Genomic DNA, 72,089 nt, shown 5'->3' with positions numbered 1-72,089 from the left:
GAACATCCACTCCCCAGAACAAAGGTTGTTAAATTCCAATCTTAGCCTTAACTCTGTGATAACTGTTTCTATTTTTGTTTTACCTTAAGAGTCATATAGTAGTAATTAGTATCTATATTTTTTATTTTATCCCCAATTAAGCTATAATTTAATTTTATCATCATCATTAAACATGAATAAAATAGAATAATTTCTTTAGAATAAAGAGGCAATATTTTTCGAGTTTTTAATAAGATAAATTCTAATTATTTACATGTGGTGGCAATGCTTCCTGTCTTCTGAATGAATGCTTGAACAGTGCATATGTCTTTTGAATTTGATATTTAAGATTGTTAAATATGTTGGCTCTTGAAAGAATGATAAACATGAGACATGTTATTGATAATCTGAAAAATTATAAGAATGATTCTTGAAGCAAGAAAAAGCAGCAAAGAACAAAGCTTGCAGAAAAAAAATAGCGAAAAAAAATATAGAAAGAAAAAGAAAAAGCAAGCAGAAAAAGCAAAAAGCTCTTAAAACCAAGAGGCAAGAACAAAAAGCCAATAACCCTTAAAACCAAAAGGCAAGGGTAAATAAAAAGGATCCCAAGGCTTTGAGCATCAGTGGATAGGAGGACCTAAAGGAATAAAATCCCGGCCTAAGCGGCTAAACCAAGCTGTCCCTAACCATGTGCTTGTGGCGTGAAGGTGTCAAGTGAAAACTTGAGACTGAGCGGTTAAAGTCAAGGTCCAAAGCAAAAAGAAGAGTGTGCTTAAGAACCCTGGACACCTCTAATTGGGGACTTTAGCAAAGCTGAGTCAGAATCTGAAAAGGTTCACCCAATTATGTGTCTGTGGCATTTATGTATCCGGTGGTAATACTGGAAAACAAAGTGCTTAGGGCCACGACCAAGACTCATAAAGTAGTTGTGTTCAAGAATCAAAATACTAAACTAGGAGAATCAATATCACTATCTGAATTCTGAGTTCCTATAGATGCCAATCACTCTGAGCTTCAATGGATAAAGTGAGATGCCAAAACGGTTCAGAAGCAAAAAGCTACTAGTCCCGCTCATCTAATTAGAATCTGAGCTTCACTCAAAAACTCTGAGATATTATTGCTTCTTAAATTATCTGTATTCTATTTTATTTATCTAGTTGCTTGAGGATAAGCAACAGTTTAAGTTTGGTGTTGTGATGAGCGGATATTTTATACGCTTTTTGGGGTTAATTTCATATAGTTTCTAGTGTGTTTTAGTTAGTTTTTAGTTTATTTTCATTAGTTTCAAGGCAAAATTCATATTTCTGGACTTTACTATGAGTTTGTGTGTTTTTCTGTGATTTCAGGTATTTTCTGGCTGAAATTGAGGGAGCTGAGCAAAAATCTGATTCAGGCTGAAAAAGGACTGCTGATGCTGTTGGATTCTGACCTCTCTGCACTCAAAATGGAATTTCTGGAGCTACAGGAGTCCAAATGGCGCGCTTCTAATTGCGTTGGAAAGTAGACATCCAGGGCTTTCCAGCAATATATAATAATTCATACTTTTCTCAAGGATAGACGACGTAAACTAGCGTTCAACGCCAGTTCCATGCTGCAGTCTGGCGTCCAGCGCCAAAAACAAGTTACAAAGTGGAGTTCAACGCCAGAAAAGGATCCAAAGCTGGCGTTGAACACCCAAAACAGCCCTATGCACGTGATTAGCTTAAGTCTCAGCCCCATCACACACCATGTGGGCCCCAGAAGTGGATTTCTGCACCATCTATCATAGTTTGTTCATTTTCTGTAAACCTAGGTTACTAGTTTAGTATTTAAACAACTTTTAGAGGTTTATTTCACATCTCATGACATTTTAGATCTAAAATTTGTACCTTTTGACAGCATGAGTCTCTAAACTCCATTGTTGGGGGTGAGGAGCTCTGCTGTGCCTCGATGAGTTAATGCCAGTATTTCTGTTTTCTATTCAATCATGTTTGTTCCTATCTAAGATATTCATTTGTGCCTTATTATGATGAATGTGATGATCCGTGACACTCATCACCATTCTCAACCTATGAACGTGTGCCTGACAACCACCTCCGTTCTACATTAGATTGAATGAGCATCTCTTAGATTCTTTAATCGGAATCTCCGTGGTATAAGCTAGAATCCATTGGCAGCATCCTTGAGAATCCGGAAAGTCTAAACCTTGTCTGTGGTATTCCTAGTAGGATTCTGGGATTGGATGACTGTGACGAGCTTCAAACTCGCGAGTGCTGGGCGTAGTGACAGATGCAAAAGGATAGCGAATCCTATTCCGGTATGATCGAGAACCTACAGATGATTAGCCTTGTGGTGACAGCGCACTTGGACCATTTTCACTGAAAGGAAGGATGGTAGCCATTGAAAACGGTGATCCTCCAACACACAGCTTGCCATAGGAGGGACGTGCGTGCATGAAGAAGAAGATAGAGAGAAAGCAGAGATTCAAAAGGCAAAGCATCTCCAAAACTCCAACATATTCTCATTTACTGCATAACAAGTAACCTTTAATTCATGCTCTCTTATTCATTTGCAAGTCAATTGATAGCCACTAATTAATATCCTGACTAAGAATTGCAAGATAACCATAGCTTGCTTCAAACCAACAATCTCCGTGGGATAGACCCTTACTCACGTAAGGTATTACTTGGACGACCCAGTGCACTTGCTGGTTAGTTGTGCAGAATTACATAGTGTGAAGTAATTTTCGTGCACCACTTAGTCAGCTTCTGGGGTGGAAAGAATTTAGTCAAAAATCTAGTGACCACCTTCTCCCATGTGCCAAGCTCTCCTTGGGCTAAGAATCAAGTCACTGCTTTGCTCTATCCCTTACAGCAAAAGGGAAGAGCATGAGCTTGTAAACCTCAGGGTTCACTCTACTCGTCTTGACAGTGTCACAGATCTATAGAAAGTCAGATATGAATTTATTGGGATCCTCCTACGGGAGTCCATAAAACTAACAGTTCTGCTGCATCAAAGTAACGAGTTGAGGCTTAAGCTCGAAATTGTTGGCACTAATGGCAGGTATAGCTATATTGTGCCCATAGAAGTCTGGTGTGGATGCAGTGTATGAGCCAAGCACCTTTCTTGCTTGCTTTTTAGCGTTCAGATTCTCTCCATTAGCTGCCATGGTGGGTTCTTCAACTTCCTTCTCAAAAGTTTCCTTGAGATTCTCTCTGACTTTGTACGCTTTAGCTTGTTGCAAATGCCGCCTCAAGGTTCTTTCAGGTTCAGAATCAAACTCGAGAAGGGATTCTTTGTCCCTGTTCCTTCTCATAAACAACAAGAAACAAAGAAAAAGTGGGAGTCTCTATGTCAAAGTATAGAGATCTCCCGGTGAGATATCCTATCTAAAAAAAAGAAATTAAGTAAAACAAAGTAAACAATTAACCAAAAACTTTGAAACGACAAGTGAGAAAATAACTTAAAAATTTCAAAAACTAAAAAGACAATAACCCTAAAATTCTCAAAAATAAAAATAAAAGAAAAACCTTAACAAGACACCAAACTTAAAATTAAAAATTATATGCAGATTAATAAGATGAAATTTGAAAATCAAGAAAAATAAGCAAAATAGAAAATAAAAAATTAAGAAGAAATTAAATAAACAAAAACTAATAAAAAACCTAATCTAAGCAACAACACAACTGATAGTTGTCTGTCACAAACAATCCCCGGCAACGGCGCTAGAAACTTGGTGCAGGAAATCAAATTTCCCACAGCTTAACCAGCAAGTGCAACGGGTCATCCAAGTAATACTTTAGGTGAGTAAGGGTCAATCCCATGAGGATTGTCAGACTGAGCAAACAAAGGTTGTCAGGTTGGACTTAGTCAGGCAAACAGGAATAAATGGTTGTTGTTGTTGTAAACGCATAAAAATAATAAGCAATTGAGAAAAGCAATAAACAGTTTGGTGTGAAAATAATATGAGAGAACAGTTAAGGTTTCGGAGATGTTTACTTTTTCTGGATTATAACGTCTTACCAATTATTTTAACAATGACTGATTCATTCTATGGCAAACCATAAATGTCTAAACTCTAATCTCTTAGCGATTTAGCCTCCTCTAACCTTCATCAACCACCACTCTTGTGGTCACTAAACTTAGATTAAAGGGTGAAGTTCAAAAAAATTAGTTTATACCACGAAGGCCCTAATCACCCCAAACCGGTTGAATAGATATTGCTTATCCCATCAGTTTGTGTTATTAGCCGTCTAAGAGGAATTTTTTCAAGCTATAGTTTAGGTGAGATAACTCTCGAGAGAGTCACAAGAACTCATGTAGAAAAGGGTCAAACTCTCGTTCCACCCAGTTCATAAGAATAAGAATGAAAACAATCCTAAGAATTGAATTAAACATATATTAAAATAGAACAATAATAATTCTAATCCATAGAAATAAACAGAGCTTCTAACCTTAAGCAAGAGGTTTAGTTGCTCATAATTTACACAGAAAATAGGGTTCCGAAAACGTCTAATGATACGTGATGCAAGATGCCCTAGAAAGGGTGCATCTTATTCCTTAAATACTAACCTAATCTGATAAGGAAATAAAATAAAATAACAAATTCTAAACCTAAAAGATATTGTTTGTAAATAAAAATTACAAAAAAAAAATAAAATAAGTTAAGAAGTGCAAAATCCACTTGAGAAACCCAACTGAGTGCGGATTCGGGCAGCTGCTGGCATTTTAACTCCAAAGATAGATGTTAAACGCCAAGGGGGAGAGTGCAACGTTGCTGGCCTGTGTCCCTACTAGCGTGAAACGCCGGGTGGGCGTTCAAAGCCCAGGGGGGATGCTGATAGCATTTTTCTTTTTAGCCCTAAACTCCGCCAAGTTACTCTAAATTTCACCTAAAATCATAAAAACACGAGAAAAACTCAAAGTAGCATCCAAATAGGATTTTTGCACTAAAATCAAGTAAAAATAAATAAAATCTAACTAAAAACAAATAGAAAATGCTAGGAAAAAGGGTATAAGATGCTCATGCATCATTTGATAGAAGAAATGAGGTGTTTAAGGTGCACGAAATGGCCAGTCAAAAAGTTTTAGCAGTTGATCTTGCGCAGCGGGTGTGACTGAGGCCACTTTTAAGTGGTGCGACTACTTTGTCGTTATGTTATTTCTTGTTGTGCTAACCAGTGCCTTGATTAGCAGGTGTATGTCAACTAGGTGTGTTCAAAACTGATCCGAACCGAACAAAATCAAACAAAAAAATCAAGAATCGAACAACCGAAAATAAAAAAACGGAAAAAAATCACGTTTTGCTTTTTTTTTTTTTTTGCGATTTGGTTCAGTTTTTGGTTGAGACTGAAAACCCTAACCAAACCGGTCACCTAAAAAACGCTAAACAACCAACCCCCTAAACCCAATTGCCCAAACATAAAAAAAACATAATCCGTAGTAGCGCCACTCTTAGTCTCTCACAGTTTCTCTCTAAGAAGGAAGATTAAGCCCCAACCCCTAGCCTTTGAACCCCTTCCTCCCAACACCGTCTTTCTCCACCATCCACAGCACCATCGCCAACTCGCCGGATAGCACCCAAGGCCACAACACCGTCTTCCTCCACCGTCCACAACACCATCGCCAACTCATCGGACAGCACCTTGCCGGACAGCTCCTCACGGACAGGACCTGCAAGCCACAACACCATTTTTGTTGCCGCATTTTCCTCTTCTCGATGTGGTCTTCTCTCCCTCCCTTCCTCTTCGGTCATCGCACTTCCCTCGCTGAGTCAGATATGGAGCCTTTGAGTCAGGTATTCGATTTTTGTTCAATGTAGTTTTCAATGTATTTGTTCATTGTTGTTCATTGTTGCTGATTGTTGTTCATTGTTGTTCATTATTTGTTCATTGTTGCTGATTGTTGTTCATTGTTGTTGATGACTAGTAATTTTATTTTGTTGTGTTTCTGCTTCTACTTTTTTAATTATTTGTTCATTGATGTTCATTGTTCATTGTTGCTGATTCCTAATATTTGTTGTTCATTATCTGGTATTGGTCTTTAGCAGGATATAAGAAGAGAACTTGGACTCAATATAATTGATGAACAAAAGGTGCAAATGTCTAAGGTAATGCATCCTACAATAAGTCTAAGGTCATGATCATCAAATAGGTATTTGCTTTGTATTAATGATCTATTCTATTGACAAGTCAACAATAAATGTGATAAATGTGGTCATGGTGAAGCTACCTTCTATACCAGACAGGTAAATTATCAATTATGTTATATAATGAAAGATTTTTCAGTTTAATTTTGAAGGATATATTATATATTTGTATTCCTAGTTTATTTATGTGAAATTCTGGTAATCTTCAAATGAGATCAGCAAATGAAGGGTAAACCACTTTCTACACATGTCTCGGTTGCGGCTTTCAATTTCAAGAGAATGAGGTGCACAATATATTGCCTGCATTTTTTTGTGAGAGAGTGCATTTCAATTGCAAGTTATGAAGTTCCTTATACCATGAAAGATGTCTTCATCATTCTAAATATACTGACATAATGGTATTAAAGATAGAAAGGAAAAATTTTATTGTTTTTAATATACTTTAGATCTTTTATCTATGTTATTTTGTTGCATAATGCAATGACACTTCTGTTTGTCTTGTGTTATTTTGTGTCATTTCATTGAGTTAGTTCATTTGTTTTACTACATTTAGAAATTCCTTAACATGTGTTGTGAAATTGTGATCCTCAATTTCATTTATTTTAATTTCTTTAGTCGTTGAATTTTATTAGATTAAGACTTTTGTTTATTGTGTATTTTTGTTCTATGATTTCAATATTATGACTTTGTAAAATAGTATGGCAGGTTTTTCTTTGAGTTGATTGAAAAACCAAAAAAATCGAACCGAACCAAACCAAATTGATTTCAATGGTTTGGTTTGGTTCGGATGGTCTTGATAAAAAACCAAACCAAATTGAACCGTAGTTTAATTAACCTATTGAATTGGATGACTTTTCTCTAAAATATCGAACTAAACCACACTGCGAACACCCCTAATGTCAATGATGTGTATAAGATATCAGAGATTCACAAAGTCTACAGGGTAGAGTTTGTCCCTTTAGTCGATCCGGAGTCATGGCTTGCTTATCTGGGACGAACGATGGTCGCGAATCCTACCTTGAGGGAAATATCAAAAGGTCATCCCAAATCAACCTACTACTTGAATGAAATGGTCTTCGAATACACCATCTCTGCAAGAGACAGGGTCATTGCCGGAGTAGATGTCCTCAACGTGCTACACCAAGTGGGGGAGGGGGTGGTGGTAGTGGTGGTTCATTGGTCTTTGTTGGTGGATGTATTTAAATTAATGTGTGTTAATTTTTGACTTGCCAAACCACGATGGAGAAAACTTATCTGGCGGATTGATTTCCGTCCGTAGGTTATAAGGATGACCCCGACTAGAAACACCGACCTTTTTCGTACTCAATCCACCTTCCTCTCCTCCTACCATGCCCAACTCACTGGCCTCTCTAGGAGCAGACACATCGGAGTCGTACTCGTCAACATGCTCCTACTGTGCCACGTTCAAGTCAAGATCGCCTGGCCTATCAGGTGGTACATTAACACGAGCTCTGTCAATTGTGAAGTGCGAAGCGATGCTACCACTCCCTCGAGAATCAACTAACATACGACTTGAGGTGTGGTTAGAAGTAGTATGCCTTCGATGATAGGAACTATCAGTCGAAACTTGTTGTGGTTGAGACAGTTGTGGCTCAGATATGCTTCAATATAGGAAATATCCCACACCAGTGGCAACCCAACCTTCGATTTGATCATCCCTAATAAAGGCATTTGCAATGGGATTGGGGAGAAGTCTGAGTACAGAAGACTATAGATCGAGCTCTCGTGTAATGTTGGTGATGGTAGCAGTGGTGGCTCGTGGTGGATGTGATAGTTGTGACGACTAGGGTGGCTGCGATGGCTGTGCTGTGATGGTTCTGGTAGTTGTGGTGGTGGTGGGGTGGATATTGCTGGTAATAAGGAAATTGATGAAAGACTAGATAATGTTGCGATTGTTGCCGAGGTGGTTGCTAAGGAACTCTCTCTGACAATCTCAACTATACTCCGAAGGCACCCAAGTACTAAGTCTGGTAATCAGCAAACAATTTGAAGTCGGCGATTGGAAGGGGATGTTGTTCTCGCAACCAAGTGTTACGGCGGTTGTCCCAATTCTCTATCTATCCCGCATGTAACTTGCTCTAATCATGGTTTTGCACTCTGGGAAAAGTGATGCAATGCTCATCCACGCTAATGACTTTTGCAGGTGCAAGTTCAGGTTGTGCATGACCGAACTGACACATCACTCGGTCCTCATGGTTTCATTTGACACACTTAAACTACAACAACGGCGCCACTGTGTCACACACTTCAAGACGTTCATGTAGCTTATTGAGTATGATCAATTCTTCGTACGGTCGCTAGACAAACTATAATATATTATCAAAAAATTAGAAAATTACAATTGTGTTTAATATTAACATACACAAAGCACAAACACTGACCTCAGCCGTGTCTATTTCCTGCCTAAAAGACATTTTGGTCATTGATGTCCGCACTTTAGATCGTGGGCAATGACTCCACCTGCAACACATAATGTTTACAAACATATAAAATATCTACCATCAATAAAATATAGATAAAGTATGATTTGTTACCACTGAGCAACTGGTATTTCAGCTGGTGCAAGATGTTGTCTCGGAATCGGCTCAAGCCATGGTATTTGCTCCTATGCCCAAACAAACAAAAGATTAAGAGGGTTGGTGCGCAGAAATTGTGATTACACTTTGATTATGTAAAATTCATCGCTCTTTCTTTCCCTGGTAATGGCGCCAAAAACATGATGCCAATACCATGGTTCACAACTTCGCACAACTAACCAGCAAGTGCACTGGGTCGTCCAAGTAATACCTTACGTGAGTAAGGGTCGAATCCCACGGAGATTGTTGGTATGAAGCAAGCTATGGTCACCTTGCAAATCTCAGTCAGGTAGGGTTAAATGTGATTGGATTAGATAATTAAAAGATAAATAATAAAGGATAGAAATACTTATGTAATTCATTGGTGAGAATTTCAGATAAGCAAATAGAGATGCTTTCGTTCCTCTGAACCTCTGCTTTCCTGCTATCTTCATCCAATCAGTCTTACTGCTTTCCATGACTGACTTTATATGATACATCACCATTGTCAATGGCTACTTTCGGTCTTCTCTCGGGAAAATGATCCAAATGCCCTGTCACGGCACGGCTAATCGTCTGGAGGCATCACCCTTGTCAATGGCTTCATCTTATCCTCTCAGTGAAAATGGTCAACGCACCCTGTCACGGCACCGCTATTCATCTGTCGGTTCTCGATCATGCTGGAATAGGATTTACTATCCTTTTGCGTCTGTCACTACGCCCGGCAATCGCGAGTTTGAAGCTCGTCACAGTCATTCAATCATTGAATCCTACTCGGAATACCACAGACAAGGTTTAGACCTTCCGGATTCTCTTGAATGCCGCCATCATTCTAGCTTATACCACGAAGATTCTGATTAAGAGATCTAAGAGATACTCATTCAATCTAATGTAGAACGGAAGTGGTTGTCAGGCACGCGTTCATAGGGAATGATGATGATTGTCACGTTCATCACATTCAGGTTGAAGTGCGAATGAATATCTTAGAAGCAAAATAAGATGAGTTGAATAGAAAACAGTAGTACTTTGCGTTAATCTTTAAGGAACAGTAGAGCTCTACACCTTAATCTATGGAGTGTAGAAACTCTACCGTTAAAATTACATAAGTGAAAGGTCCAGGCATGGCCGAGATGGCCAGCCCTCAAAACGTGATCACAGGATCAAAATACGATCCAGGATCCAGGATGTCTAATACAATAGTGAAATGTCCTATTTATAATAAACTAGCTACTAGGGTTTACAAAAGTAAGTAATTGATGCATAAATCCACTTCCGGGGCCCACTTGGTATGTGCTTGGGCTGAGCTTTGAGTGTTGCACGTGTAGAGGTCCTCCTTGGAGTTGAACGCCAGCTTTTGTGCCAATTTGGGCGTTCAACTCTGGTTTTGGCTCCTTTTCTGGCGCTGGACGCCAGATTTGGGCAGAGAGCTGGCGTTGAACGCCAGTTTGCGTCGTTTAAACTTGGCGAAAGTATGGACTATTATATATTGCTAGAAAGCCATGGATGTCTACTTTCCAACGCAATTCGAAGCGCGCCATTTCGAGTTCTTTAGCTCCATAAAATCCACTTTGAGTGCAGGGAGGTCAGAATCCAACAGCATCAGCAGTCCTTCTTCAACCTCTGAATCTGATTTTTGCTCAAGTCCCTCAATTTCAGCCAGAAAATACCTGAAATCACAGAAAAACACACAAACTCATAGTAAAGTCCAGAAATGTGAATTTAACATAAAAACTAATGAAAACATCCCTAAAAGTAACTAGATCCTACTAAAAACATACTAAAAACAATGCCAAAAAGCGTATAAATTATCCGCTCATCACAACACCAAACTTAAATTGTTGCTTGTCCCCAAGCAACTGAAAATCAAACAAGATAAAAAGAAGAGAATATACTATAAATTCCAAACTATCAATTAAACATAGCTTCAACCAGATGAGCGGGACCTGTAGCTTTTTGCCTCTTGAATAGTTTTGGCATCTCACTTTATCCATTGAGGTTCAGAATGATTGGCATCTATAGGAACTCAAAGTTCAGATAGTGTTATTGATTCTCCTAGTTCAGTATGATGATTCTTGAACACAGCTATTTTATAAGTCTTGGCCGTGGCCCTAAGCACTTTGTTTTCCAGTATTACCACCGGATACATAAATGCCACAGACACATAATTGGGTGAACCTTTTCAGATTGTGACTCAGCTTTGCTAAAGTCCCCAATTAGAGGTGTCCAGGGTTCTTAAGCACACTCTTTTTTTGCTTTGGACCTTGACTTTAACCGCTCAGTCTCAAGTTTTCACTTGACACCTACACGCCACAAGCACATGGTTAGGGACAGCTTGGTTTAGCCGCTTAGACCAGGATTTTATTCCTTTAGGCCCTCCTATCCACTGATGCTCAAAGCCTTGGGATCCTTTTTATTTGCCCTTGCCTTTTGGTTTTAAGGGTTATTGGCTTTTTGCTATTGCCTCTTGGTTTTAAGAGCTTTTGGCTTTTTCTGCTTGCTTTTTCTTTCTAATTTTTTTTCGCCTTTTTTTTTTCTCTTTTTTTTTTTCTGCAAGCTTTGTTTTTTTGCTGCTTTTTCTTGCTTCAAGAATCATTTTTATGATTTTTCAGATTATCAAATAACATGTCTCCTAGTAATCATTCTTTCAAGAGCCAACATATTTAACATTCTTAAACAACAACTTTAAAAGACATATGCACTGTTCAAGCATTCATTCAGAAAATAAGAAGCATTGTCACCACATCAATATAATTAAACTAAGTTCAAGGATAAATTCGAAACTCATGTACTTCTTGTTCTTTTGAATTAAAACATTTTTCATTTAAGAGAGGTGATGGATTCATAGGACATTCATAACTTTAAGACAAAGTTACTAACTACTAATGATCATGTAATGAAGACACAAACATAGATAAACACATAACATAGAAAATGAAAAACAGAAGAAATAAGAACAAGGAATGAATCCACCTTAGTGATGGTGGTGTTTCCTTCTTGAGGAACCAATGATGTCCTTGAGCTCTTCTATGTCTCTTCCTTGTCTTTGTTGCTCCTCCCTCATTGCTTTTTGATCTTCTCTTATTTCATGAAGGATGATGGAGTGCTCTTGATGTTCCACCCTTAATTTTCCGATGTTGGAACTTAATTCTCCTAGGGAGGTGTTGATTTGCTCCTAATATTTATGTGGGTTTCAAGGTTGAATCCTCCCTCACTGCATTTGCATAAAACTCTTTCACCAGGTTGATGTTGATTCTAGTGATTGGCTTAGTCAGGAGCTCCCACTTCCTCTTTTTGATCTTCTCCCAAACACCTGGGAACTCATCCTTTTCAAGGTCAAAGGGAACCTCAGCTAGTACCGTTTTAGGTCTCATCCATTCGGCTTGAATCTCATGGAATACTGATTTGTATCTCCATGCATCGAATTCCCTGTTCTCCTCCATTGGCTGCTTGTCTTTTCTTCTTTTGTGGCTAGATGAGGCTGCCATTGGTTCTTTAGTTTTGGTAAGTGACAAGCTAAAGTTGACAAGGTGAAGCAAGAAGTGTTGTTGGAAGTGTGGTGAGGTTGTTTTTGGCAAGAGATAGTTATGCTATGATGAAAGAAAATGTGCATGAAGGAGATTTGGTGGTGTGGAACTCGTTCCCCAAGTGGTTCTTTATAGTGCCCGTAAGTGAAAAATGGACGGCTAGGGTGATTTGTGAAGGGTGGCTTGATGGTAAATATATGAATTAGGGAAAAGGACGAATTGCTTTTCATTTTCTTGGAGGTATTCTGAGTGCATTAGGTTGTACATGTAGCTATCTTTTCATGCAGAACTCCCTTTTCCCATGTGTTAGTTTCAAAGACTTGTGAACTTCCTTTTTGACCAAGCACCGTACCTCCCCCTTTGTCTTTTTCCTCCATTCTTATCTTTCCTTTTGTACCTGCACAAACAAACAAATTTGCTATCATTTTTTTCGTTCATGTGAATAATGAATAGTACTTGTACATGTTTTTCCTTCTTTTTGAATTGTAAATCAATGATTGACTTCCTGAGCTTATAGCCGTGACCTTTGTATGTATGCACACTTATTACTGGACACCAAACTTAGTGTTTGGTAATGTCTCCTGATGACATGAAATCCATGTTGGTTATCCTTAATGAATGTGCATAATTCTAACAAATCATAGTCACTTTGGCTCTTTGATCCTAAACAATTTTACTACCTAAAGTAATTGAAATCAAAGTATTAAAACATGCAAATGGTATACTTGTCATGAATTTCTAAATCCAGAGGAACTTCTTGCTTTTCATTAACTGTGTTCAAAAGGAACACCAAACTTAATGTTTGGTTGTGCACTTTGAATGAAAGATTGAATACAATTTGAATAAAATTTGGGGTGCCTTCAGGCACACCAAACTTAGATACCAATTGTATTTTACATGCAATGTTTAGTGCACTCTTTCAACAGTTGTCCTGAGGATTCAAGTTCATGCATAAGAAACCATGCTTTATTAGATGCAAAGCAAAACAATAAAGAGTAAGGATACTAAAACATGGTTTGCCTCCCATGAAGCGCTTCTTTAACGTCACTAGCTTGACGGTTGTCCCTTGTTAGGGTGGATTGTAGTGCTTGATGCCTTCTCCTCTCATTATGAAAACGTCCCCATTTGATTCCTTCATGACTTCTAAATGTTCCATAGAAAGAACTTTCCTGATTGTGAACACTTGAGGGAGCTGGGAAGGAATGGTTTTGAGGCCAGGTGGAATTGGCAGATAATGACTTGATATCACTTTATCTCCCGGAGAAAAACCTTCAGTGGGAATTTTCTTGTTTCTCCATCCTCTTGGAAATTTCTTTACAATTCTTCCCTTTCTCTTGAGGATTTCTTCATTGACCCTTATGCCATGAGGATCCTTCTGATTTGTTTCTATTGATTCTTGTGGCTTTAACTTTTGCAATTCTTGTTTGCCTTCCAAGGACTGTTTTAGAGTTTCAGCTGCTGGATTACTTTCCTCCAAACACAGATGGCTACTATCATCCTTAGGCTTTTCAGGTTCTGGTTCAGGCTCAGATGCAGGTTTGAAAACTTTGAAAATGAGCTGTTCATCATGTATTCTCAGAATTAGCTCTCCTTGTTCTACATCTATGAGCGCTCTAGTAGTGGCTAGAAATGGCCTGCCCAGAATGATAGGGTGTAAGTAGCTTTCCTCCATGTCCAAAATGACAAAGTCTGTGGGGAAGTAATAATCTCCCACTTTCACCAGCACATTCTCAACTACCCCTTCAGCTTGCTTCTGAGTTTTGTCAGCCAGTTGTATGATTACATCAGTGGATCTCACCTCATTCAGTTGTAGCCTCTTCATAAGAGTTAGAGGCATCACATTTATGCTAGCTCCTAGATCACAGAATCCTTTATCAATTTTTGTTTCCCCTATGATGCAGGGGATATGAAAACTTCCTGGGTCTGTTTTCTTAGAGACTGTGTCCTTCTTGATGAGGGCACTGCATTCTTTGTTCATTGTTACCATTTGTCCTCCCTTCAAAACTCTTTTCTTGCTCAACAATTCCTTTAAATACTTGATATGTGTAGGCATCTGCTGGAGGATCTCAAGGAAGGGAATATTGATATGGAGAGACTTAAATGTCTCTAAAAACCTTGAATAGGTTTTCCCTTTTTCACCTCCTCCTAACCTCTGAGGAAATGGTGCTTTTGGTTGGTATGTTTCCAGCATGCCTTTTTGCAGTTCCTTGGCTTGCTCAGTTTCACTTTCCTGCTTAGCTTCTTCCACACCTTCCTTCAAGATTTCTGGCTCCTGTTCTGAGGGTCTGATTCCTTCTTCTTCTGAAACTTCCTTCAATATGGTGATGGCCTTGCATTCTTCCCATCTTACTCTCTTTTGTTCCCCTTTAGGATTCTTTTCTGTGTCACTAGGGAACACTGCAGTTGATTTGGGGGCCTGTTGAGATAGCTCTCCTACTTGAGACTCCATCCTCTTGAGTTTTTCACCATGGTTTCTTAAGGTAGATCTCACATCATCCCTGAAGCTTTTCAACTCAATTATGTCCTGACCCATGTGTGCCAGCATTCCTTCTATCCTGTTTAATTGATCTTGAAATTGTTGGTTCGGATTAGGTTGGGTAGGTTGATTATTTTGGCCATGATATGATGGTTGGGAGTAAGTGTTTTGTGTGGCTTGGTATGATCTTTGGTTGGAGTTTTGGTATGTGGACTTGTTATGTTGGTTTTGCTGGTTTCCCCACCCAAAGTTTGGGTGGTTTTTCCAGCCTGGGTTGTAAGTGTTGGAATGTGGATCATATGGTTGCCTTTGTTGATTTCCTACATAATTGGCCTCTTCCCAATCACCTCCTTCAGTGCTTTCTTCCTCTTGATCTTGTGTGTGTATTGCAGCCACTTGTTTTGTTTCTAATTTCCTGGTGAGCTCTGCTAGTTGCTTGGCAAACACCTTGTTTTGGGCTAGAATTGTATCAACATGGTTCAGCTCCATGACTCCCTTAGTGTTGTGTCTCTCTGATGCATAGTAGTACTCATTCTCAGCCACTGTCTCAATCACTTCAATGGCTTCTTCCACAGTCTTTTTCCTGTTCAATGAACCTCCTGATGAATGGTCTACAGCCTTCCTTGATTCATAAGAGAGTCCATCATAGAAAATATGCAATTGCACCCAGTCATGGAACATGTCTGGTGGGCATTTCCTTGTCAAATCCTTGAATCTCTCCCATGCCTCGTAGAGAGTTTCACCATCTTGTTGTCTAAAAGTCTGAACCGCAGATCGAAGCCTATTGACCTTTTGTGGGGGGTAGAAACGTGCCAGAAACTTGCTTTCCACCTCGTCCCATGTTGTTAGGCTCCCCCTTGGGAATGATTCCAGCCACTTAGCTGCCTTGTCCCTAAGTGAAAATGGGAACAAAAGCAGTTTATAGGCATCTTCCTGGACTCCATTGGACTTCACAGTGTCGCAAATTCTCAGGAATTTTGTGAGATGTTGGTTTGGGTCTTCATTAGCACTCCCACCAAATGAACAATGATTCTCCACAAGTGATATTAGCTGTGGTTTGAGCTCAAAATTGTTGGCCTGAATGGGTGGTTTTTGAATGCTGCTACCACAATTCCCAGAGGTTGGGTTTATGTATGAACTAAGAACCCTCCTCTCAGGAATGGCATTGTTTCCATCAGCTCTCTCATGGTTGTGAACTTCTCTATCCATGTTGAGATCTAAAGCTTCCTCAAAATTGTCCTCAGATTCTCCTTCAGATTCTTCTTCTCCCAGTACTCTCTTCCCTCTTGCTTCCCTTCTAAGTCTATGAAGGGTCCTCTCTGGTTCGGTATATGGAGGAGTTGATGTCTCTCCTCTCCTACCTGTCATACAAGAACACAGCACAAGCAACAAACAAGTGAAATACTCTTGGTTAATGGAAGAGTATGGTTAGAGCAGTTGAGGAATTAATTCAAACAGTTAGTGAGTCAGTGAGTTAGTTGCTTGAATTTAAAGGCATAAAGAAAGAAAGCATGTAACAGAGTGCAGAAATTAAAATTCAACAAGTAACTTGTACTGAATTAACAAAGCAAGGAAAATGCTCAATCTAGTTAACTTCCAATTTGAGAATTGTCAATCGAAAACCAATCCCCGGCAACGGCGCCATAAACTTGATGCGCATAAACTTGTTATGCTATGATTTAGGAAATTGCACGATCGGCAAAATTCCTTCCGGCAAGTGCACCGGTTATCGTCAAGTAAAAACTCACAATAGAGTGAGGTCGAATCCCACAAGGATTGGTTGAATGAGCAATTCGGATTAGAAGTGTGACTAGTTGAGCGGAATCAAGAATTAGATGAGATTTGCGGAATGTAAAATTGGCGGGAAATGTAAATGGCAAGAAATTGAAATGGCGGAATCTTAAATTGCATGAATTAAAGAGCAGAAGCTAAATTGCTGAAATTAAAAGGGAATGGGGGTGATTGCATGAATTAAGTTGCAGAATGTAAAGAGAAAGTGGAAATCAGAGATGGGGAATTCATTGGGTTATAGGAGATATTGAGATCTCCGAATCAAAACATGTATATCTCTTCCTCAACCAATGCGTTCATTGAATTTTGCTTGGCAATCTTATATGATTGGATCCCAATCCCTTGGCTCACCAATTCTCTCTAAAAACAAACAAATTCCCAATCCCTTGGTTTAAATGTTCATAAGAAGAGATGATGCTCGATCACTGATTATACCACACAGTTTCATGAACCACAATTTGGTAGGATTACATGTCACAATATCCATCCAAACCCCAATCCAATTCACTGTGAGAAAGCTTCTCTAGCATGAATCCTCCATTCCTTTCCCAAGGTTCCGAAGGATTCCAATTATGGGTAATTTCTTTCCCAAGACAACTACCCAATGGAATTAGATCGAGAAGCTTTCTAACAAAATTCAAGAGAAAAGATTGAAGAAGAAGATAAACTATTATTGATTCATTGAATTACAATAGAGCTCCCTAACCCAATGAAAGGGGGTTTAGTGAGTCATAGCTTTGAATTCAATTACAAAGTTATGAAAAATAGCAAAATGAAAAGGTAAAAATCCTTCCTAACTTAAATTCTATCCTATTTATACACTTTCTATATTGAGCTTCTGTTGTGTTTCTTGGGCTTTGAGGCCTCTCCCTGCTTTCCTTCTGCTTTGGGTTTATGATCCATAATCTTGATGAGGCTGCTGATCCACATTCTGTAACATTCATTGAGCCAACTTAGTGATAATCAAGTAATGACATATGACTCAACAAATTAAAATTCCAGACTCATCAATCCTTCAGGCCCAATCCCATAAACCATGATATTCAATTGGGTTTCATACCAGAGTAAGTTTAAGTTAATGTTTGTGCTCAAAAGCTAACTTAAACTGCAATATTTTTGGCCCAGAAACCTTTTCCGATAGTGGCGTTTAAGTTGCAGTTTAAGCTTAAACTGCAGCTTAAACGCCAGACACTTCCAGTGATGCCTTTTGTGGAAGCACGTTTAAGCTTCAGTTTAAGGTTAAACTGAAGCTTAAATGTGGAAATGGAAGAAGGCAGCCCTGGAGGGTAAAGTAGTCGAACACGTTTAAGCTTCAGTTTAAGGTTAAACTGAAGCTTAAACGTGGAGATAGGAAAGGCAGCCCTGGAGGTCGAACACGTTTAAGCTCCAGTTTAAGGTTAAACTGGAGCTTAAACGTGGGAATAGAGAAAGCCATCCTGGAGGTCGAACACGTTTAAGCTCCAGTTTAAGGTTAAACTGGAGCTTAAACGTGGGAATAGAGAAAGGTAGCCCTGGAGGTGTCGAACACGTTTAAGTTCCAGTTTAAGGTTAAACTGGAGCTTAAACGTGGAAGGGGAGAAAGGTAGCCCTGGAGGTGTCGAACACGTTTAAGCTCCAGTTTAAGGTTAAACTGGAGCTTAAACGTGGAAATGGAGAAAGCAACCCTGGAGGAGAAAACTTGATCGAACACGTTTAAGCTCCAGTTTAAGGTCAAACTGGAGCTTAAACGTGGAAATGGCTCCCTGGTGCATTTCCCATTTCTGGCGTTTAACTTCCAGTTTAAGGTTAAACTGGAGGTTAAACGCCACTTCCTTCCTTTCCTCAGCTTTCATGATTTTGGCGTTTAAGCTCCAGTTTAAGCTTAAACTGGAACTTAAACTCCACATGTGATATTCAAGCTTCCTTTATTGATTTTTGTTGCTTCCTTGCCTAGCCTCTTCTTTCCTGAAATCATCCAAACAACTGCATCAAAGTCTTGCAAAATTTCATGAGAATCTTCCATTCATAGCATTCAAGTAATATAACTAAAAACTCATGGAATTTGCATCAAAATCATACTGTTTGGATGGTTCATTGCTTTGTTATTCATTTAACCATTCTTGGTTACTTTAAGCTCAAGAAAATGCATAAAACAACTAAAACTAACAGAAAAATGCTAGTGAAACTAGCCTAAGATGCCTTGGCATCACATTCATCAGCCTATAAATATCTTGGTTACCATTGTTCAATGTTTCCTCTAATTCTCGGAGTTAAATTCTGACTTTCTCTAAACTTAATTTGTTTGCATTGAATCAGGTTCTCTGACGAGCGGGTATATCGGAGCTCTGGAATAATTTACTTGGGGTGTATTCCTGTACCTGCAGCTGTGACAGGTATTATCAATAGAGTAGAACCAATTTGCCTTGCACAAAGTCTTTTGGAGAATGTATTAAGTATTCATCTTTATATTTTTATTTGATATATTTTGTTTTTAGTTGAATTGGAGGATCATGTTGTATTATTTTTTTATTTTATCAACCTTCTTTTTTTAGAAGAGCTTGATTCAGAAATAGTCTATTAAGAAGAAGAAAAATTGAATTCTTGCTTGCTCAATCACCAATTGTGTTTTCCAAATTAAAATGCTCTTGTAAATGTAGGCATGACATTGCAAACTAAAAATTTACTTTTGATCTCTGGTTTCGCGTGATTAAAGAAGACTTAAAGTAAACCCTTTGATCCTTGATTTAATTATTTTTTATCAATGTGCTAGCTACCACCCAAAAAAAAATGCACCTTTTATTTTTTTATTTTGCATCAGATTTGAACGTGAAATGTATTTTATATTTTTTTGCTGCTAGCAATCTGAGTGAGTTGTTTCTTTTGTTAATTGAATGCCAAAATCAAGTAGAATTCAGTTTTTGAATACTATTCAGTTTTTAATCTGAGTGAGTTGTTTCGTTTCTTTTTGTGACAGCTGTGTACGCTTGATATTTTTATATTCCCCCCTTTTGATGAGCATGGTTATATAAGATGTTATTATTTGATACGTGTATTCCATGAGGAAAACTGAGGTCTTTTTTTGGATGCAGATTGTGAAGGCAAGACAGATCTCAACATTCGTGCTTTAGAGGTTGTGGAAGAACTTAGAACTAAAAGAGCAGACAAGTAGGTCAGTTATTAGTTATCACCCTTGAATGCTAATATCCATATGTCGTTGTCAGTGTTGTAAACTCTGGATCATACTTTGACCTTTTTCATTCCTTTGTTTTCCATTTGTCATTAAACTATTAAGATAGTTGTCTGATCATTATTTTAGAGGAGCATACTAACAATTCTTTTGACTTTCTAACCATTTCCAAACAGTCCATGCTCCTGTTAGTGGCTTTATACAAAGACAGGACATCTTTACCTCAACCTCTGCTAATTAGAATTTAGGTGAAAATAATTACAACCTCACAAGATGCACAAAATAATGAGTCAATCCTATGTATTCCATACTCAAAATAAGTCTTCATTTCTTTTATTCTATATATAGTGTTCTTATGTGATACAATTAATGGAGCAGTTTGATACTTTCATTTTGAGTGTTTTCAAGCATAAAACTATCCTCCATGTCATCACTTTTACCATTTTGATTTACCCCTTTCCATTTTTATATTAGTGACTTCGCCAACTCATATATTATATTTTAATAGTATAATAATTTCTCATTCTTTTATAACTTGTAGTGAAAAATATATAATGTATATCTGTGGGTGAACTGTTAAACAATTAATAGTCTAAGCTAACATAATAAGTGTCATCAGTTAGGGAAAAATTGTAATTTTCATTTCTGCATTATTATTCAAATGTTGCCAAGTAGACTCCATCAGTATAATATCATGGGAAGTAGGTATGTTTAGTTGAAAAACCTAAAAGCTTGTCCAAATATCATTATCCATTTGTGTCAGAAATAGGTTAAAAATGCAAGTATACTAGTAGATATATACAATAGTAGTGTAGCAGTATATTTGATACTAAAACTATGCATTTTGGTGTGTACTTTGGTGCTTGATTGATGAAATTACACGTTAAAAAAAAAGTTTTCCTGCCATGTTAGCTTATTGACACATAGATATATAGTGGGTACGAAAAATAACTAGCCCTTTTTTTTATAATCTCCTCCAGTAGGTCAAAGATTAATTTATTACAAGTTATATATACGTATATATTTTTATTTCTCAGATTAATATAATATTCCTCTTTTTCTTTTTCTGTTTTTAAGGAAGGAATTTTATTTTCCATTTCAAATATTTGCCATCGGACCCAGAGTTTCTTTCTTCCAGTAATTTTTTTTGAAAGTGCAGCATTTTTCAATGAGTAAGCAAATTTCTTCTACATTTCTCGTGCCTGTGTATTATCCTATATGCTATTAAATGCGTGTTTTATTATTCGGTTTAACAGTCAATCACCCATTCTATATCAAGTGTTAATTACTTACTTTTTTCTCGTGGTCTGCCTTTATTTTACGATTTGTCGTCGTTCCAATTTTTTCATCAAACTAGATATAGATAAGAGCTAGATTTCAAAGTCACGAGTTAGTGCAGAATATAGGGACGGTTTGACCGGATTCCTAGATTTTGCATTTGCCAATGCATCATCTGATGGGATGATACGTTGTCCATCTCCGAAGTGTGGTTTCCACCTCTTACAAAATAGAGAGGATGCGTTCGATCACTTGGTGATCAACCCTTTCCCGTCTACTTACACATTTTGGATCCATCACGGTGAGAGACGCGAGGTCGAGCCCTCTTCCGACGGACAAGAAGATCAATCTGAACAACATTTCAACGCCCCGATGCTTGATATCGTCCACGATGCATTCAACTTCTCAGGACTTCCCGGTCCCAAAGAAGACTTGGAGAATGAACCGGGCGGCGGTGCTATGGATGAGTTGCCTAACTTATACAATGAACCTAGTCGAGAGTCCCGCAACTTTCAATGCCTACTCGAAGACGGGGAGCAGGAGTTATACCCAGGATGTTCAAAGTTCTCTAAGTTATCTTTCTTGGTGAGGCTCTATCACATTAAGTCCATGTGCGGAGTGAGGGATAAGGCCTTCAGAATGATATTGGAGTTGCTCGCGGACGCGTTTGAGCATGCCCGGATTCCATCCACTGTGCACGATGCCAAAAAAGTCATAAGAAGACTCGGTCTCGAGTACAAGAAGATAGATGCATGTCTAAATGACTGCATGCTATACCAGGGCAACGACCAAGAGCTGACCAAATGCAAGCAGTGTGGGACATCGAGATGAAAGCATAAAACTAAGAAGAACTCTAGGGTGAGGATCAAGATGGTTATCAAGAAGAACGGCAAACCACAAGCGGCAAAGATTCTTCGTTACTTTCCCCTTATTCCACGATTGCAGAGGTTATATATGTCTAGTAAGACAGCCGTTGACATGCTGTGGCATAAGAGAGGTCCTAACTCTGATGGTATGTATAGGCATTCAAGGTATGCCGAGGCATGGAAGTCATTTGACGCACGATATCCCGACTTCTCTCGTGATCCGCGTAGTGTTCGCCTAGCATTAGCCAGTGATGGCTTTAACCCTTTTGAGAACATGAGCTCGAAGTACTCAATTTGGCCAGTGGTTCTTATCCCGTATAACATGCTGCCCAGGATTTGCATGAAACCCACTTCGTTCATCCTCTCTATGATTATTGCTGGTCCTAAAATGCCTGAAAATGACATAGACGTGTACCTAGAGCCGTTAATCAACGAGTTGAAGCAATTATGGAGGGGTGTTGAAACTTATGATGCAGTCGAGAAAAACACCTTCAAGATGCAAGTTGCGTTGATGTGGACAATCAGTGATTTACCAGGCTTGGGGAAATTATCTGGGTGGAACACGTACGGTGGGAGAGCTTGTCCTGCGTGCAATTTGGATGCTGAAAGTAAACGCCTTACACACAGCCAGAAATGGTGTTTCATGGGTTATCGTCGCTTTCTGAATCATGACCACAAATACAGAAAAGACCGGTACTCCTTTGATGGAAAGTTAGAGGATAGAGGTCCGCCTATTAGAGTCTCTGGTAGAGACATTCTCGGGCAGTTAGAGGGTGTGCATGTCCAATTTGGCAAGGTGCAATCGGTTACGGGGAAAAGGACACGCGGACAGCAAACTCCCATGCAAGACGAGACTCCTTGGAAGAAGAGGAGTATATTCTTTGAGCTGCCATATTGGGAGAACAATGAATTGCCTCACAACCTTAATGTCATGCACATAGAGAAGAATGTCTGTGACAACATAGTATTCACCATAATGAACGAGAAAGGTAAGTCTAAAGACCACATTAAAGCTCGAAGAGACCTCTAGTCGATGGGAATCAAGCATGATTTGTGGCCACGGAAAGATGGAAAGTACCCATCTGCCATCTTTACTATGACCAATCCACAGAAGGAGCTCTTTCTACGGACTATCAAGAACATTGTCTTTCCAGATGGATACGCTAGCAACATTTCCCGCTGCGTGGATTTACGACAGTGCAAGTTGTCGGGGCTGAAAAGCCACGACTATCACATTCTAATGGAATATCTACTTCCAATCGCGTTAAGGAATGCATTGCCTCTCCAGGTGTCTTCTGTCCTGGCGGATTTGTCATCCTTTTTTCGTCGATTATGCAGCAAATCCATAGACCCTCAACAACTTTCTCTCCTTCAGAGTCACGTGGTTCATACTCTGTGTCGCATGGAGACGATTTTCCCTCCTTCTTTCTTCACAGTGATGGTTCACTTGAGAGTGCATCTGGTCGAGGAGGTGCGTCTCGGTGGCCCAGTGCATTATCGGTGGATGTACCCAATTGAACGGTAATTATCAAACAAAATTATTAATTTTTGCCATTAATTAGTGCTTATGACACGTGTTATATTCCCAAAGGTACCTATGCCGTCTCAAGCAGTACGTGCGTAACAAATCACAACCAGAGGGCTCAATTGCAGAGGGATACTTATCCGAGGAGATTCTCGTATTCTGTTCAAAGTACTTAGATAATGTCGAGAGTAGGATAAATCGACCATCCCGTATTGATGATCGACCGCGTGAAGTCATTCCTGATGAGAGTGCAACCATGTTCCCAGAGGTTGGAAAGGCGGTCGGGGCTGCTTCTTTTTACACCCTCACACCAGCTGAAAAATTACAAGCTCACCGTCACGTATTGGTAAGTGACCAATACACATACATATGAAAGTGTATTTGAAAGTGTCTACTTCGTATGATTTTACAATATCTTGAGTAAGTGCATTTGAAAGTGTCTACTTCGTATGATTTTATACGGTTGGAGAACCTGAAGTGACATTTTTTGTGACGTTTGTAGTGAGTTTAGGGCGATCACAAAGAGAAAGTTACGAAGTAGGACAAGGTCAGAGTCTCACATAGATAGTGTTGTGCACAGAAAATTTTCTGATTGGTTCAAGCGTAAGGTGAAACGTTTTTTCATTTATACACATACATATTAATAAATGGTATCATATTATTCGTATCCCAAGATAATGAATAGTCAATTTGTTCACTTCCAGGTTACATTGGGAAGCAGCATGCACTCAAACGAATTGCAGTGGCTTGCATGTGGGCCCAATGTTCAAGTTAGCCGATATACATCCTACAACGTAAATAAATTTAAGTTCAGAACCCTATCGAGAGAGGAAGGGTTGAAAACTCAAAATAGTGGGGTGTATGTCACTTCTGACACTAGGAGTTACGCAAGCAAGCGCGATAGTAATATTGCCGTTGGTAGCGTCTCGTATTACAAAAAACTAGTGGACATCATTGAGTTAAATTACAGTGGTCAATTCACAGTCGTCTTGTTTAGATGTATCTGGGCAAACACCACATCCGGCAGAGGTATAAAAAAGGACTCTTTGGGACACACAGTGGTTAACTTCTCTCATCCAATTCATACCGGTGATCAAGAAGATGATGAACCGTATATTCTTGCATCCGAGGCTCGCTTAGTGTACTATGTCGAGGATGACGCTAATAAAGAATGGAGTGTGGTAATCCATGTGAACCCAAGGGACATGTTTGAAATGGGTGAAGATATAGGACAGTGTAACTTCAAATTTTCTCCCCAACCGATTCTAACTGGGTTGGCTGAGTTTGACGTCGAAGGTTTGTCATTGAGACGGGACGACGATTTGGAGGAACCAACCACTGATGCCATCGATAACTGCGACGAGGCTGCCTAGACATAGATGTCTTCGGAGACTAATTCTAGACATGGGCGCTATTTTTATAGTGTATATCACTGTTGAGGGTTATAAGATCGCATAAATATTAATTAGCATCTAGCATGTAATAGGTTCTCAGAACTTGGATACACCTGATGTATATTCCTATTTATTTATAATTAATTTACCTGGAGAATATGATTTTTTAAACATATGTATTGCTCAATTTATTTAACCAAGTAAGATGTTACTAGATTGTAATTGACACTATATATTGACTGACATGATCTTTTTTTCCAGGGAAATTGGAAGAGAGGGACCTCTTTCTTTGTGCCTCTAGCGTCTTGTTTTGCAATGCGATGATCGAGGCCTCCCCGTTCTCTTCACTAGAGCACGCAAGGTCATTCGCAAGAAACCTGTGGTTCAACACATTGCCCATTCAGTCATGGCTGGACACATTCTCAGCACACAGGCACTTATCAGATGCTATTACTTTTGCGCGTGGGGATATTAGGATGGTAAGTTGCCATGTGTCTACTCGCCTAAAGGCTACTTGGCTTTATTTCAACCCGCCATAGCAAATCTAGATGTTTATTGTCTTTAATTAAAAGGCACCTTCGAAAGGGGCTAACATATCTGAAAAAATGGACATTGCAGGGATTGCTTCAATACCTATCAGAGTACCGCAAGAAATTCGGCTTCGGGTTCGTGACTAGCACGAACCTGCACCTTTCGCAACAAATACTGGAGGAGGTGCAGGTACCATTTTTAATCTTTTTAACACGTGATTGTATGATTTAAGAAAAATAAATAAAAATAATAATAAGGGAGTAATTGAATGAGAAGAGAAGCAAAGAGTGTGAGTGGGATTATAATAATTTTGTCCGATGAGTTAGGAAGAATAATGGGGTCGTGAATGAAATTGGGATGAAGACTTGTGGCTCTGTTGGGGATGCTGGTTACATCATCATATTATTGATTATTAACAACAACTCTTAATTGAGTGCATCTAGTTAACTCAATCCTAAAACCCTATAGTTTGTAAGATTACAATAATAATTCTTTATGCATTTTTGTATATTGATAAGTATATTTATTTTCCTCCTAAGAAAATAAATATACTAACTTTTGAACATGCTGTCTACGTGATTATGGGTGTGCCTTGAATTCAGGTTTCTATTTTTGTTTGTTGTTTCTTCTTCCAATTAAAGAATGGAGGAGGCAGTTCGTTACTTTTGAGGAGGAGGTGTTTACCATCTTCCTTCCCATCATTTTTCCATTTGATTGTGACGACTTCATGATTGAGTTACTAAACATGTTTGTTACTTGTTAGGTACAATTACTTTGTGATTTTTTATTCACGCTAAGAAAATTGTTTGTTTAGTGTTTTTAGTTAAAATAATTTGACGTCACAGATTGAGCCTCTCTTATAATTTAGAAATTGTTAGTTAGTTTCAAAGGACTAATTAATTAGTTCATCATTTGGTTTGATGTGACAACTAAGAAATCACCACTCTAGTATTATACCATGTCTTTTCCTTGGACGCTCCTAAGTATGACTTTCAGTGATATTATTTAAAGAAAGAAAGAAAGAAATGGAGGAACAGCTTGGTATATATTTTTGACCTATATTTCTGATCTATACCACCATGTCAATTCAAATTTGTCAAGCATGTCCATTACTGATATATATTTCTGATTGGTCTGGCTGATTTTGGCATGTTCTTGTGCAGGCACGATATCAGAATAGTCTGCAAGTTGAACTTGAAACGGCGTCTCGGGAGGAATTCACTCTTATAGAAAGACGTCTTACGAAACTATGGGAACGTAAGCCAAACCAGCAGTTTATAACATGGCGCTATTTTGTGCTTTGTTTTTTGTAAAATTTGTGACTTCTAATAACTTGTTTGCTTATGGTGTATGCGTCAGGTTTGTCTTCGGAAAAGACTCTAGAAGTTTCGGAAGAGACTGGCGAGGTGGTTCAAGATTCAATGCTCGAAGATGACGTTGCGCCAGATAGTTCTGATGAGATTGTCTCTAAAGGACACCAACCTTCCATCGTAACCTTTGACCTCAATAAAACTCGAGAGGAGAATGATATTTGCTGACTGCTCTCTTTATTATTAGTCTGCCTTATCTCATGAAATATTAGGACTGAACTGAACAAAGTGACTATTTGTGATTATTCATTTGCCCATTGAATTCGATGAAATGATAATGAATTTGGAATAGATTAATCTCAAATTACTATATATCTAACATTAGATTTATTTAAGTTTTGCATGCATAAATTTATTTTTTTATTTTATTGTTTATCTTATTTTATTTTTTATCTAATTTATGTTTTTCACTTTGAAATTTACCAGTGATCAAATTCTAGACCTTTTAGATATGAAGTTTTGATATCATGTCATAAAATTATTTTTTCCAAAATTTTTAACTTGTAGAAAAAGACAACAGAATAGTTATATTGTTAACAATATATTATTTAATTTTGATAAACATTTTGATTGAATCAATATAATCAACGGTATATGTCTGCCTCCTTTCTCCTTCATCTCACTGAATAAACATAAATGAAATAATAATAATATATGAAGCAGGGGAAATTAAAATATTAAATGAGCACAGAGTTATTTAAAAATGTTTAATGATTTGATAGTAAACATTTTTTATAAATATACGAACGGTGATTCCAAAGACACATATAATTCATCAATGATTTTCTTGAAAGCTGGAGAATCATTGACTCCAATATGTGGAACATTTATCAATTTCTTAGTTTACTAGTCAGAATATTATAATCAGCAAAAGTAAAAAGCTCGATTTGAATAGCTTCTTGAAATAGCCAATAGGCCTTTCTTATCAATTCACTTAATTCATCATCTGCTCAAGTTTACACTACTCATGATTAATAAATATAAAAGTAAAAAAAAAAAAGAGAGAAGAAGAACACAATAGATTACTTCAAATATGTAACCAAAATAGTCTCGAATATTTCTTAAAAATTAATATATACAGAACACAATAATTTGTTCGTTAAGTATTTATGTTTTTTTTATTAGTTTAAATTTTGAAAGAAATAATATTATGATATGATATTAGAATTTTATATCTAAAAAATTTAGAATTCGATCTTTAATAAATTTTAAAAATAAAAAATAACATAAAACAAATAAAAACAGAAAAACTATGAAAAATTAAATAAATCTAAAAAAGGCATTTGTTTGAAAATGAGTGTTAAAAATATAACTATTTATATTATTTTTTTATTAATTTAAATTTTTAAAAAAATTAATTTCATAATAGAAACGATGAAGAATAAAATATAAATTTATAAAAAGCATATATATTATTCCAGTTTATGGAATTAATTAATCTATCGGTATGATATATAAACAAATAAGTCATATATACTGAATATTTTCTTAGTAGCGATATGCAAATGATAATATTAATGTATGAATTGAAGAGAGTAAACAAAACAACATTTTATATTAATGTATGAATTGAAGAGAGTAAACAAAAACTATTAGCGTCTATTATAAAATTAAATAAATAGACCTAACAAGCTTGGAGAATAAAATTAACATAAATATTTGTTTATAAATATATAGATAACAAACTAATATAATCGTTAAGTATTTATTTTTTAATTGTAATTTTTCCTTCAATACCTACTAATACTTTTAAAAAAGATACAAAAAACCGAAAAACACAAACTTAAATTTTAAATTAGATAAGCCACCGCCCCTTAATTCCTTATTTTTTTCCTAATACCAATAATCCTTATTGTTGCTTGCTTCGTCCAGTACCTCTCCTCCACGTCCGTCTCTGCGGTGTGCCAGCGTCCTGGAGCCTCTTCCCTCACTGTCCGATCCCCGGTGGTTCCTCTCTTACCCTCAAACCAGTCATCCCGCTGAAAGTAACCACGATTAATCCTGGATATTATTATGCTCTAACCTACTACTAATTTCATTCTCCAACTGCATCCTTCCATGCTCTAACTCACCTTCAATTCATCTCTCTCTTTTTTTAATCTGTCATTATCTTCATTTTAAGCATGCTATTGCTGATCCTAATAATAATAGTTATCTACGACGTACATTCATTATATTATATATTTAATTAACAAATACTCTGCTTATATATTAGGATTACTAATTACTAATTAATTAATAAGTGTCAAGTAATGAGAGACGTTTAGGCACCAAAAACAAAATTATAGAAACAGCATAATCTTACTCTCTCGTCTTGGCTAATGATATCCTTTCTGATTCCCTCTCACCCCCAGTTATTAGTTTTTCATAATTTCTCTCATTAATGAAGAGCCACCCTGCACCATGCGAATAAGTGTCCCTTTTACATTCATACGTTGCAATGTCTAGTTAGATTTATTTTCTTTTAATATGATTAATTAATTAAGCTTCTTCAAGAATTTGCTGCAATTCCACATTGAAGTGCTATTTTTTATTTTAAATTGAGTATTATTATTGTACTATTTTGAGTATGTTTGGAAGAACCCGAATTTTATGTGTATTAATCTAATAGTTAGACTTTTTTGCAATTCTATTCCAATAGTACACCACATTCTTATGGTTCTAGGCATTATAGAGAAATTGGAAGTACGTCAATGTTAGTTTTATGTCTAACATATTTGATTTCCTTGTTAATATACTCTTTTAATTGACAAACTCATGTACTCTCGTATTTTTCGAATGCAGTTGGGACCTCTGATAATTTATATTATGATGTACATATTAATTGTTATATTCATGTTAATAAAAATGATACATGATTAATTATATTTAACATAAATAATTGAATAAATTGTGAATATATCAATTTTTTTATGCCCCACATATTTGATTTCTTTGTTAACATGCTATCTCAACTCATGTACTCATGTACTCATGTAACTGGGGTATGCCGGTGTCCTTTTTGCATATTAATTTATATTATTATGTACACATTAATTGTTATTACTTCATTATAATTCAAATGCGGTTGGGAAAGATGCCTCGGGTAGGTCGTTTCACGAAGAAAGCCCGTGTAGACACAGCATGTCAGCAGCCTCAAGTGGGAGGTCATGCGGCTTTAACTTCGCAGAGAGCGGACTGCCCAATTCCGCCGCCCAGTGGCAGTAGTGCCCCCACATCCTCGTCTTTACGCCCCTTTCGTCCGCCCCGAACCGAACCACTGCCTGCTCCATAGGCTTCCATGAATGATGTTGAAAACTCGGGGCCAGACGCCGAGGCAGATGAGGTAGATTCTTTTGACCAACATGTTGATAACCTTTTAGCTGCACAGGATGCTCAGAAGCGCAAGACCACAGAATTTTGGGATGTTAAAACAATTGGTATAAGAAAACTTATTTAATTCTACATTTTATTGCCCCATTTTTCTATGATTTATTCGCAGCTTGACTCCAATGGTAGCTAACTAATAATTAATATTTTTTACAGAATCCGATGGCACAATCAAACAAGTCAAACTGAGTGTGAAGGAAGCTATGAAGCCACCTAACGGAAGAAAGGTTGTACTCAGGTTTAACAGTGCACTGCAACCAGTTAGGGATGAAGCAGGTTTACTGAGCGGCGTTATGGGACTGCTAGGATCTGACTACACCAAATTCCCAATCTGCGAGAGGGACTGGAGAAAGGTTCGCACCAGGGACAAGGTCTATAATGAAATAGTAAAGGTAAAATGTTATTTTTATTTCTTCGTACCATTCCAAACTCATACTTTGAACACTACTCACAGCTAAATTCTAATGTTTCAGGAAATGTTCCATTTTGAAGAAGATAGTAGAGGAATTATAAAGTCTGTAATATTCAAGATGCTGGGAAGGGCTTGGAAGGAAACGAGAAGCAGATTATACCATCGCTACTATGACACAGAACTTTCACTTGCAGCAAATATTGAAAACTGCCCAGATGGAATTACTGCGGAACATTGGAGAAAGTTTCTCGATTATCGCAATAGCGAAGAGACATAGGTAATATAGTTTTAGTTTCATATCAGACAAAGTCCATTTATGTTACATTTAGTTCGTTAGAACTAGTGTCTAGTAACTCTTAATTTGATGGCATGACAGGAGAAGTGTAAGAAAAATGTCGAGAATCGATCAAAGCAGCTTTACACCCACATCGGCGGATCGAAAAGCTTGGCAAGGCACGGAGAAGAAGAGGTAATCTAATTTTGAGAATGTTTTAGAATTATCTGTTCCTCTACCTTATTCACTTTGTCGTCATTATTGGTACAGTCGGAACGACAAGGGAGGAGAGTTAGTAGAGGAGAGTTGTATCTCTTAACGCACAAAAGAGATGATGGCTCCTATATCCATGATGCGGCTCGCGCTATTGGAGTAAGTAATGTGTTTTTAGTTTTTTAAATTTTATTGGAAGTATGTGCGGTTAGCGACTAGCTAATAAATGCTCTTAATTGCTTATCTATGTGTGTAGGAAAGAATTGAGGCTATTGAGCAAGGCGATGAATCTTCTAGACTGTTATGCCAGAATGATTCGCTTGCTCAAGCTCTCGGAAAAGAGCGCCCGGGTAGGGTGCGTGGCATGGGGTTGGGACCGACTTCTAGTCAAGTCTTTGGTATGAATTCCCATCAGTCGAGCAATAGTTTTGAAAGGAAGGAGACTCAAAGGGTGCTGCTTGAACTGCAAGCAGAGTTGGTAGTAGAGAAATTGAAAAGGAAGGCAGTGGAGGATGAAGTAGCAACCGAGAAGACCAAAAGACAGTCAGTGGAGGATGAAGTAGCAGCTGGAAAGGTCAGGATGCAGGCAATGGAGAGTGCTTTGATATGTCTACTTCAAGGGCAAGGTAGGGAGCTGCCATCAGACGTCGCCACATGGATGAGTGCGTTGGAGGGACAGATTAGAAAGTAGTTCTTAGGATTGTGGAACCTTTTCTTCTTTCAGATATACACTTTTATTTTGTTGATTATGCAACTCTTAGTAAGGAGTACACTTTGTTGATATTCGGATAATTATATTAATTAAGTTAATGGTTTTGCTATTGTCGTTTACCCTGCAATTTATTTTTCGGGATTTTAAATAATTTAACTTACTAATATTAAGAACAATTAAAAAAAAACGAAAAAAATGTACATTGAAATAAAAAAAGCGTGATTGCCAGTGTACAAAACAGTATTTTTGCGGCCATTTAACTGAAAAATAGTGGCGGTTGCGAACTAGCCATTAGGAATTTGAAAATTCAGGTTAGGAGATAGCGCCAGTTACATTTCAAAAAACATTGGCCGTTAAACCGCGACGTTTTCAAACCGCCGGTAAATTCATTAGTCTTTAAACTGTGGCCATTAAACGGCGGCGGTTTGAAACCGCCGAACATTTCGTGTCGACTACAGATTTCCAAATCGCGGCGGTTTTAAACCCCCGCTAAATATTGCAACGCTAATCTTGGATTTTGCGGTGGTTGTGCCAGCGGTTCCTGAGAACCGCCGCAAAATCATATAACCACCCCCTAATAGGCGACGCTTAACGAACCGCTGGAATCCCATTTCGTGGCGGTTTAAAATCGCCGCAAATCACTCCAGGAACCGCCGCTATTTTCTAGTTCTCTTGTAGTGAAAAGCCTTGCTTTTTACTTTCCATTCACACTTATGGCACCCAAAGTTGGAGAATCCTCTAGAAAGAGGAAAGGGAAAGAAGTTGCTTCCACCTCCGAACCTTGCGAGATGGAGAGATTCATCATCAAAGCTCATCAAGACCACTTCTATGAAGTAGTGGCAAAAAAGAGGGTGATTCCTGAAATCCCCTTTAGGCTAAAAAAGAATGAGTACCCGGAGATCCGATGAGAAATCCGTAGGAGAGGTTGGAAAGTCCTAACCAATCCTATTCCAGAAGTTAGAATCTTGATGGTACAAGAGTTCTATGTCAATGCATGGGTCACTAAAAACTATGACACTATTGTGAACGCACATCCCAAAAATTGGAGAGCTATGGTCCGAGGGCGACCCTTGGATTTTAGCCCAGAGAGTGTAAGGTCGGCGCTCCATTTCCCAATGATGTAAGGAGATCCACATCCTTACACTAGGGGAGTCAATTTTGACCAAAGGCTGGACCAAGTCCTTTCAGACATTTGTGTGGAAGGAGCTCAGTGGAAGAGGGATACTCAAGGCAAGCCTGTCCAACTAAGAAGGCTTGACCTCAAGCCCGTAGCTAGAGGATGGTTGGAATTTATCCAACATTCTATCATCGCTACTAGGAATCGGTCAGAAGTGACCATTGATAAAGCCATCATGATTCATTGCATCATGATTGGAAATGAGGTGGAGGTACATGAGGTAATACTTCAAAAATTGTACAAGAAAGCTGAAAAGCCTTCCACCTTAGCAAGGTTGGCTTTTCCCCACCTTGTATGTCACTTATGCAATTCAGCTGGAATTGTCATAGAAGGAGACATCCCAATTGAGGAGGACAAGCCCATCACTAAATGAAGGATGGAGCAAACAAGAGAGCCTACGCATGCACCTCAACAAGAGCGTGTGGAGCTGCCTCAACAAGAAATCCCTGAGATGCTTCAAGGGATGCATTTTTCTCCCCAAGGCTATTGGGACCAATTACACACTTCTCTAGGAGAACTAAGCTCCAACATGGATCAGTTGAGGATGGGAAATCAAGAGCATTCCACCATCCTCTATGAAATAAGAGAAGATCAAAGAGCCATGACGGAAGAACAACAGAGGCAGGGGCGTGACATAGAAGACATCAAGCTCTTAATTGGATTCCAAAGAGGAAGCATCAACCGTCGTCACTAAAGTGGTCACGTTCCATACTTCCCTTTTTCCTATGTCATTTATGTAAGACCCCGAATTTGTCATTTAATGATTTATTTTTTTACTCGAGAATATAATTTCCAGAAATTTATGTATTAATTGAGTATTTTCTTATTATTGATTTACAACTTTAGTGATTGAAAAATAATGAGTTTTATCCGCTTTAATTTGAATGATTAGATTTTGAATTTTATTTTACGATTTAAAGAAAATTAATTTAATTATCTCTAACTATTGAGTTAGAGTATCTATTTGAAAATAAATTTGTAAATTAATAATTAAATAGTATTTTTATAGATATTATTTTTGGGTTAAAATTTGGTTTTCAATTACTCTATTACCCTAATTTTATTAAAATTACTAAACTAACCCTAACCCTAATTTTCTAAAAATGAAATCCTAACCCTAGCCCCCCCTCACCACACTCAGCCGCAACCCCTCTTTCCCCTTCAACAAACATATGAGAAAAGTAAAAGAAAGAAAGAAAGGGGGGAAACAAAGGGAAGTAGGGAGAACTGAGGAGAAGGAGAGGAAGAGAGACACGAGCTTGCGCCGGTGGGCCTCGCCGTCACCGCTGAGCTGCTCACCACTCGCAGCCATCACGAGGAAGGCCAAAACTGAGCAAGGGGGAAGAAGCCACGCGGCAGAGGAGAAAAGAAGGGAAACTCACCGTGTCGCCGTCACCCATGGAGCCACTAGCTGCACACAGTCGCTATCGAGGTCACCACGTCATCGTCCTTGCCAGCTCTGAATGAGAATCACGATGGAGCTCTGTTTCAGCTTCTCTGGTCCACCGAGAGTGAGCGACGCTGGGAGAGAGGGAGTTGCGAGCCATAGCCGCTGCCGTTCGCGCTCCAGCCCGTCGCCACCACCACATCACCTGCATAGTCACTGGTCTGTCCACAAGCCGCTGCGAGCGGGAGTCGCGCCGCGCAGACGTGTTGCCGTCCGTGAAGCCATCGCCGTCAGCTGTGTCATCGCCGCTGCATTCTGCTCCATCAGCACCTTCGTGGGGGTCCAAGTCAGCGGAGCTCCACATCACTTCTGCTGTCCAGAACCCTGCTACCGTCGCCCGAAAATACTGCCGGTAAGGGTTTTAAGTATGGTTTCTTTTCTTTCAAAATTCCGGGAAGATTATTGACACTGTATGGTTGTACAGCTGCTATTATCAGAGATTCGAGCTGCCGCCGTCACTTGAAAATTATTGACGGAGATGCTGCCTGGTCGATTTTGAGTTGTGGCTGCTTCGCTTTGTTATTCAGTAAGTAATTTTTATTTCGAAAGCCCTGCGTTAGTGTTCTATTCCGTATAATAAAGTATTTGCGATGTTAATGGTTCTAGAAGTTAGAATCTAACTTTACTTGTGGCATTTGAAGTTGTTTCTGCTTTTGAGAGAGCAGGTGGAGCCGAGGTTTTGGTTGCTGTCAATTCGGGTTGAGGGAAAAAGAACTCTGTGAGGCGTTTGGGCTGTGGTTTTCCGTATTGAGGTAGGGGCCTTTTCAGAAAACCATATTTTTTGAATTGGAATTATTATATATGGATATTGATGTGAGAAGATGTATCTTTGAGTGATTGTATATGTCTTATGTAATTGTTGGTTGTCTTGGATGAATATGAATGCTTGTTTGGCTGGGTTATTTCTTCGCTTTTGAGAAACGGATAGTTCTTGAAATGCTTCTTTAAAGTTAACTTGTAAAAGCTTTCAAATCGAGTTTATTGGTGCACAAAATTGTGATCTCAACTACGCCAACAACTTGGTATGCACGATCATAATCTCAATTATTTTTCACACAACTCCGCACAACTAACTAGAAAGTGCACTGGGTCGTCCAAGTAATAAACCTTACGTGAGTAAGGGTCGATCCCGCAGAGATTGTCGGCTTGAAGCAAGCTATGGTCATCTTGCAAATCTCAGTCAGGCAGATTCAAATGGTTATAGGATTTTGATAATTAAAAGATGAATAAAACATAAAATAGGATAGAGATACTTATGTAATTCATTGGTGAGAATTTCAGATAAGCGTATGGAGATGCTTTGTTCCTCCTGAACTTCTGCTATCTTATTGTCTTCATCCAATCATTCATACTCCTTTCTATGCCAAGCTGTATGTTGGGTATCACCGTTGTCAATGGCTACCTCTCGTCCTCTCAGTGAAAATTGTCCAAATGCGCTGTCACCGCACGGCTAATCAGCTGTTGGTTCTCGATCATATTGGAGTAGGATCCATTGATCCTTTTGCATTTGTCACTACGCCCAACACTCGCGAGTTTGAAGCTCGTCACAGTCATCCCTTCCCAGATCCTACTCGGAATACCACAGACAAGGTTTAGACATTTCGGATCTCAGGAATGACCGCCAATAATTCTAGCTTATACCACGAAGACTCCGATCTTTCGGAATGGAGGCTAAGAGATACACACTCAAGTTATTGCAGATAGAACAGAAGTGGTTGTCAGGCACGCGTTCATAGGTGAGAATGATGATGAGTGTCACGGATCATCATATTCATCAGGTTGAAGTGCGAGTGAATATCTTGGAATAAGAATAAGCTTGAATGGAATAGAAAAACAATAGTACTTTGCATTAATTCATGAAGAACAGTAGAGCTCCACACCTTAATCTATGGTGTGTAGAAACTCCACTGTTGAAAATACATAAGTGATAATGGTGGTCATTGGTTTCGGCCCCAGAGAGGGAACCAGAATAGCCAAGATTGATCCATGATAAGATGAACTAAAGATGAAAATACAATAGCAAAAGGTCCTATTTATAGAGAACTAGTAGCCTAGGGTTTACAGAAATGAGTAAATGATGTAGAAATCCACTTCTGGGCCCACTTGGTGTGTGCTTGGGCTGAGCATTAAAGCTTTCACATGTAGAGACTTTTCTTGGAGTTAAATGCCAGCTTTGGTGCCAGTTTGGCCGTTTAACTCCAGCTTTTATGCCAGTTCTGGCGTTTTGACGCCAGAATTTTGATGCTGACTTGGAATGCCGGTTTGGGCCATCAAATCTTGGGCAAAGTATGAACCATTATATATTGCTGAAAAACCCAGGATGTCTACTTTCCAACGCAATTGAAAGCGTTCCAATTGAGCTTCTGTAGCTCCAGAAAATCCACTTCGAGTGCAGGGAGGTCAGAATCCAACAGCATCTGCAGTCCTTTTTCAGCCTCTGAATCAGATTTTTGCTCAGGTCCCTCAATTTCAGCCAGAAAATACCTGAAATCACAGAAAAACACACAAACTCATAGTAAAGTCCAGGAATGTGATTTTTGAATAAAACCTAATAAAAACATAATAAAAATTAACTAAAATATACTAAAAACTACCTAAAAATAATGCCAAAAAGCGTATAAATTATCCGCTCATCACAACACCAAACTTAAATTGTTGCTTGTCCCCAAGCAACTGAAAATTAAATAGGATAAAAAGAAGAGAATATACTATAAATTCCAAAATATCAATGAAACTTAGCTCCAATTAGATGAGCGGGACTAGTAGCTTTTTGCCTCTGAACAGTTTTGGCATCTCACTTTATCCTTTGAAGTTTAGAATGATTGGCATCTATAGGAACTCAGAATTTAGATAGTGTTATTGATTCTCCTAGTTCAGTATTGTTGATTCTTGAATACAGTTACTTTATGAGTCTTGGCCGTGGCCCTAAGCACTTTGTTTTCCAGTATTACTGGTGCGGTATTTGTAACCCACTAACTTACCAGCAAGTGCACCGGGTCGTACCAAGTAATACCTTACGAGGATTGATGGATTAAGTAACAATAGTATTTGATAGGCTTAGTTAGACAAACAGAAAAGAGTAATTGAGAGTTCAAAAGCATTAAACAATAAAGAAGAGTTTGAAGACAGGCAGGTGAATAGGTGAGGAATAAAATATTGAGAAAGCAGTTAAGGCTTCAGAGTTATCTATTTTCTGGATTGACTTTTCTTATTAACTAATTTTTAATCATGTAAGATTTAATTCATGGCAAACTATTGGTGACTAGACCCTAATTCCTTAGACCTTCCTAGTCTCCACTAAAATTCATCAACTGCCAATTCCTGAAATATAAATCAAAACATGAATTAAAATAGAAAAATAATATTATCAATCCTTACAATAGACAGAGCTCCTAACCTAAACAATGGAGGATTAGTTGCTCATGGAATATGTGATAAACCACTATTTTATGGTTTATCTTGTGCTCAATTGAGTGGATTTCATCAACTCTTTACCCACTTATTCATATTATTTGCATGGTTTTACATTTGCCTTCCTAATTATGTGCTTTGATTGAAAACATGCTTCTTTGATCTTATATTTGCTTATTATTAATCCTCTCTTATTACCATTAGATGCCTTGATATGTGTGTTAAGTGTTTTCAGATATTATAAGGCAGGAATGGCTTGGAGGATGGGAAGAAAGCATGCAAAAGTGGAAGGAATACAAGAAGTTGGAGAAATTGCTAAGCTGTCCAGCCTGACCTCTCTGCACTCAAACGGCTATAACTTTTGCTACAGAGGTCCAAACGACGCGGTTCCAGTTGCGTTGGAAAGCTAACATCCGGAGCTTCGATCTGATATATAATATGCTATAGTTTCCCTGACGCTAGGCAACGCGACCGCGTGATCCATGCGGCTGCGTCGCAGTGACGGAAATCCAGCGTGGCAAAATTCGAAACCAGCGAATTCTGGACTGTTTCTGACCCAGTTTGCGTCCCAGAAAACACAGATTAGAGGCTATAAAGTGGGGGAATGCATCCATTCATAGGGAGGCTTCCACATTCACAATTTTAGGAGTAGATGTAGTTTTTAGAGAGAGAGGTTCTCTCCTCTCTCTTAGGATTAGGATTTAGGATTTCTCTTAGTTTTAGGAGTGACTCTCAATCCCAGGTTCTTTATTTTTATTTATTTTCTCACTTTTGTTTATGACTCTCTATGTTTAGATTGATTTTCTATTTAATATATTTTTGAGGTATTTCAGACTTAAGATTGCTTTGCTCTATTTATAAGTGCTTTCAATTTAACTTACACATTTTCTTCCTTTTGGCTTTGGTTAAATAATTGGTAACTCTTGAGTTATCAAACTCATTGTTGATTAAGAATTGGAATTCTTCAAGAATTAATTCATCCACTTAACTTACCTTCATAGTTAGAGGTTAATAAAGTGGGAGAAAAATCCAATTCTCATTACAATTGATAAGGATAACTGGGATAGGACCTCCAGTCTTCATACCTTGCCAAAAGCTTATTTTATAGTTATTTATTTATTTTACTTGTCATTTAAATATACCTGTGCACATTGCCCAAGCTCTAAATTTCTCAAACCCCCAAATTTACAATCTCCATAACCAATAATAAGAACATACCTCCCTGCAATTCCTTGAGAAGACGACCCGAGGTTTGAATACTCGGTTATCAATTTTAAAAAGGGGTTTGTTACTTGTGACACCCAATACGTTTGTATGAAAGGACTTTTGAAGGTTTAGAAACTATACTTGCAACGAGGATTTATCCGCAATTTTCTAGACCATGCAAAAGTTCTCTCATCAATATGCAATGTAAATTTGTATGGAATAATGTTGTGGAATGTTCTTCTGGAACCACCCTATTGGGATCCCTTTTATAACTAATCCTAATAATTTAAAAATCAAATTTCTAAAATTAAAATTAAAATAATATCTTTTTCTAAAATAAGATTTGAATTTAAATTCGAATTAATTAACAAGTCTTTAGCTGATGGGTGGGGGACCACTTGATTTGTCCCTTCTGCAGCTTCTAATCTATGATTTCTGGGCTAAGAACTGGGTCAAAACAGCCCAGAAATCGCCCCCAGCGTTTTTCTGCGTTTTTTGCACGTGGCGCATGTCACGCATACACGTCGGTCACGCGCACGCGTTGATGGTCCTTTTTTGCGTGTCACGCGGATGCGTCGGTTACGCGGACGCGTCGTTGAGCAAATCTTCAAATCACGCGAATGCGTCAGTCACGCGTGTGCGTCGCTCCTTGATGAGTATTTTGGTGAAAAATAAATTTCTCCCAAAACACACAAATCTAACCGGCAAGTGCACCGGGTCGCATCAAGTAATAAAAACTCACGGGAGTGAGGTCGATCCCACAGGGATTGATGGATCAAGCAACTTTAGTGGGTGATTAGTTTAGTCAAGCTAACATTGAGTGATTTGAGTGACAATTGAAGTCAACAGAATGTAAATGACAAGGAAAAGTAAAGTGCAGAAAGTAAATTGCATTGAAACTTAAAGATGCAGAATGTAAAATTGCAAGTAAGTTAAAGAACAAGAAAGTAAAATAGCTGAAACTTAAATTGCAAGAAAAGTAAATTGCATGAAAAGTAAAGGGGATTGGGTGCAGGGAAATTAAATGAAAGCAGTAAATCAAAGCTTAGAACAATTGCAAGAGAAATTAAAGAAAAGTAAATTGCAGAAGCCAAGAAAAGGTGAAGTAGTAAACAGGAATGGAAATTCAATTTTGCAGAGAAAGTAAACAAGAAAATTTTCAAGGTGAGATTGAAACAGAATTTCTTCAATTCTCCACCCAAGATTCAAAAATGAAATTGAAAACTAAGAGAGAGCTCTCAAATCCTAATGCTCCCTCGTGGAGCCAGCCTCCTTACAAATATGAAAATGATGCCTTATATAGGCTTTACAAAATGGAAATGAAAATGAAATTAAAAACAAATTACAATTAAATGAAATTCCTATTTTATCTATTTCTTGTGCCTTTGAGTGATGATCATGGGCCTTTGCTCTTGGTGGAATTGGGTTGAAAGAGGCCTTGGTTGATTGCTCTTGGAGTTTGGAGAAGAACCGAAGTGAACCAATTGAACCGGTTTTGAGGTTAGCAAAAGTTGGACCAAAAGTTTGAGCCAAAGTTAGGGGTCTAACTTTGGCTCCAACTTTTCATATCAGTTGGCACATTTTTCTGGTTTGGACGTTGGTGCCAACGTTAGGGGTCTAACTTTGACCCTAACGTTGGCCTCCCTTATGCACATTTATGGGGCCAACTTTGTCCTCTTGTCATGTTGCCAATTTTATGTCCAATATAGACTATCATATATGGTTGGAAAGCTCTGAATGTCAGCTTTCTAACCCATATGGAATCACTTCAATTGGACATCTACAACTCAAGTTATGATCATTTGAAGAGGGCATGGTTGCTGGCTTTGGTGTGCAGCGTTTGAGGTAACGTTAGCCCTCAAACGTTGGCGAAAACGCCAGTTTTGGAGGCTCAAATGTATTGTCCACCCCATACTATTATACATTGTTGGAAAGCCCTGGATGTCTACTTTCCAATGCCGTTGGGAGCACATTATTTGGATCTCTACAGCTCGAGTTATACTCCTTTGAAGGTGCAGAGGTCAGTTGGCCTCACTGCAGGTTGCCACCATGTTCATTTATGCACATTGCGGGGCAGTTTTCTCCCTCAATTTTAGTGTCCACCATGCAATGCCATATATGCTTGGAAAGCTCTTGATTCCTACTTTCCAATGCTTCTTGAATCACCTCATTTGAAGCTCTGTAGCTCAAGTTATTCTTGTTGGAAGTATACCCCTTGTATGCCTTGTGGTGTGTGGCGCCAACGTTAGCCTCCAAGTTAGGGGGCTAACGTTGGCGCAAACGTTGGCTCCTTCCCCCTTTGTAATTCATGTGCCAACGTTAGGGTCAAAGTTAGACCCCTAACGTTGGCACCAATGTTGGATGGCCAGGGAGGAAGTTTCTCTTGCCAACGTTAGCCTCCAAGTTAGGGGGCTAACGTTGGCTCAAACGTGGGGAGCCCAGGGAGAATTCTTCATGCCTAACGTTAGCCTTCAAGTTAGGGGTCTAACTTTGAGGCTAACTTTAGGTCCAACCTTTTGCTTCATGGTTCAATTTCACTTATTCCATTGTCCTCTCTTCACTCCTAGCCATTCCTCTTTGCTTCAACCTTTCTCCAAGCTTTCTTCACCTATCATTAATCAACCAAACTAATCAAAGCTATGCTCAAAATCATGAGATCTTCATTCTTTCATAATATGCAACAAATATAGCACAAAACCTCATGAAATGGCATGAATTCATATATGGTTGGATCAATCAAGGGAAACATGAAAATCTACCCAATTGGCTTGCTTATGGCTCAAGAAAGTGCATAATTCAATTGAAAACAAAAGAAAAAGGCTAGTTAAAATAGGCTAAGATGACTTGTCATCACAACAGCAAACTTAAAGCTTGCTTGTCCCCAAGCAAGAAAAGAATCATGCAATAAAGATTGACAATCCAAGGTAAGAAGAATAGCAACTCAATGTTCATGGTAAGCTAGTTTTCTAAGCATGCTACAATCACAAAAGAAATGTAAATGATTGATGCTTTCATCTAGCTCAATTTATGAAATCTTTTTCTTGTATTTCTTCCTTGAAACAAGCTTTTGATTTTCTTATTAGCTTCTCCTTTTGGGTGCTTTGCCCCATGAGTTGATAACAAAGCTACGACTTCTAAATGCTTTGTTTTCAAGTATTACCACTTGATACATAAGCACCACAAGCATTTGATTAGAGGACTTCATTAAGCTCATTTTTCTTTTCTTTTCTTGACTCTCTAATCATTGATGCTCAGAGCCTTGAGCTTTGAGGGAGTGCTTTTGCACTTTGAGCCTAACCTTGACTTCTAAGTGTTTTGTTTTCAAGCATTTGGCTTGATACATAAACACCACAAGCACTTAACAAATAAATTGCCATTGGTACTCAGAGCCTTCAGCTTTCTCATTCTTTCCCTTTTTCTTTTCTTGCTCTATTTTGCTTTTTCTTTCAAGGTTTTCATGATTTTCAAAGGATTTCACAAAATGTACTAGATGAAAACTTCAATCAAATAAAATCCAATGCAATTGAGCAACAATTAATCATACTAGCTTTCCAATACTTGTATGCACATGCTAAACTCTTCTTTAGTTCCTTGTTTGTTTATGATCATGATGCTTTACTGCTTTTGAATTCACAAAACTCAAGTTGGTAATCACAATGGCACAGCACCATGTTGCAAATTAAAAATCAACTATTCCTTTTCATACACACATGCATACAGAGAAGGTAAAGACAATCATGCAGTTTATAGTGCTTGAAACAAATGAAAGGAAAAGGAACTTTACAACCTTGTAGTTCATCTTCTCTATTGTTGTCATTTTCCTCCCATTCTCTTCCTTCCCATATCAAACTCAGAATGCTTGCTTATCCTCAAGCAACTATTAGAACCGTGGCTATGGGGCTAAGATGGATCATGAATGTCTTACACAAGGAATGTTAGTAGTACATGTGTTTCAAGCAAGCAAAATTAAAGATAATAATCAAGGCACAAGATACAGAGACATTGTGATTGCATACTTAAGAAGGTGAGCATAATACTTTGCATAGAGAATAAGTGGCACACCAAACTTAATGTGACACTTTCACTTGGAATCAATGCAAGTATCCAGTAAAGATTTGAAGCAAATTGTGTTGCATAGCAACACCAAACTTAGAATGCAATCCTATGTCAATTTATTTGAACTAAAACTAAACAAAAGAAACTGTTATATGTTAAGTACAATCACCAAATGAAGAATCTGTTATGAATAAGGATGTCTTGGTGATGTATTAACAAAAATAGTTAATGGAGGAAAGCATTAAAAACAAGTAAATAAATGAAACAAAGAGAAAACAAAAATTATCCAACTAAGAAGAAAAATAACACTGTAAAAGGCAATATGATTATGCAGACAAGTGATGTTGCTGGATTGATTTGCATAGAAAAATAGGTGGCACACCAAACTTAGAATCTTGGGGTGTCACTTTCATGTAAAATTGATGCAATCATCCATGAAGATGGAAAACAGTTTGTTGCAGGGCAACACCAAACTTAGAATGTAACCATATGCCAATTTATTGAAATTTAAACAAAGCAAGGAGAAGAATTGTACCTACTGTCTACCTGTTCTTTACTTTCTTCCTTTTCTTCCAATTTGTTAAGAGAAATGACTTCAAAGGAGGAGAAGTTTCAGCTAGTGCCCCCTGTCTTGGTCTCTCCTCAGCAAGCTTCCTTGTGAAATTGGCTTGATTGATCTTGCTTGCTGTATCAGGGGGAGGATTGTTTGCAGTTGACCTTCTCATGAATGTTGTCCTTGGTGCCTTGGTCACAATTCTCTTCTTGGTGCTTTTGTTAATTGCCTTCACTTCTTGGATGTCAAGACATGGTTGCTGTGTGATTATTGGAGTGATTTCTTCATTCAGGGCCTCTTGTATTGGTGGTTCCATGAACTCCTCCTTTATGTACTTTTCTGCCTCACTTGAGTTTGGAATGACTTCTTCACTCTCTTGCTCCTCCACTTCCTCTTTTACACCCAACATTTGTTTCATTCGCTCTATTATGGGGGAGGTTTGTCGATCTTCCCAACATTTCTTCATCTCCTCGTCATACCTTTCGATCATGGATTCAGATGTTGAGGCATTTTGGTCCAGGGAGGTTTGTGAGAGTTGTGAGTTTTCATGTTCTCTTGTCATCTCAAGTGCAGTTTCAGGTTCAACCACCTCATTCTTCATTGAAAGTTCACTTGATGCAGTGGCCTCCTTATCTTGCTCTTCTACTTTATCCTTCACATCCATCAATTGGTCTTCATTTTCCTTGCTTAGTAGTTCTAAGCGTTTATCTGTGTCCTCCAATTGCTTATCTGTCTCCTGAGAAAGGATTTCTAGTTCCCTCCGGGATTGTTGATATTCCTCCGCCATTCTGTTGAACCTAGACTCAAATTCTGAAACCCATGAGTGGTTCATGGAAGTTTGTGTGGGTGGTGAGTTTTGAAAGGGGCTTTCGGTTGAAGTATGGTCAAGTGATGATATCTCTGGATGAATATCATATGGAGCACTAGAATTCCCTTCCCAGCCACCATTAGAATCATGACTTGCATTATTTTGTGGTGGAGAGAAACATCCCATATGATTTTCTTTCTCATCTTGTGGTTCTGAAGCATAGCTCCATGAATTGGAGTGCCCAGAATTTGAAGTTTCTTGGTGATACTCCCAGCCACCATTGGAGTCATGACTTGCATCATTTTGTGGTGGTGGGAAGTATTCCATATGACTCACTTGCTCATCTTGTGTCTCTGAAGCAAATCTCCATGAATTGGAGTGCTCAGAATGTGTATTCTCTTGGTGATATTCCCAGCCATCATTAGAGATTGATGATGGTGGGTAATATCCCATAAAATTTTGTTTGACCATAAGATGAGTTGAACTCCATTTGTATTTTGTAAACATCAATGAAAATTGAAATTACTCATATCAGAGATGAGAATTTCTTAGTGAGGCAAAAACACAAACACCTTGGTTTCAAGAACAAAAACAAAAAAAATGCTTAATCTAGACTTCTCACCCACTTAATCATTGTTGATCTAATCAATCCCCGGCAACGGCGCCAAAAACTTGATGAGTATTTTGGTGAAAAATAAATTTCTCCCAAAACACACAAATCTAACCGGCAAGTGCACCGGGTCGCATCAAGTAATAAAAACTCACGGGAGTGAGGTCGATCCCACAGGGATTGATGGATCAAGCAACTTTAGTGGGTGATTAGTTTAGTCAAGCTAACATTGAGTGATTTGAGTGACAATTGAAGTCAACAGAATGTAAATGACAAGGAAAAGTAAAGTGCAGAAAGTAAATTGCATTGAAACTTAAAGATGCAAAAAGTAAAATTGCAAGTAAGTTAAAGAACAAGAAAGTAAAATAGCTGAAACTTAAATTGCAAGAAAAGTAAATTGCATGAAAAGTAAAGGGGATTGGGTGCAGGGAAATTAAATGAAAGCAGTAAATCAAAGCTTAGAACAATTGCAAGAGAAATTAAAGAAAAGTAAATTGCAGAAGCCAAGAAAAGGTGAAGTAGTAAACAGGAATGGAAATTCAATTTTGCAGAGAAAGTAAACAAGAAAATTTTCAAGGTGAGATTGAAACAGAATTTCTTCAATTCTCCACCCAAGATTCAAAAACGAAATTGAAAACTAAGAGAGAGCTCTCAAATCCTAATGCTCCCTCGTGGAGCCAGCCTCCTTACAAATATGAAAATGATGCCTTATATAGGCTTTACAAAATGGAAATGAAAATGAAATTAAAAACAAATTACAATTAAATGAAATTCCTATTTTATCTATTTCTTGTGCCTTTGAGTGATGATCATGGGCCTTTGCTCTTGGTAGAATTGGGTTGAAAGAGGCCTTGGTTGATTGCTCTTGGAGTTTGGAGAAGAACCGAAGTGAACCAATTGAACCGGTTTTGAGGTTAGCAAAAGTTGGACCAAAAGTTTGAGCCCAACTTTTCATATCAGTTGGCACATTTTTCTGGTTTGGACGTTGGTGCCAACGTTAGGGGTCTAACTTTGACCCTAACGTTGGCCTCCCTTATGCACATTTATGGGGCCAACTTTGTCCTCTTGTCATGTTGCCAATTTTATGCCCAATATAGACTATCATATATGGTTGGAAAGCTCTGAATGTCAGCTTTCTAACCCACTTGGAATCACTTCAATTTGACATCTACAACTCAAGTTATGATCATTTGAAGAGGGCATGGTCGCTGGCTTTGGTGTGCAGCGTTTGAGGTAACGTTAGCCCTCAAACGTTGGCGAAAACGCCAGTTCTGGAGGCTCAAATGTATTGTCCACCCCATACTATTATACATTGTTGGAAAGCCCTGGATGTCTACTTTCCAATGCCGTTGGGAGCACATTATTTGGAGCTCTACAGCTCGATTTATACTCCTTTGAAGGTGCAGAGGTCAGTTGGCCTCACTGCAGGTTGCCACCATGTTCGTTTATGCACATTGCGGGGCAGTTTTCTCCCTCAATTTTAGTGTCCACCATGCAGTGCCATATATGCTTGGAAAGCTCTTGATTCCTACTTTCCAATGCTTCTTGAATCACCTCATTTGGAGCTCTGTAGCTCAAGTTATTCTTGTTGGAAGTATACCCCTTGTATGCCTTGTGGTGTGTGGCGCCAACGTTAGCCTCCAAGTTAGGGGGCTAACGTTGGCGCAAACGTTGGCTCCTTCCCCCTTTGTAATTCATGTGCCAACGTTAGGGTCAAAGTTAGACCCCTAACGTTGGCACCAACGTTGGATGGCCAGGGAGGAAGTTTCTCTTGCCAACGTTAGCCTCCAAGTTAGGGGGCTAACGTTGGCTCAAACGTGGGGAGCCCAGGGAGAATTCTTCATGCCTAACGTTAGCCTTCAAGTTAGGGTTCTAACTTTGAGGCTAACTTTAGGTCCAACCTTTTGCTTCATGGTTCAATTTCACTTATTCCATTGTCCTCTCTTCACTCCTAGCCATTCCTCTTTGCTTCAACCTTTCTCCAAGCTTTCTTCACCTATCATTAATCAACCAAACTAATCAAAGCTATGCTCAAAATCATGAGATCTTCATTCTTTCATAATATGCAACAAATATAGCACAAAACCTCATGAAATGGCATGAATTCATATATGGTTGGTTCAATCAAGGGAAACATGAAAATCTACCCAATTGGCTTGCTTATGGCTCAAGAAAGTGCATAATTCAATTGAAAACAAAAGAAAAAGGCTAGTTAAAATAGGCTAAGATGACTTGTCATCACTCCTCGCTGCCATCTCCTTGGTTTCTTCTCTTTCTCTGCAGAAACTTCATCAAATCCATCCAAATGCGACCTAAAATAAATAAAATTGCACGAAACTCAAAATAGCATCCATAGTGGCTAAATTATAATTAATTCTTAATAAAACTCAACAAATTAGATGCAAATTCACTAGGAAAAGATAGGAAAGATGCTCACACATCAATTACCACCGGATACATAAACGCCACAAACACATAATTGGGTGAACCTTTTCAGATTATGACTCAGCTTTGCTAGAGTACCCTATTAGAGGTGTCCATGGTTCTTAAGCACACTCTTTTTGCTTTGGACCACGACTTTAACCGCTCAGTCTCAAGTTTTCACTTGACACCTTTACACCACAAGCACATAGTTAGGGACAGCTTGGTTTAGACGCTTAGGCTAGGATTTTATTCCTGTGGGCCCTCCTATCCATTAATGCTCAAAGCCTTGGATTCTTTTTATTTTACCCTTGCCTTTTGTTTTAAAGGGCTATTGGCTTTTTCTGCTTGCTTTTTCTTTTCTTTCTTTTTCTCTCTCTTTTTTTTCGCCATATTTATTTTTTTCTGCAAGCTTCTTCTTTTTCACTGCTTTTTCTTGCTTCAAGAATCAATTTTATGATTTTTCAGATTATCAATAACATTTCTCCTTTTCCATCATTCTTTCAAGAGCTAACAATTTCAACATTTATAAACAACAAATTCAAAAATATGTACTGTTCAAGCATTCATTCAGAAAACAAAAAGTATTGTCACCACATCAAGATAATTAAACTAATTTCAAGGATGAATTCGAAATCATGTACTTCTTGTTCTTTTGTAATTAAAATATTTTTCATTTAAGAAAGGTGATGGATTCATAGGACATTCATAGCTTTAAGGCATAGACACTTAAACACTAATGATCATGTAATAAAGACACAAACATAAATAAAACATAAAGCATAAAAAATTGAAAAACAGAAAAATAAGAACAAGGAAATTAAAGAACGGGTCCACCTTAGTGATGGCGGCTTGTTCCTCCTCTTGAAGATCTTATGGAGTACTTGAGCTCCTCAATGTCTCTTCCTTGCCTTTGTTGCTCCTCCCTCATGACTCTTTGGTCTTCTCTAATTTCATGGAGGAAGATGGAATGCTCTTGGTGCTCCACCCTTAGTTGTCCTATATTGAAACTTAATTCTCCTAGGGAGGTGTTGATTTGCTCCCAATCATTTTGTGGAGGAAAGTGCATCCCTTGAGGCATCTCAGGAATCTCATGATGAAAAATTTCCTCATGCTCTTGGTGAGGTTCATGAGTGGGCTCTCTTGTTTGCTCCATCCTTTTCTTAGTGATGGGCTTGTCCTCATCAATGAGGATGCTTCCTCTATGTCAATTCCAGCTGAATTGCAGAGGTGACAAATGAGATGAGGGAAGGCTAACCTTGCCAAAGTAGAGGACTTGTCCGCCACCTTGTAGAGTTCTAGGGATATAACCTCATGAACTTCTACTTCCTCTCCAATCATGATGCTATGGATCATGATAGCCCGATCTATAGTAACTTCAGACCGGTTGCTAGTGGGAATGATTGAGCGTTGGATGAACTCCAACCATCCCCTAGCCACGGGCTTAAGGTCATGCCTTCTTAGTTGAACCGGCTTCCCTCTTGAATCTCTCTTCCATTGAGCGCCCTCTTCACAAATGTCTATGAGGACTTGGTCCAACCTTTGATCAAAGTTGACCCTTCTAGTATAGAGGCGTGCATCTCCTTGCATCATGGGCAAGTTGAATGCCAACCGTATATTTTTCGGACTGAAATCTAAGCATTTCCCCCAGACCATTGTAAGCCAATTCTTTCGGTCCGGGTTTACACTTTGATCATGGTTTTTGGTGATCCATGCATTGGCATAGAACTCTTGAACCATTAAGATCCCGACTTGTTGAATGGGGTTGGTGAGAATTTCCCAACCTCTTCTTCGAATCTCATGTCAGATCTCCGGATATTCACCCTTTTTGAGTTTGAAAGGGACTTCGGGGATCACCTTCTTCTTGGCCACAACTTCATAGAAGTGGTATTGATGGACCTTTGAGATGAATCTCCCCATCTCCCATGACTCGGAGGCAGAAGCTTTTGCCTTCTGTTCATACCCTGGGTCGAGCTGTCCGACCCGGGATGTTTAGCGACATGGCGACCGACCTCTTCAGGTCCGACTACCCGATCTCTTCTTAAAGAGATCGGCCAAATCAACAAGAAAGCCCAGTAAAGGGCCCAAATAGAGGAACACGACCCAAATCCAAAGGCAATCCAAGCCTATAGAGATAAAGGCAGTTCCCTTGAAGATAAGATGACTTCACCCAAAATAAGATAAGATAAGATAAGATAACTAACTTATCTTATCAGAAAGGTCAGCCCACACTACTATAAATACACCAGAGCACCCAGGTATAACTCATACTCTGATTCTACAATAAACCTGTTTAATACCCGTGCTAACTTAAGCATCGGAGTCTCTTGCAGGTACCCCCCACCTTCCGGTGACCAAGGATCAGAAGTAAAGCCAGTCCAACAAGTCGGACACAACAGCTCCGGCCGCCACCAGCCAGTCGGACACGTCATCTCCGACCAGTACAGAAGATCTCATCCGAGATCGGCCTACAGTTTCAGGTAACCCTCGGAACATTGGCGCCATTGCTGGGGACCTGGAAGTCATCCCATCACCATGGCGGACGAACAGGATAACGACCACAACTCAGATTTAGAGGACAGAACACCGCACAAAAACACGGGTGCCACACCAAAGGACACTCCGGAATCTAACAGAGACAAAAACTGATCACATCCGGGAGTAATAGAAGCACTTCAAGATCGCCTAAAGAAACTCGAAAAGAAAAGCCAGTACCAGCAAGAAGTCGGCAAGGATCTACAAAGAGAGGTAAGGCGACGTCGAGAATTAGAAGATAAACTTCTACAACTTGAAGCCGATCTCAAAGCAAAGACTACCCGGACCCCCCCTGAAGACAACTCTCGCAAAGATCAAGATCCATTCACTAGGGAAATCATGAAGACTAAAATCCATAAAGACTTCAAACTTCTGGATATGACTTTGTATGATGGCACTACAGATCCCAACCATCACATCAGCAACTTCAGAAGCAGAATGTACCTCACCGACGCCTCAGACGCCGTTCGCTGCAAAGCTTTTCCAATGACTCTCACGAAGACAGCAATTAGATGGTTCGACAACCTACCTCCAAAGTCCATCTCCAACTTTGACGACCTGGCCAGATTCTCCATCCAAAAAGACAAGGCTAAGTACACCCCCAGTCTACTAGGTATCAAGCAAGGAGATCGGGAAAGTCTTCGCAACTACATGGAAAGATTCAACAAAACGTGCCTAGACATACAAAGCTTACCAACAGACGCTGCCGTCATGGGCCTCATCAACGGCCTACGAAAAGGACCTTTCAGCCAATCTATATCAAAGAAATATCCCACATCCCTAGATGAGGTACAAGAGTGGGCAGAGAAGTACATCAACATGGAAGAAAATTCCCGACTTGGAGAAGCCTCGAATTCTGATTAAACCTACCGAGATAAAGATAAAGAATCCAAGAAGAAGGAAGATTAAACAGGCAAAAAAATCAAAAGGTATCATAATTACACCCCTCTTCGGGTGTCCCTTGTGGATATTTACAAAGAAGTCTGTAACACAGAAAAGATACCCCCAGCTCGACCACTCAAAGGCAAAAGAGGAGGAGGAAATCGGAACGAATACTGTGAATATCATCGGGTCTGAGGACATTCAACCAACGAGTGCTTCGACTTAAAAAATATCATAGAAAAGTTAGTAAGGGAAGGAAAACTAAATCGGTATCTAGCCACCCGAGATGATGAACAAAGAAAAAGACGAAGAGATGAAGATGTCGGACGAGCTGAGCGATCACCTCGTATGCCAGAAAGACATGTCCATATGATACACGGAGGATTTTCACGAGGTGGAATCTCCAAATCATCCTGCAAAAGATACCTGATGGGATATTTTCGCGGAAGAAACGAATTTCTCCAAAATACCCAAAACTAACCGGAAAGTGCACCGGGTCGCATCAAGTAATAATAACTCACGGGAGTGAGGTCGATCCCACAGGGATTGAAGGATTGAGCAATTTTAGTTTAGTGGTTGATTTAGTCAAGCGAATCAACATTTGGTTGAGAGATTTGTGATTTGCAGAATTTAACTTGCATAGAAAGTAAAGGGAATGGGTAATTGGCATGAAATTAAAGAGAACAGGAATTAAAGTGCTGAATCTTAAAGAACAAGAAATTAAATGGCAGAAACTTAGAACGCAAGAAATGTAAATTGCAAAATCTTAAAGTGCAAGAAATGTAAATGGCTTGAATTGTAAAGGGAATGGGGAGTTGGATTTGCAGAAATTAAACAAGGAAATGTAAAATTGCAACAAACAGAGAAGTAAAGAAGGACTTGAATCGAACCGGATCTTAAAACAAAAATGTAAATGAGCATGAAAACAGTAAACAGGGAATGGGAAATGGAATTCAGATCCCAGGACCCAAGAGACTAGAAAACCAAGTCTAGATCTCAATGCCTTCCTAGATCCAACAAGCACAATTGCAAAGGAAATTATAAATTGCAAAGAAAGTAGATGAAGAGCAATTAACCGAAACCGAATTCAATTTTTGCAGTAAAATAAAGCAGAGAGGTCTCAGGATGAGATTGAAACAGAATTTCTTCAATTCTCCAACCCAAAATCCAAGACAAGAAAAATAAAGAGTGCTGGGCAAGAACAAGGAAGAAGAGAGATCAATTCTCCTCCCAAATTCTCTTGAATTAAACAACAATGCTAAGAAAAATAAAAGTGAGCTCTAAGCCAAACCGAAAAGAAAGCTATTCTGAAAAACTAAAAGGGAAGCTCCCCTTAAAACTTAAATTCTAATCTATTTATACACTTTCTTCAAATGGTCTTCAAGCCTTCAATTGGGCCTTTGCTCTTGGTGGAATTGGGTTGAGAGAGGCCTTTGTTGATTGCTCTTGGAGTTCGGAAAAGAACCGAATTGAACCGGGTTGGAATCATGAAAGCTTGAGTGAAAGTTGGAGTAAAAGTTAGGGTCTAACTTTTGCTCCAACTTTTCACATCAGCACCCTTGTTTTGCTGATACCAACGTTGGGGCAAAAGTTAGGGGTCTAACTTTTGCTCCAACGTTGGCCTCCCCTTAGTTATTCATGGCGCCAACGTTAGCCAGAAAGTTAGGGGCTAACGTTGGTGCAAACTTTTGCTAGCCCAGGGAGTTTTTCAAGTGCCAACGTTAGCCAAAAAGTTAGGGGCTAACGTTGGCGCAAACTTTTGGTGCATCCAGGGAGTGTTTTTCATGCCAAAAGTTAGCCAAAAAGTTAGGGGCTAACTTTTGCTCCAGCTTTTGCTTCCTGGTTCATAGTTAATTCAAGACTCAAGTCATTCCTCCTTGCATCAACCTTTCTCCAAGCTTTCTTCACCTATCATCAATCAACCAAACACATCAAAGCTATGCTCAAAATCATGAGATATTCATTCTTTCATAATATGTGACATTTATAGCATAAAACCTCATGAAATGGCATGAATTCATACATGGTTGATTAAATCAAAGGAAACATGAAAATCTACCCAATTGGCTTGCTTTTGGCTCAAGAAAGTGCATAATTCAATTGAAAACTAAAGAAAAAGGCTAGTGAAACTAGGCTAAGATGACTTGTCATCACAACACCAAACTTAAAGCTTGCTTGTCTCCAAGCAAGAAATGAGTTATGCTCAATGGTTCTTTCATTTAAGATGGATTGAAGAACAACTTGTCAGGTCCTGTGAGTGAAGTGATCAAGTGTCAGTGGGGTGAACTCTAAATCATATGCTCATGCAAAGGCTTCAGTGCTCACTAGTCCTTACATATTGGGAGTCTTAGGTCTTAGGATTTTCATCCAAATGGTATCATGGAGATCTCTTTATATGTAGTCACCTTGAAGCAGCTTATAGTTTCTGTGCTTTGGCCTCGACTCTAAGTGTCATGTCTCAAAGCGGCTCTTTAGATAAGCTTTCAATCAATACTCCTAAACCAGTTGGTTTTAAGGTATTAGGTATTAAAGCACCCCTAAGGATTTACTTGCTCAAGCCTCTTTCCTTGACACAGCTCAACCACAAGCATTTACTAGGCTAATAACTCTTTGAGTTTTGTTTCTTCTTTCTTTTTCTGCCTAGTAATTGATGCTCAGAGCCTTGGGCCATGTTCTTTTTGCTTTTGTATTTTCTTTATTTTCTTTTGTTTTGTTTGCTGCTTCTTGGATCAATAAATTTTTGAGAATCTCCACAATACTTCTTTGAACTTCATGTCCTGCCTATGAGCTCCGATGCAAGTTTTCACAAGCATGCAACCTCAATACATAATCATACAACTAGAACCGCCACTTCTCCTAATCTTTTGCTTGCCTCAAAACTGTTTAATTCCTCAATCCTTCTTTTCAAAGAACTTTCATGTGATGCATTTTTGAACATTGAGTGCAAACAAGTTTTGAAGAGAAAAATGTTGTGAATGATCAAGCATCTTGCTTATTGAATTACAGAAAAACTATGCTATGCAGATAGATAATCAGGAAAACTAAACCACTCTCAATCATAGCAGTGTTTGATGTAAGATAATCACTTAACAATACAACCTTTTGGAGTTCACTTGCTTTCCTTCTTATCATCATCATCACTGATCCACACATTCCTCTTTCATTTTTTTTTGTTGATGATGCTTAATCCTTCCAAAAGCTTGTATGGACCTCTGCAATGATATTGAAAGTTGCTTGTTCCCCAAGCACTTAGAAACAATGATTAGCATGCATGATTTATTTGTGGGCTTTTGAACTTACTTTGGTGTGGGAACACTAAACTTAGTACCTTGCCAATGGTTCTCATGCATCAGATTAACCATGTGTGATAATTTTTTTTTCTTCTTCTTTTTCAAAAGCAATAAAACTGAAAACTAGGAAACAGCAGAATAGTTAACTAGTTCATCCAATCATGCTTGAAGCCAGCATTATGCAGAAAGTGAGAATGTGTTTTATAATGGGATTTTGGTGAAACACCACACTTAGAATCCTGCATTCTCCTTTAGATTGTTTTGGTATGCAACACCAAACTTAGCTTCTTGCATTATAGATAAAACTAATTAACCTTTTTATTAAAATAGTTATGAATAGAAAACTACCTCAGGTTGGGTTGCCTCCCAACAAGCGCTCTTTTATTGTCACTAGCTTGACATCTTTCATCCTCTGATCATGGAAGTTGAGGTTTCTGTTGCCTTTGGTTTCCTCCTCTCACCGTAGGCTTCTCCTTGATAGTTGTTTCTTTTCCCGTAGCCTTCTCACTGTTTTCCAGAACTGCTTTCCCTTTCAACCCAGCAGCTTTTTCATTATTCCTTGAGTCATCTTCAGTGGCTCTTAGGGACATATCTCCCTCTCTCTCGCCCAGTTTAGCAAGGTTTTGAACCAGTTGTTCCATGTACCTTTCAATTCTCTTGAGATATGCCTCTTGGATTTTCCTTATATCCTCCTGCTCTATTATTGTCATTTCTTGAATTTTCATAAACCTTTCCATCATCATTTCTAGAACATAGAGCCTTTGGAAATTTAGGATTGGTTGTGGCTGTGTTAATTGTGGTGATTGATGTAAGTCATGTTAGGCAGGTGGTGAGGTAGGACAGGGCTGGAGGTGTGTATATTGGGGTGGTGTGTAGTGATTTCTGTTGGTATGGTGGTGTTTTTGCAGGTTTGGGAAGTTGGGGTTGTTATAGTTGAAGTCCCTTTGTTCCTGATGCTGAGATTCCCTCATTCTTAGATAAGAATGTGGTTTTCATGGTGGGAATTGTGCATTCACTGTGGCAGAATGTAGAGAATCAATTTGTCTAGCTATTGATTCCAATTGCTGCTGAGTTTGCTGGTATAGTTGTTTGTTTTGATTCATGGTTGCTCTCACTCCTTCAAGATTCATTACTTCCTTTCCTGAAATTGCATTCCGTGGCGTCTCAAATGAGTGTTGGTTATTGGCTCTTTTGTCACTGAACTCTGCAGTTCCTTGGATGGTTGCTGTTGCCTTGAGTAGGCCATCTGAGAAGTAATCTACTACTCTTCTTGTTTCTGAGGTTAATCCTTCATAGAACGCTTGAAAATCCACCTTGTAACTTGCTTTCTTGTATCTCTCCCATGCTTTGAACAATGGTTCTTCCTCTCTTTGTATGAATGGATGTACTCCTTCTTTCATCTTGATGTGTTGTTGGGATGAGGAGAATTTGGCTAGAAACTTGGCAGCCAATTCATCCCAACTAGTTATACTTCCTTGGGGAAAAGTTTCAAGCCATTGTGCCGCTTCATCCTTCAGTGAGAAGGGAAATAACAAGAGCTTAATGGTATCATGGTTTACACCATTGAGATTGACAGCACCACAAGTTTTCAGAAAAATGGATAGGTGCTGTTTAGGGTCCTCCAAGGAATTTCCACCATAGGAACAATTGTTCTCTATTAGTGTAATGAGTTGTGGCTTCATGTTGTGATGTTCTTCTTTCTCAGAAACTCCTTCTTCAATGATATCCTTCCTTTTGGCTGCTCTTCTTCCCTATGACATATAAATCAACAACGGAACACACAGTGATACTTTTGCAAATTGAGTATAGTCAGTTGAGACAAAACTTCAAACAGTTAGTGGGTTAGTCAAAAATTAAAGAAAAAGTGCTTGATCTAAACTGCCACCTCACTTAATCATTGTCAATCTAATCAACCCCCGGCAACGGCGCCAAAAACTTGATGGGATATTTTCGCGGAAGAAACGAATTTCTCCAAAACACCCAAAACTAACCGGAAAGTGCACCGGGTCGCATCAAGTAATAATAACTCACGGGAGTGAGGTCGATCCCACAGGGATTGAAGGATTGAGCAATTTTAGTTTAGTGGTTGATTTAGTCAAGCGAATCAACATTTGGTTGAGAGATTTGTGATTTGCAGAATTTAACTTGCATAGAAAGTAAAGGGAATGGGTAATTGGCATGAAATTAAAGAGAACAGGAATTAAAGTGCTGAATCTTAAAGAACAAGAAATTAAATGGCAGAAACTTAGAACGCAAGAAATGTAAATTGCAAAATCTTAAAGTGCAAGAAATGTAAATGGCTTGAATTGTAAAGGGAGTGGGGAGTTGGATTTGCAGAAATTAAACAAGGAAATGTAAAATTGCAACAAACAGAGAAGTAAAGAAGGACTTGAATCGAACCGAATCTTAAAACAAAAATGTAAATGAGCATGAAAACAGTAAACAGGGAATGGGAAATGGAATTCAGATCCCAGGACCCAAAAGACTAGAAAACCAAGTCTAGATCTCAATGCCTTCCTAGATCCAACAAGCACAATTGCAAAGGAAATTATAAATTGCAAAGAAAGTAGATGAAGAGCAATTAACCGAAACCGAATTCAATTTTTGCAGTAAAATAAAGCAGAGAGGTCTCAGGATGAGATTGAAATAGAATTTCTTCAATTCTCCAACCCAAAATCCAAGACAAGAAAAATAAAGAGTGCTGGGCAAGAACAAGGAAGAAGAGAGATCAATTCTCCTCCCAAATTCTCTTGAATTAAACAACAATGCTAAGAAAAATAAAAGTGAGCTCTAAGCCAAACCAAAAAGAAAGCTATTCTGAAAAACTAAAAGGGAAGCTCCCCTTAAAACTTAAATTCTAATCTATTTATACACTTTCTTCAAATGGTCTTCAAGCCTTCAATTGGGCCTTTGCTCTTGGTGGAATTGGGTTGAGAGAGGCCTTGGTTGATTGCTCTTGGAGTTTGGAAAAGAACCGAATTGAACCGGGTTGGAATCATGAAAGCTTGAGTGAAAGTTGGAGTAAAAGTTAGGGTCTAACTTTTGCTCCAACTTTTCACATCAGCACCCTTGTTTTGCTGATACCAACGTTGGGGCAAAAGTTAGGGGTCTAACTTTTGCTCCAACGTTGGCCTCCCCTTAGTTATTCATGGCGCCAACGTTAGCCAGAAAGTTAGGGGCTAACGTTGGCGCAAACTTTTGCTAGCCCAGGGAGTTTTTCAAGTGCCAACGTTAGCCAAAAAGTTAGGGGCTAACGTTGGCGCAAACTTTTGGTGCATCCAGGGAGTGTTTTTCATGCCAAAAGTTAGCCAAAAAGTTAGGGGCTAACTTTTGCTCCAGCTTTTGCTTCCTGGTTCATAGTTAATTCAAGACTCAAGTCATTCCTCCTTGCATCAACCTTTCTCCAAGCTTTCTTCACCTATCATCAATCAACCAAACACATCAAAGCTATGCTCAAAATCATGAGATATTCATTCTTTCATAATATGTGACATTTATAGCATAAAACCTCATGAAATGGCATGAATTCATACATGGTTGATTAAATCAAAGGAAACATGAAAATCTACCCAATTGGCTTGCTTTTGGCTCAAGAAAGTGCATAATTCAATTGAAAACTAAAGAAAAAGGCTAGTGAAACTAGGCTAAGATGACTTGTCATCAATACCTCAAAGAAGTATATCATGTCGAAGGTAAGGAGGAAGCACTCGACATCCCTGCAATCACGTTCACCAAAGAAGACGCATCCGGTATCATCTCAAGACACGACGATCCCATGGTCATCACCATCATACTGGCAAATGCCAATCTCCACCGCACATTAATAGACCAAGGGAGTTCTGCCAACATCTTATTCAAAACTGCCTTTGACAAACTCGGCTTAGAAGAAAAGGAGCTTAGAGCATACCCGAACAGCCTGTTCGGACTGGGAGATACCCCAGTACAACCACTGGGATATGTGTCGCTACATACAACCTTCGGAAAAGGGAACCAATCCAGAACACTCAAGATAGACTACATTGTGGTCGACGTGAGTTCAGCCTACAATGCCCTAATAGGTCAGACAACACTAAATCAACTCGGCGCAATAGTCTCGACTCCACATCTATGCATGAAATTTCCAACTATAGAAGGGATAGCGACGATAAAAGCAGATCAAAAGATGGCACGCCGCTGTTATAATGAAAGTCTAAACCTCAGAGGTAGAGGAGAAGAGTTCCATACAATTGAGCTTGGTGGAGTTCAGAGACGTGAAGAACTCCGTCCACAACCTGAAGGAGAAATAGAGAAAGTTCAGATCGGGGATACCTCGGACAAAACAACTAATATTGGCACGATCCTGAAGGGAGACAGAAAAGAATTACTAGTACAGTTCTTACGAGATAATGTCGATCTCTTCGCATGGAAAGCTGCAGACATGCCAGGCGTAGACCCCAATCTAATGAGTCACAAGTTGGCGGTCTATCTAGGATCTCGGCCGGAACAGCAGAGACGAAGAAAACTTGGGCCAGAACGATCCCAAGCTGTGGAAGAACAGGTACAAGCACTACTGGAGGCAGGATTCATAAGAGAAGTCCAGTACCCACTATGGCTAGCTAACGTCGTCTTGGTGAAAAAATCAAATGGGAAATGGCGAATGTGCACCGACTACACTGACCTCAACAAAGCCTGCCCAAATGATCCTTACCCACTCCCAACTATCGACGCTCTGGTAGATGCTTCATCCGGATATAGATACCTCTCGTTTATGGATGCATATTCCAGATACAACCAAATTCCCATGTATCCACCAGATCAAGAAAAGACCTCGTTTTTGACGCCAAAAGCAAATTACTGCTACATTGTAATGCCTTTCGGTCTCAAGAATGCGGGAGCTACGTATCAAAGGCTAATGAATAAAGTCTTTTCAGATCATATTGGAAAGATCATGGAAGTCTACGTGGACGACATGTTAATAAAGACATAAAGTGAAGAGACATTATTGTCTGACCTGGCCCAAGTGTTCGACACTATAAGGAAGTATGACATGCGCCTCAATCCCGCAAAATGCACTTTTGCAGTAGAAGCAGGCAAGTTCTTGGGTTTTATGCTCACACAAAGAGGAATTGAGGCAAATCTGGATAAATGCCAGGCCATACTCAACATGAAAAGCCCAACTTGTGTCAAAGAAGTACAACAACTCAACGGGAGGTTAGCGGCCTTGTCCAGGTTCCTAGCGGGATCAGCGATAAGATCCCTTCCTTTCTATGCCACTCTAAGGAAAGGAAAGAACTTCGAGTGGACAATGGAATGCGAGCAAGCCTTCCAGGATTTCAAAAGTTTCTTGGGACGACCACCTATCCTAACTCGACCACAAAAGGAAGAGCCACTCGTATTGTACCTTGAGGTAGGAAGTCAGGTAGTAGCCTCAGCGCTAGTTCGAGAGGATGACAAAGGGCAACAACCTGTATACTTCATTAGTAAAGCGCTGCAGGGATCCAAGCTGAACTACCAAAAAATAGAAAAGTTTGCCTATGCTCTCATACTGACATCTCGACGACTACGCCCGTACTTCCAGGCTCACACCATTAAGGTCCGGACCGACCAGCCCATAAAAGGGATACTGCAGAAAACAGATCTAGCAGGCAGAATTTTACAATGGGCAGTCGAGTTATCCGAGTTTGACCTCCAATATGAAGCTCGGACAGCCATCAAATCACAATACTTGGCTGACTTCATTGCAGAATTCACAGATACCCTGGAAACCCCCACAGAATGGAATCTCTACGTGGACGGGTCTTCAAATAAGACTGGAAGCGGCGCAGGTGTGATAATAGAAAGCAACCAAGGAACTCAAGTTGAGCTTTCCCTCAAATTTGGGTTCCCGGTCTCAAACAACCAGGCAGAATATGAAGCGTTACTAGCTGGTTTGAAGCTGGCTAAGGAGGTTGGAGCTCAAAAACTCAACATCTTCAGCGACTCACAAGTAGTCACCTCACAGATAACAGGGAGTTACCAAGCCAAAGATCCCACCATGAAAATGTATTTGGATATAACCAAGGAACAGCTCGGACAACTCGAGGAATATAAGATCTGCCACATACCCCGCGAACAAAATGCCCAAGCTGATGCACTCTCAAAGCTAGCCAGCACCAAACCATGGGTCAGCAATAGAAGCCTCATCCAAGAAATGCTACAGAACCCGTCAATCTCGGAAGCAGAAAAAGTTCTAGCTGTAACAAGTCAGGATCAAGGATGGATGACTCCCATAATTAATTACCTCAAAAAAGAAATACTCCCCACAAATTAGAAGGAAGCAAAGAGGTTAAAACAGGAGGCTCAGTACTACACCATCATAAACAACACCCTATACAAAAGAGGAATTTCAATACCATTGTTAAAATGTGTGCCGACCTCTAACACAAGGGAAGTTTTAGAGGAAGTACATAGCGGTATTTGTGGCAATCATCTCGGGGCACAAGCTCTCACCAAAAAGGTACTTCGGGCGGAATTTTACTGGCCAACTCTATAAAAGGAAGCTACAGAATTTGTAAAGACATGTCCCCCATGCCAGAAACATGCCAACTTTCACATCGCCCCGCCAGAAGAGCTCATCAGCGTAACTTCGCCTTGGCCATTTGCAAAATGGGGACTCGATCTTCTCGGACCCTTTCCCCAGGGATCAGGACAAGTCAAATTCCTCATAGTCGGAGTAGACTATTTCACAAAGTGGATTGAGGCAAAGCCCCTAGCCAATGCCACTGCTCAAAGAAGCCAGAAATTCCTATATAGGAATATTGTCACGAGGTTCGGGGTTCTATACTCCATCACCACAGACAATGGCACTCAATTCATAGATGCAGGCTTCAGGAAATTAGTAGCCGACTTGAACATAAAGCACCAGTTCACCTCTGTCGAACATCCTCAAGCCAATGGGCAAGCCGAAGCTGCCAACAAAGTCATATTGGCTGGGTTGAAACGGAGACTGCAAGATGCGAAAGGAGTTTGGGCTGAAGAACTTCCACAGGTCCTATGGGCATATCGAACTACGCCACATTCCACCACAAATGAATCACCGTTCCGATTAGCATACGGCGTGGAGGCAATAATCCCAGTAGAGGTCGAGGAAGGGTCACCTAGAGTAGTCCACTACAATGAAGAAGCCAACTCTCAACTTCAAAGGGAAGAACTCGACCTACTTCCGAAAATCCAAGAAAGTGCTCGGATCAGAGAAGAAGCGCTAAAGCGCCGAATGGCTTCAAGATATAATCAAAAGGTAGTGCCAAGAGGTTTTGCGGAGAATGATCTCATCCTAATCCGAAATGATATTGGAACAACTCGACCCGGAGAAGGAAAGTTGGCAGCAAACTGGAAAGGACCCTACCGAGTCATAGAAGTACTTGGGAAGGGCTACTACAGACTGTCCGAACTCGATGGACGAGAGCTTCCCAGATCGTGGCATGACTGCAACCTAAGAAGGTACTATAGCTAGAAAAGGTAAAAGATCTCATCATAAGATGCACTCTTTTTCCTGAAAAGGTTTTTTAATGAGGCACCAAGTTGAGATCCAGATATTATCCAACTTAAAAGGATGAAAAACTCCAACATGTATATATTTGCACTTTCTTTTGAATAAAAAATATTTTAGATATTCTACAAATTCTCAAGACGCATTAATATGAAGCATTCATCGTCCGATTATAAAGCAATAGATCGGCATAAAGTGAAAAATAGATTCACTGCATGATCATGATAAAAGACCAATAAAGATGAAAACGTGATTCATCTAAAAGTCGACCAAAGAAAGGCAGAAACCACCTTCTACAAATCGGCAAAGATGAACACAGAATAATGCAAGAAGTTATCGAAAATGATCCAAAAAAGAACCTGACGAGGTTTTATAGATTGCTAAAAAATAACTTAAAGACTAGCCGACGTTGAGAAGTCAGACCAAGTCAACCCAAGTTATCAGCAAATCCCTGGAAAGAGGTCTGGCCAACCCTATAAAAGAGGAATTGCTATAACTTAGAAGAGATCGTCATAAAGAAGTCGGTCTCCTACGAAAAACAAGTTATAAAAGTAATCCCTGAAAGAGACCTGACAAAGGTCCAAGAAAGAGGATTACAAAATAACTTAGAAGAGATCGACATAAAGAAGTCGACCTCCGACGAAAAGTTATAAAAGTAATCCCTGAAAGAGACCTCACAAAGGTCCAAGAAAGAGGATTACAAAAATAACTTAGAAAGAGGACGATGTACAGAAGTCGACCTCCTACGAAAAGTTATAGAAGTAATCCCTGAAAGAGACTTGACAAGGGTCCAAGAAAGAGGATTACAAAAATAACTTAGAAAGAGGACGACGTAAAGAAGTCGACCTCCTAAAAAAAGTTATAAAGGTAGTCCCTGAAAGGGACCTAACAAAGGTCCAAGAAAGAGGATTACGAAATAACTTAGAAGAGATCGACATGATGAAGCCGGTCCACTACAAAAATAACTTGGAAAAGGCCGACGCAAAGAAATCGGTTATGGATAAAATACAAGTAAGAGCAAGCAAATACGAATTGGATCCACGCATCTACGACCTCCAAGTACAAATCAGTTCAAAGAGGCCGAGCAGCAAGGCTTCAGTATTCTAAAATCCGGAAAGGTGCCAAGACAAGTGCAAACAAGCATGCTATAGAATACAATATTATAAAGCTTTAGGGTCAAGCCCAAAAGCTTGAAAGCTACTTGTTTTTTAAAACAAAAGTTGCTAAACAAGCAACCAAAAGGAGTACCAGCAGTCAGTAAAATATTCAACTATACAAAATAAATAGTTTTAAAGCCCACAAGACGGGCCAACTACGCAAATATCCAAAGAAAACTCAGCTAAAGATTAGAAGACTTTTTAGCAGCATCAGTCTAGGGTGAAGGAGGGCGAGCCTGGAGAGGCACAGGATCCACAGTACCATCATCCCGGTTCAAGATCTGACAGTCCGGATCAGAAACAGAATGACCAACCTCAACCGGAGGAATCGTAGAAGTGGGCACCTTGGCAGAAAGCACAGGGGGAGGAACAACATCATCATCATCTTGGTTATCGGGGACAATCTTACCATCCCTCACAACATTTTCCAAGCTAAAAAGAGTAAGGTCAACCTCAGGAGCAAGAACTTGAACTTGCTCTTTTAGATTATCATAGGCAGCATTCACGCTGCCGACGAGGTGACCTTGAAGCTCGGAATAGTCTACTAGGGCAGACTCCAGCTCCTCCCTCAGACGCACCACCTCCTGATAAGATGTAACATAACTGTCCTTATGCTTCAATGCCGTGTCCTCGGCAAACCGCACAGAAGCTTCCAGAGCAAGGGAACTCGCCTTTTCGTTCTCCAAATCCTTCTCCAACTTGGCTACCTTTACCTCAAGCTCTTCCTTCAGGCCCTTCATCCGGTCGAACTCCTGTTTAGCCTCCTCCATAAATTCTTTGGTGGCATAGAGAAGAAGATTCTGAGTAGTTCGGTACAGGGCAGCCCCCATATATGCCATTTTAATGCTGTTTCGGGTCATAAAATCCAGGTGGCGAAGGATTGATACATCATCCATGGCGAGGGCACCGTAGGGACCGATTTGCTGATCTACGAACTCGATTGCATTAAAATCAGGAGTGTCAAGGTTGAAAGGCTCAATTGTTTTTTGTTTCTTGTTGGGAGGAGCACCAGAAGTAGTGGCAGAAGTCTGTGGAGGATCAGTCAGACGAACTCGAGGAGTGGGGATCACCTTCCTCGGCCCAGGAGAACTCGGCACGGGCGGCTTCACTGGAACTTGAGAAGATCCCTCTCCGGCCGCCTTGGCCGAGATGTTTTGAGCAGCAGTAGCCTTCTTCGCTTTCTTGTAGGCCTTCATGGAATCATTGTTTCTCGACATCTCTGATAATACAGAATCAACCATAAGGATGAGTTACAACCTAGGAGAAGCAAAACTAAGAAACAAGTATAAGAAACAAGTCAGACAGTACCCAAAGTAGTTCGAACCAAAGATGGATCACTCAAAAATCTTTTTGTATCCAGATGGGGTGGTTCCCCCCACAAATCTTCAAGAACAACTACAAAAGCCCGCTCAACCTCATTAAGCATCTCCCATGTATAACGAGGCACTCTCACATTCTTTTGCCACTCTAGAGGAAAAGCAGGCTCGTCATTCTCATCAAGAAAAAAGGGGCAGACCCCTTCAACAGCACGGACTCGAAAGAAATAATTCTTAAAATCTTTAAAAGACTCATCATACATGACAAAAACTTTATGCCTCTGGGCCGATCTGAAAGAAACCCAAGAGGCTTTCTTTTTGGAAGAACCTCCGGGCTTGGCCGAGACAAAAAGATAGAGGAAAAGATTTTGAGAAGGTGTTATGCCTAACTCTTGTCAAAGCAGTTGAAATATATTGATAAAACCCCAGGAATTCGGATGAAACTGGGATGGAGCAATGTTACATGACCACAACAAGTCGGTCTCGAAAGCAGTAAAAGGAAAAATAACATCCAACTGGCTGAAGAAATATTCATAGGCATAGAAGAAGGGACGCTCCCCCTCGACCGAAGTAGGAAAACAAGCCCTCTCATCAGAGTCAGGAGCTACAAGCTCATAATCCCTCTCCCGAGCACTGTTATCACAAATCCTATTACGTTTCCTCAGCTCTACACAAAATTCAGCGTCCACGACAGAGACACACATTAGGACAAGGGAGTCCAGCCAATCAGACATCCCCTCGGGAACTTTGGAAGACATCTCTACAACGTTATTGCGAGAAGATATAAGGCCAACTAATCCTACAAAAAGAAAAGAAGATTGGATCACTAAAAAATATCTCGGAGGAAGGGCAAAGCAACTCGACTAATATGATACAGACAGAAAAGGAAAACCCCAAGACTTAAACCAAAGTCCTGGGCCATCCTTTGGAGGCAGTGGCAAAGCAAGATTTCAGGAAAAATCTATAGCTTACGTCCCGGCATTTCCCAAACAAGAAAAGAAGATTTCAAGTAGACAAACATTTTGAAAAAGGGAAGTAAAAACACAAAAGTCATCTAAGCCACTATCTTTCTACAGTCTATCAACAAAAAGCATTGTCGACATCAAAAATGCCAAGCAGAAAATCATCAAAGACACAACCTTTTTCAGAATCAAACAAAAACCATCATCGAAAGCACAAGTAGAAACGGTGATAACATGCAAAAGCCCTAAAAGCATCAAGCAACAGGAAAAGCAAAAAAGTTCATACGAAAGACGAAGAAACTCTCATAACACACAATACAACAGCAATTAGGCACAACAAAAATAGAAAGATCCAAACTTTCTCCAAGCAAAATCAAAACTTTGCCACAAAACCAAAGCCAAAGCAATGAAAGAGAAAAGTAATTGCAAAATGGAACTAACCTGGAGAAATGAGAAGTTCCGGAAGAAGTAGAAAGGAAAGAATCACTGGACCGCTGGAAGGCACCGCAACGCAAGAAAAGACAGAGATAGAGAGAACGAAGGAGTTACAAAGAAAAAGGAAGAAGAGAAACCGTTTTTCTGAGGAAGTGAAATTCAAAATAAAGCCAAGAGAAACGGGGCAATTAATACCAATTAATGAAGGTATTAAACCCTCGCACGTTCCCTAGAACAAAGTGCTAATACAAAAGCGCGCGTTTTTAGAGTAAAACCGTTCTACATTCAAAAAAGCTTTACAAAGAAAGGAATCGACAAAAGTGCTCGAGTTCGGCTTCGCTATAAAAATTTGAAGTCAAAAAACTCGACCTCAAAGCAGAAGACCGAGCTCAAGCAGGGGCACTGTTCATATCCTGGGTCGACCTGTCCGACCCGGGATGTTTAGCGACATGGCGATCGACCTCTTCAGGTCTGACTACCCGATCTCTTCTTAAAGAGATCGGACAAATCAACAGGAAAGCCTAGTAAAGGGCCCAAATAGAGGAACACGACCCAAATCCAAAGGCAATCCAAGCCTATAGAGATAAAGGCGGTTCCCTTGAAGATAAGCTAACTTCACCCAAAATAAGATAAGATAAGATAAGATAACTAACTTATCTTATCAGAAAGGTCAGCCCACACTACTATAAATACACTGGAGCACCCAGGTATAACTCATACTCTGATTCTACAATAAACCTGTTTAATACCCGTGCTAACTTATGTATCAGAGTCTCTTACAGGTACACCCCACCTTTCGGTGACCAAGGATCAGAAGTGAAGCCAGTCCAACAAGTCGGACACAACAGCTCCGGCCGCCACCAGCCAGCTGGACACGTCATCTCCGACCAGTACAGAAGATCTCATCCGAGATCGGCCTACAGTTTCAGGTAACCCTCGGAACACCTTCCCTTTCCTCTTTCTAGAGGTTTCTCTGGCCTTAGGTGCCATAAATGGTTATGGAAAAACAAAAAGCTTTAGCTTTTCCCACACCAAACTTAGAAGGTTTGCTCGTCCTCGAGCAAAAGAAGAAATAAAAGAGTGGAAGAAGAGGAAATAGAGGAGATAGAGGGGGTTTAGTGGTTCGGCCAAGGGGGGTAAGTAGTATGTATGGTGTGTGAAAATGAAGGAGTGAAGATGGGTTTATATAGGAGTGGAGAGAGGGGTAGGGTTCGGCCATGTATGGGTGGGTTTGGAAGGGAAAGTGGTTTGAATTTGAATGGTGAGGTAGGTGGGGTTTTATGATGGATGGATGTGGAATGGTGAAGAGATTATGGAGAAGAGGGTAGGATTTGATAGGTGAGGGGTTTTGGGGGAAGAGGTATTGAGTTGATTGGTGAAGGGTATTTGGGGAAGGGTGTTATGGGAAGGTGTGAAGAAGAGAGAGAGAGAGAGAGAGATGAGGTAGGTGGGGATCCTGTGGGGTCCACAGATCCTGAGGTGTCAAGGATTTCTCATCCCTGTACCATGTGGCGTGTAAACGCCCCCTTGATTGCCAATCCTGGCGTTAAACGCCAGGTTGCTGCCCATTTCTGGCATTTTAATGCCAGCTTATCTTCCCTTTCTGGCATTAAACGCCAGCTTTTTGCCCTTTTTGGCGTTAAATGCCAGCTTTGTGCCCCTTTCTGGCGTTAAACACCAGTCTGGTGCCCATTTCTGGCGTTAAACACCCAGAGTGGTGCCAGACTGGGCGTTTAACGCCCATTCTGCTACCCTTACTGGCGTTTAAATGCCAGTAAGCTTCTCTTCTAGGGTGTGCTATTTTTAATACTGTTTTTCATTCTGTTTTTGCTTTTTCAATTGTTTTTGTGGCTTCACATGATCATTAAGAATTAGGAATGAAAGAGAATTAGGATTTGGGAGGGGGAAAATTAAAATATGAACGGCATACTAGTGTAGTTGTGCGGCGCATGCGACGTGTATGCGTACAGCACGCGTACGCGTGTGTTGCGCAAAATTGAAGGTGACGCGTAAGCATCTGGCACGCGCACGAGTGCCCTTGGTTGTGCGAATCACGCGAAGCCAGCCCCGCGCACGCACAACTCGTGTTCATTCTGGGTTGCGGCCATAGCTGCATGTGACGCGTGCGCGTCAGGCACGTGTACGCGTGGATCGCCATCAAGTGAAAATGACGCGCACGCGTGATGAAAATTGTGCCTCTAGAATAGTGCCAGTGATGAGTGAATTCTTTGATGGTATAGAATTTCACAAATAAATTCTCGTTGCAAGTATCGTTCTACACCAACAAATAATCCTCCCAATCAAAAATTTGGTTGTCACAAATAACAAACCACAAATAAGAATTAACCGAAGTATTTAAACTCTGGGTTGTCTCACAAGGAATTACAATGAAGTGATCAATTATTGGCTATGAAGGAATAAGGGGGTTTGATTTATAACTGGCAAGAAAAGTAAACAACAAGAAAGTAAATGATAAGGACTAATAAAATAAATGGGAAAGAACTCTTAGCAAGACATAGGTAATTGAGATGACCATCCTTGTCTACAAACCATGTATTGAAAATTATGAGGAACCAAGCTCATTAAGTCTACTTCCAAAGGCCTTAAGTACGTAATATCTACTCCTAGGCTTGAAGTACGTCAAATAGCTTGATCAACATCAATCAATTCATAAGTCCTAACCTAGCTACTAATTAACTTAGTAGTAGGCTAGAGTCAATGGTTATCAAATTAACCACTAAGAGTTCTCAAATCACCAATTCAATGAGACCTAATGACTTAAGGTCACTCAATTCCCTTAGCCTAGGCCAAGAGTAAAGAAAGCTACTCAAAAACTAGTGTAAACATTTTATCAAACACCTAGAGTGCAATAAAAGTAAACATCACAAAATGCTAGAATTAATGAAACCTATAACTAACACAAGCAAGAATTCAACAATAACAATCAAGATCAACATAAAAGAAACATGGAAACATAAAATTGCATTCAAAGAAATCAAGATTTAACAATGGTTCATCAACATAAAAGAGAGCAAAATAAGAAATTAACAAGTAAAACTAGAATATTAAAGATGTAATAACAAGAAATTAAGAGGGAAAGCTAAATCAAAACAAGAATCAAAAGTTGGATCCAAGAGAATTTGACCTAAACTACCCTAAATTCTAGAGAGAAAGGGAGAGCTTCTCTCTCTAGAATTCTACCTACAACATGATGCAAAACTCAACTATGACTACATAGTTCATCCCCCCTTCAATCCTTGGGTTCAATAGCATCATAAATGAGTTGGATTGGGCCCAAAATGCTTCAGAAATTGCTGGCCACGAGTTGCCTTTAGTAAGTCACGTGCAACATCCCATGCGTACGCGTGATGCACGTGTACGCATCTCTAAACACCAAACAACTATGGCAAATTTTATATCATTTTGAAGCCTCGGATGTTAGCTTTCCAATGCAACTAGAACTGCCTCATTTGGACCTCTGTAGCTCAAGTTATGATCGATTGAGTAGGAATAGGTTAGGGTTGACAGCTTTGTGATTCCTTCATTTCTTCCTGAGTTCTCCATTTTTACATGCTTTTTCTTCATTCCTTTAATCCAATCTTTTCCTTCTAAACCTGAAATCACTTAACACACATATCAAGGCATCAAATGGAATTAAAGAGATTTAAATTTATATTTTTTAAGGCCTAAAAAGCATGTTTTCACACTTAAGCACAAATTTAGGGAGGATTACAAAACCATGCTATTTCATTGAATAAATGTGAGAAAAGTTGATAAAATCCTCCGAAATAAGCACAAGATAAACCACAAAATTGGGGTTTATCAAACCTCCCCACACTTAAACTAAGCATGTCCTCATGCTAAGAATAAAGAAGGACAAGAAAATGAGTGCGAACATTTATTCAATGCAAATAAACTATGTGCACCTATCTATACGAATGCACTAATGCAAGATGATTCTATCTACTTGGTTAAAAGTAAATCAATCCCCAAGAACACATATGCACATGTAGGGCTAAGTAGTATGATGATTTATGAATCCTACCAATTTGAATATCAAAATGAATTTCAAATAGACTTGCAAGAAGAAAGCTCTTGAAAGCCGGGAACAAGGAATTGAGCATCGAACCCTCACCGGAAGTGTATCCGCTCTAGTTGCTCAAGTGTATAGGTTCGATTCACTCAGTTCTCTTCTACTCATGCTTTCTATGATTTGTTTTTCTTCTAACAATCAGCAATTATTCAATGCATGCATACATTTATCATGAGAACTTGTTCATAGGTTGTAATGGGGCTAGGGTAAAGGTAGGGATGCATATGGTCAAGTGAGCTTGAAATTTGAATCTTTGATTAACCTAAGCTCTCACCAAACACATATAACAACCTATACAATTCTAATACATACCTAGCTACCGACGATTCCTACTTTTTCACATACTCATGCATTCTCTTTAATTCACATTCCATATGCATTGTTATTGCTATTTTACTTTGGGGCATTTTTGTCCCCTTTTTATTGCATTTTTTTATATATTTTTGTTTCTTTTATTTTTCTATTTCTTTTTTTATATATTTTTTTCATTTTTTTCACAACAAAGTACATACAAACGTATCAATGGATATGGAATTACATATTTAGTGCATAAGCATGTACCCAATCCCATGATTTTTAACAAAAATACAAAATACACTTTTACCTCAACCAATGTCCCAAGTTTCCCATACCCAAATGATACACACTCTCACTAGCCTAAGCTAATTAAAGATCCAAATTAAGGGACATTTTATTATTTTTCACTTAGGGGTGATGTGCTAGAATTAAGAATAAAAGGGATTAAATAGGCTCAAATTTGGCTAGCAATGGTTGATGAAAGGTAGGTGATGGGTTGAAAATGGATTTCCAACACCTAAAACTCACCGGCAAGTGTACCAGGTTGCATCAAGTAGTAATTACTCACATGAGTGAGGTCGATCCCACAGGGATTAATGGATTGAGCAATTTTAGTGAGGCAGTTGATTTAGTTAAGCAGACAATTGATGATTTGAGTGAATTGTAACCAACAGAAACTAAATTGCATGAAACTAAAAGGGAGAGGGAGAATTGACAGTAAATTAAAGAGCAGAAGAAGTAAAAAATAGCTGAATCTTAAAGTGCAAGTAATGTAAATGACTGAAACTTAAAGTACAAGAAAAGTAAATAGCTGAAGCTTAAAGTGCAAGAAATGTAAATTGCTTGAATAATAAAGGGGTGTGGGATGTTGGGATTCAGAATTTAACAACAAAAAGTAAAAAAGATGAAGTAAGTGCAATAGATCTAAACAGAATTGGAAAATTGTAATGAAGAACAAAACATAAAGTAAATTCAACTCAATTACAGGAGCTAGGAAAGAAATTCAGGAGCTCAGAGGCTCAATGAGACTAGAAAACAAGTCTAGATCTCAATTCCTTCCTTGATCCAACAGAGAGCAATTTGCAGAAGAAAAAAAGATGAAAACAGTAAAGAAAACTCCGATTCAATTCTTGGAACAATTGAGAAGAGAGGTAAAAGATGATTCTCAAACTTAGAATCAATGAAGCTCTTCAATCTCAATTCAAATTCTAAAATAGAAAGTAAAAGTAGCAGAAGAAATGAAAATGAAGATAGAAAGCTAAATCCAATTCCCAATCCTTAGAATTATGCAGAAGAAAACAAAGGTGAATTGCAGATCAATGGTTGAAACAGAATTCCTTCAATCTCAATCCAAAATTCAAAAACAGAAAGTAGCTAATGCAAAAGTAAGAACAAAGAGGAGAGAACTCAACTCTCAATCCTAATTCCCCAATTCAAGCTAGAAATAAAACTAAAAAATAAAATGAAAGTTCAAAAGTGAAAAGTAAAAGTTGTCAAAAGGTAAAACAAAGGTCCTTCTCTAACTCAAACTAAGTCCTATTTATACACTTTCTATTTTTGATCTTCAGAATTTGGAGTGGGCTTCTCATTTGGTGAAGAAATGGATCCAAAGTGGCGATTGAATTAAAATTTGATGCATGGTGCACCTCCAGGGAACCGCTTGGTTAACTTAGGCAACTGAGTGCTCAATGCTTGTTTCCTTGGCCCATTTGTGGCGTGCCTTGCTCCAGGGTAGTGGTCAGTTACTTAAGGTAACTGAGCGCTACATATGCTTGTTTCCTTTGGCCCATTTGTTGCATGACAAAGCTCCTTGTGTGTCTCCATAGCGCTCAGTTAGAAGGAGTTAACTCAGCGCCCTTTTGCTTTGAGTGGAGGCTTTTCTTCAAGACTTGGGTGAGCCAATTTTTGTCAATTCTCTTTATTCACTAGCGCTCAGTGAGAAACTCCTAACGTAGTGCCTTTTGTTTTTGTACAAGGAGGTTCTAGGTTCGAGCCTTGAAGCTATTTTCATTTCAAGGAGTAGCGCTCCTTCTTTGCAAGATATGAGCTCCCTTGTTCGAGCCTTGGAGGTTGCATTTTGGCAATTTCCTTTGTGAAGAGTGGCGCTTCCCTTATGCCCCATGTGAAAGGTTCGAAACCTGGCTGATGCACTCCTTGGTTTTGTGCTTTGCTTTTTTTCTTGGAGATGCACGATAAAGGTAAAACAAGTTAACTGAACGCCCATGCTTTCTTTGTTTCTTGTAGCGCTCAGTTAGAAAAACTAACTTAACGCCATAAGCCTTGGTGCTTCCTTGGTCATCCATGGCCTTCCCTTTGGTCATGCTTCCACTAGCGCTCAGTTAA

General features: G+C 39.2%; 1 protein-coding gene, 1 non-coding gene and 1 pseudogene across 2 annotated transcripts; all 3 read left to right on the top strand.

Annotated features, from left to right (window-relative positions):
- The first annotated feature begins 15,361 nt into the window (after positions 1 to 15,361).
- On the top strand, positions 15,362 to 15,465 carry LOC148544557 (small nucleolar RNA R71). Its single transcript, XR_015902046.1, has one exon. It is a non-coding gene; the product is annotated as a small nucleolar RNA R71 (small nucleolar RNA).
- Positions 15,466 to 20,857: 5,392 nt separating this feature from the next.
- LOC148544556 (uncharacterized) lies at positions 20,858 to 24,681 on the top strand (annotated as a pseudogene).
- A 31-nt stretch (positions 24,682 to 24,712) lies between these two features.
- On the top strand, positions 24,713 to 26,771 carry LOC107615493 (uric acid degradation bifunctional protein TTL-like). The gene is made up of 5 exons (XM_088498957.1): positions 24,713 to 24,749; positions 24,964 to 25,181; positions 25,321 to 25,422; positions 26,397 to 26,490; positions 26,593 to 26,771. Exons 1-5 carry the CDS (start codon positions 24,713 to 24,715, stop codon positions 26,769 to 26,771), a joined length of 630 nt encoding a protein of 209 aa, XP_088355083.1.
- The last annotated feature ends 45,318 nt before the right edge of the window (positions 26,772 to 72,089 follow it).

The sequence above is a fragment of the Arachis ipaensis genome, chromosome B9 (genome assembly GCF_059453495.1).
Source record: "Arachis ipaensis isolate K30076 ecotype BB chromosome B9, ASM5945349v1, whole genome shotgun sequence".
In the NCBI taxonomy this organism is placed as follows: domain Eukaryota; kingdom Viridiplantae; phylum Streptophyta; class Magnoliopsida; order Fabales; family Fabaceae; genus Arachis; species Arachis ipaensis.
The sequence above is the reverse complement of the archived record's forward strand: the minus strand, read 5'-3'. Positions and strand labels throughout refer to the sequence as shown.

Bases quoted from the DNA above. Each gene is read 5' to 3' on its own strand.
- LOC107615493 (XM_088498957.1), top strand. From the start codon at position 24,713: ATGGGCGCTATTTTTATAGTGTATATCACTGTTGAGG. The intron at 25,423-26,396 runs GTACCATTTTTA...GTTCTTGTGCAG, and splicing joins AAATACTGGAGGAGGTGCAG to GCACGATATCAGAATAGTCT. The intron at 26,491-26,592 runs GTAAGCCAAACC...TGTATGCGTCAG, and splicing joins TCTTACGAAACTATGGGAAC to GTTTGTCTTCGGAAAAGACT.